At 48.9% G+C, this 68,999-nt stretch overlaps 3 protein-coding genes across 17 annotated transcripts; 2 read left to right on the forward strand and 1 right to left on the reverse strand.

The window, feature by feature from the left end:
• Positions 1-9,247: 9,247 nt before the first annotated feature.
• Positions 9,248-47,953, forward strand: CELF5 (CUGBP Elav-like family member 5). 12 transcript variants are annotated; one of them, XM_086477700.1, is made up of 14 exons: positions 9,395-9,539; positions 17,037-17,119; positions 30,472-30,526; positions 33,359-33,365; positions 35,164-35,180; positions 37,871-37,999; positions 38,598-38,677; positions 39,662-39,808; positions 45,060-45,204; positions 45,882-46,028; positions 46,249-46,326; positions 46,397-46,480; positions 47,569-47,652; positions 47,826-47,953. In XM_086477700.1, the coding sequence occupies exons 1-14, from the start codon at positions 9,395-9,397 to the stop codon at positions 47,951-47,953; spliced, it is 1,329 nt and encodes a 442-aa protein (XP_086333826.1). The 12 variants fall into 12 exon arrangements, with proteins under 12 accessions (XP_086333822.1, XP_086333823.1, XP_086333826.1 ...); XM_086477701.1 differs by having other exon boundaries at positions 46,249-46,311; XM_086477704.1 differs by lacking the exon at positions 47,569-47,652.
• A 4,438-nt stretch (positions 47,954-52,391) lies between these two features.
• HSD11B1L (hydroxysteroid 11-beta dehydrogenase 1 like) lies at positions 52,392-61,084 on the reverse strand. Its single transcript, XM_009956305.2, has 7 exons — positions 60,980-61,084; positions 59,619-59,749; positions 58,093-58,204; positions 55,457-55,548; positions 54,326-54,419; positions 53,295-53,460; positions 52,392-52,995 (listed from the first exon to the last, which is right to left on the reverse strand). Exons 1-7 carry the CDS (start codon positions 61,062-61,064, stop codon positions 52,809-52,811), a joined length of 867 nt encoding a protein of 288 aa, XP_009954607.1. The 5' UTR covers positions 61,065-61,084; the 3' UTR covers positions 52,392-52,808.
• Positions 61,085-63,619: 2,535 nt separating this feature from the next.
• On the forward strand, positions 63,620-67,212 carry MICOS13 (mitochondrial contact site and cristae organizing system subunit 13). 4 transcript variants are annotated; one of them, XM_086477534.1, is made up of 4 exons: positions 63,620-63,671; positions 64,943-65,099; positions 65,886-65,937; positions 66,994-67,212. In XM_086477534.1, exons 1-4 carry the CDS (start codon positions 63,643-63,645, stop codon positions 67,089-67,091), a joined length of 336 nt encoding a protein of 111 aa, XP_086333660.1. In that variant the 5' UTR covers positions 63,620-63,642; the 3' UTR covers positions 67,092-67,212. The 4 variants fall into 4 exon arrangements, with proteins under 4 accessions (XP_086333660.1, XP_086333661.1, XP_086333662.1 ...); XM_086477535.1 differs by having other exon boundaries at positions 67,027-67,212; XM_086477536.1 differs by lacking the exon at positions 66,994-67,212 and adding an exon at positions 66,618-66,839.
• The last annotated feature ends 1,787 nt before the right edge of the window (positions 67,213-68,999 follow it).

Raw genomic sequence — 68,999 nt, forward strand, 5'->3', positions numbered from 1 at the left:
GTCTGCCCTCCGAGGCCGCGCGGGCCTCCAGGCTCCGTGCCCGGTTCGGGGCGGGGGCACAAGGAGAACAGCGCTCCCGCAAACCCCAACCAAGCCGGGGCCGACAGCCCCGCCCGGCCGGAACGGGCCGCGCTCGGTGCTCGGCTCCAGGCCGTGGCGGAGGAGGCGGGGCACGCGGGCAGCGCCGCAGCGATTGGCCGGCTGGCGGGGGCGCTGGCAGTGCGGGACGAACAGGGAGCCGTGGGATTGGGGGGTCGGCGGTGGGAGGCGGGGCTTGGAGAGGGCCGCGGGCCGGCTGCCTGCTGCACGCGCCGCGCTCTGTCAGGTACGAGCAGCACCGGGGAGGGCCGGGCCGGCGAGGGGAGCCCCCGCCCCTGCCCCCGCGCGGGCCCGGCGGCTCTGGCGGCCCCCGCCCGCTCCCGCCCGCTCCCGCCCGCTCCCGCGCTGGCCGGCGGTGACGCGCGGCTCTTTCTGCAGGATGCCCAAAGGCGAAGGAGCTGGCGGGGACGAGCAGCTCGGAGAGTAGCCCGGAGGAGGAGGAGAGGAAGGTACTGCCACCCCGGGGAGAAGGGAGAGCCGCCTGCAGAGCTTCCCGGTCGGGTCTCTGTCCCGAGGGCAGATGACGCCTTTCCGCCCGCACCGCGGGGCAGGATAGGGGCCCGGCGGCGCCCCTTCTCCCCACCACCGGCAGCAGAGGCCCCTGGCAGTCTCAGTGTGCCCCGTGGCATGCCTGCCGTGAAACTGGTGTGCTGTGGAGGCTCGGGTACGGCCCAGGAGAAGGGCTGTGGCTCCACAGACCAGGCTATTCAAACTGGTGATCTCTCTTTCTAGAAAAGAAAGAAAGAAATGTCTTCTAAGTCAGAGAAAAGGCTGAAAACAGACCAAACTTTCAAAGGTGACAGAAAAACCTCTGGGACGAGGCAGTGAAGAGGAGGGCATGTTCCAGGTATGGAGGGCAGGGATCTGCTCTAGGAACACACCTTCCTCCTCTTTATACAGGTTTCCCCTTTACGTATTTGTAGCTCAGCTGGCTGCCTGGGGTGCCGGCTGTCCTGTCACTAGTCCTCTGGCATGTCAAGTGACCCAACAGGCCCTGCAGGCTGAGGAGGCAGGGCTGGGTTTAACGCAGGCTCTGTGTCGTGGCAGATTGGGAAGATGTGTTACGTCAGAGTATCCTGCTTCAAGGGGAAGGTGCTCCTGGACATCAGGGAGTTCTATGCCGACAAGGAGGGTGGCATGAAACTGGGGAGGAAAGGTACAACTGCATTCACAAGGTGGTGGCCAGGGCCCTCTCTGCCTCAGCTGCTCCAGCTTGGCCCATTTTCCTCAGTGGCAGGGAGACCTGTGCATGCCTCACTGAGGGACTGGCGAGCTGAGCAAACCACACAGGACAGTCTAGCGCTTTCTCAGCCTGGGTGGCAACAACTGAAGAAAGGCACAAGGAATGACTGAGTATGAGCCTCCAGTGAGATCTGGAACTTGACAGGACCGCTCCGAGAAGCAGTGCAGGAAGCTGCTGTGCAGGACTCTGTTTCTACCTCTGATCACCAGTCCTTTCTCTGGCTGTTGGCAGGGGCAGAGCTGCAAGGTGGAGGAGGGGAGGCTGAAAACAGTGGCTCTGATGTTTCCTTGTGTCCTACTGTTAGCTCGAAAACTTGTGTTTTGGTACTGGTGATGCCTAGGGCAAAAAGGTGGCATTTTGTGTGTTTGCCCCTAATCTGTAATGGTGGGGCTGTGCTTGGCAGGGAGGGCCTCCCAGAAGTAAATCCATCCTTCCCTATCTAGGCAGGGACAGGAAGGTTAAGACCCTTCTGGGTCCCTACTGAGACACTCCAGTCCTGCTGTGTTAGGTATTCCTTATTCTTCTGGCAAGGTGCCTGATGATGTGATACAGTGGCACAACTTGGGTGGCTCATCACAGCAGAACTACTTGAGTAGGTGATGCAAGCAAAGGCTGCTGGAGAAGCAAAGACACTTTTTTTTCTCCAGAGCTCTTCAACTGATGAGTCAACACTCAACTTAGGCCTTTTGCTTTGGGACTTTGACAGTGACTTGCCAGCTTGTCTCGTAGTTCACAGGCCCTGGACTTTTTTCACCTGTCCTGTGTGGTGTGCCCATTCAGTTAATGTGGGGTTTCTTGAGGAACCTTTTGGTCCTTGCTATAGATTTTTGTGTCAGGGCAGATGAATTTGTTTCAGCTTAATTTGCTTTATAATGCTAAGCATGGTTTTCCTTCCAGAAATTAATTTCCTTCAGAGAAGTTACAGGTTATTCACTTAGAGGGAACTGTGTACCCTGTAATGAAAATGGGAAGCAAAGCCCTCAAGCTTTTCTATGCCATTAGGGGCAGAGAGGGAAAGGAGCATTGTGGACTCCTTCCAGCCTGGAAAATGCACACCCACAATGTAAGACAGAAGATCTGCCAGTTAAAACAGAGATCATAAAGAATTTTTTATCTTTATCTAGAGAATTTAATAAGGCTTGGGCCCTAGTTCTTTAATGTGATTCTTAACAAAGCCAAAAGGAACAAGCTGACATCTGGCTGGAACCCATGTAGCAATTCCACTACCATGTTTGTTTTGTAAGGGAGAGGGACAGGACATGAAGACCTATCTCTGCTGGATCAAAAAAGAAGCCACTTCTTTCTAGTGTTTAAGCCACCCTAGTGATTTCTTGTTAGTGGCTTTTTTTTTTTTTTTTTTTTATTTAGAGCTAGAATTGGCATTATTTCCTTTGGGCAGTTGAAAGGATGGTGTCCTAACTGCTGTGTGAAGTAAGCAAACTCTAGAATTTCTTCCCAGCTCATATGGGTGGGAATTTGTACTAGGTAATAGGCTATAAGGGGCTGTGGGACTCTTGAAAGGCAATTTGAACTTATATTCTCATATGGTGTTTCTGTGATAGCATTGAGTACTTCTTGATATGGATGCTGAAGTGCTGGCACAACTGCCACGCTTAGAAGGCTGCTTCTGTTTCTGGTCTGTGCCTCTGCCTCAGATTCCAACTTTCCCTTCTGTAGGTAGTCTGAAGGAGCTGATCTGGTGTGCTACTTGATGCTTCCCCCTTGCCTCCTCTGAAACCTCTCCTCCTGCTGTTTTTAGGGATTGCCCTGTCTGCAGAACAGTGGAACCAGATGAAGGAGATCATTCCTGAGATCGATGCTGCAGTCAAGAAACTATAAGATGAAGAATCTTGGATACTTTCATTCTGTTTCCTTCCCCTTAAGTGCACTGACAACTATAAAGCTAAGGATTCTCATCTGGAGCCTTCCGCTCACCTTGCTAGGGTTTCTGACATGGTCATGCTGAAAAGACCAGAGACTCTTCTATTTTCAGGAAGTACCTTGTGATGAGAACCTGTAACTAGAGCCAGTTCTGTGAAGTGAGACTTCAGCATCTCTGGTCTCAAGCAGACTTGAGGTCTGTGCTGCTGAGAGACATGACCCCAACCTGGCTTTCCAGGGGTGGATGACTTCAGTCTACCTTGTGGAGTGCTTTAACTGCTCCACATCTGTTGCTGTTTTCCACTTGGTTGACTGTTGAGTATGATGGTTTGTATACCTCATCTTGGCATGCTCTGTGTTTCCTCCGCATGTCATTCTGGCTATATCAGGTACTTTCTGTGTTGGTGAGGGTTGTTTGGTGTTTTTTTAGGGTGCGTTTGTTTTTTGGTTTTGGGTTTTTTTTTGAGTGAGGAAAGAGATTATTATACTTTAGCAACAGGTTTGTCTGTAGAGGGTGAATATGCACAATAAATGTGTTTGCATTATGAAAAGGAGAGGCATAGTGTTTCACAGGCTGGCACCTCAACTCTTTATTTCAGGCACCCTTCTTTCTACGTTGCTGTTGGATTTCCCTTTCAGAAGGAGAGTGCTCTGTAGTGTTTATTCTCATATGTTCCAAATAATCCTGCTATACAGAAGCAGTCAGACAGCAGTCTACTCCAGGTCATGGGAAGGGCAAGCTAGAATGTGAATCATTCAAAGGAACTGGTAATTAGGAGGCCTATTAAATAGAGGGGAAATTAAAGGCCTAAGGAGGCAAAAGAATATTTCTTTGCCTTTGGCAGAGAAAAAAGGCAAGCTATGGAAAGAGTGGAGAGAGGATATTTTATGCTTGAGCTCTAAATGGATCCCACTCTGGGATCAGCTGCAGCAGGCACAGCCTTCCTCAGCAAGACTTTTCCAGACTTTTCAACAGCTTGCGTCTTCCATCTATTTTTGGTTTTTCTTTTGCCCTGGTTTCCATAGTATCTGAATGCTTCATGCTCTTAAATATATCTGACACTCGCAACACCTTGGTGAAGTAGGAGGTACTAAGGCCCCTGCTCTATAGAGGTGCTGGGCCTGTAACAGCTCAGGGTTGTGTGGAAGATGTGGGGTGGAACTGTGAATCGAAATTAGGCTTTCCTAAATGCTGAATTCACCTTTCACTACAGATAGCAGGAGGGAAAAATATCTTTATTCATAAAACTGTACCTTAAAAAAATGTTGGAGGGCTCAGTGCTGTAGCTGCTTGGAGCAGGGGTGGAGATAGGTAGACTTTATGACTGAGGCATTCTCCTCTAATCCTGTGTTCAGCTATTCTCTATTCAAGTGTCACATTTCTTTCTTTCAAGTGAGAGAGAACATGAGGATACTAGACTGTGTTCCGAAGCCAGGTTGCTCATGCTGTAAGCTTATTCCTGTGGAATAATGTCTTAATATGGTGTTCAGAGACTAAATGTAATGGCAAGATAAAAGAACTTACAAAAAAGAAAGAGGTGAAAAAGAAGCAGATGGCGTAGGTATGAACTCAAGATGCTAGGGATGCTCCTTCCTTTTATTTTGTCCCTGTGCTGGGGTACCCAGGCTAAAGCATGTGACAGAAACAACCATCTCTCTGCATCATGCATGCTCCAGGAGTGCTTGGGGGCCAGAGAGAGAAACCAGATCAAATCAACAGAGCTTGGTATCTTTGCTGATTAAAAACAGGTCCAAACTGAACTTGATCAGCTCAATTGAATATTACATGGTTCTAGAGCTGATGAGTGGCCTCCTCTTAATTGGGAAAGGAGGGCAATGGTCCATTGGTTTCTGACTAGCTTGCTTTCAAGCGTTGGAAGAAACACTTTGCAAACAACTCAATTTTTTTGTGTAACAGGGAACATGGCTTTTCCCTTTTTTCCCCTTTTTCCCCTTTTTCCCCTTTTTCCGCTTTTTCCCCCTTTTTCCCCCTTTTTCCCCCTTTTTCCCCCTTTTCCCCCCTTTTCCCCCCTTTTCCCCCCTTTTCCCCCCTTTTCCCCCCTTTTCCCCCCTTTCCCCCCCTTTCCCCCCCTTTTCCCCCTTTTCCCCCTTTTCCCCTTTCCCCCCCTTTCCCCCCCTTTCCCCCCCTTTCCCCCCCTTTCCCCCCCTTTCCCCCCCTTTTCCCCCTTTTTCCCCTTTTCCCCTTTTCCCCTTTTCCCCTTTTCCCCTTTTCCCCTTTTCCCCTTTTTCCCCCTTTTTCCCCCTTTTTTCCCCTTTTTTCCCCTTTTTTCCCTTTTTTCCCCTTTTCCCTTTTTTCCCCTTTTCCCCTTTTTCCCCTTTTTCCCCTTTTTCCCCTTTTTCCCCTTTTTCCCCTTTTTCCCCTTTTTCCCCTTTTTTCCCCTTTTTCCCCTTTTTTTCCCTTTTTCCCCTTTTTCCCCTTTTTTTCCCTTTTTTCCCTTTTTCCCCTTTTTTCCCTTTTTTCCCTTTTTCCCCTTTTTTTCCCTTTTTTTCCCTTTTTTTCCCTTTTTTTCCCTTTTTTTCCCTTTTTCCCCCTTTTTCCCCCTTTTTCCCCCTTTTTCCCCCTTTTTCCCCCTTTTTCCCCCTTTCCCCCCTTTTTCCCCCCTTTCCCCCCTTTTTCCCCCTTTTTCCCCCTTTTTCCCCCCTTTTCCCCCCTTTTCCCCCTTTTTCCCCCTTTTTCCCCCTTTTTTCCCTTTTTTCCCTTTTTTTCCCTTTTTTTCCCTTTTTTCCCCTTTTTTCCCCTTTTTTCCCCTTTTTTCCCCTTTTTTCCCCTTTTTTTCCCTTTTTTCCCCTTTTTTCCCCTTTTTTCCCCTTTTTTCCCCTTTTTTTCCCTTTTTTTCCCTTTTTTCCCCTTTTTCCCCCTTTTTCCCCCTTTTCCCCCCTTTTCCCCCCTTTTTCCCCCCTTTCCCCCCTTTTCCCCCCTTTTCCCCCCTTTTCCCCCCTTTTCCCCCCTTTTCCCCCCTTTTCCCCCCTTTTCCCCCCTTTTCCCCCCTTTTCCCCCCTTTTTCCCCCTTTTTCTCCCCTTTTTTTCCCCTTTTTTTCCCCTTTTTTTCCCCTTTTTTCCCCTTTTTTCCCCTTTTTTCCCCTTTTTTCCCCTTTTTTCCCCTTTTTTCCCCTTTATCCCCCTTTTTCCCCCTTTTTTCCCCTTTTTTTCCCCTTTTTTTCCTTTCTTTTCTTTCTTTTCTTTTTCTTTTTTCTTTCTTATTTTATTTTTTTTTTCTTCTTTCTTCCTTCTTCTTCCTTCCTCCCTTCCTCCCTCCCTCCCTCCCTTCCTTCCTCCCTCCCTCCCTTTCTTTCTTCCTCCCAGGGGGGTTGTGGAGTCTCCTTCCCTGGAAATATTCAAGACCTGCCTGGATGCAGTCCTGTGCAGCCTGCTCTAGGTGAACCTGTTTTAGCAGAGGGTTGGACTAGATGATCTCCAGCGGTCCCTTCCAAGTCCCATCATTCTGTGATTTCTGTGATTCTGTTTGCAGTTGTTAAAAATGAGAACAGCTTGACTTGTCATAGGCCAGTGGATGCATCTGTGGCTTCCAAATAGATGGCAGAACACTGGCAGTCTCTGCAAGACATATAAACAAAGTTTGACAAGTGTGCAGAGTTCTGGGGGTTTTTTTTAGGGTGAATTTAGGAGTGGTATCACCCTCAAATACAAGGCAGCTCTACAGCAAGAGTCTTGAGACACCTTGCAATGGCGTCTGGGTTCAGGCCAGGCTGCAAAAAAGCTGAGGGCCTTTGTGAGTCCATTTCAGTGAAAAGCCTGGATGCAAATTCCAGGCTCTTCCACCTGCTGGCCCTGTTCCGGGAGTTCTGCACACCAGTGGAGACAATAGCCAGGGCTGGAGAAAGAAGGGTACAGAACTGTAGCTTGGAGAAGGGTTGAGATTCTCTGCTGAGCACAAGAGAGAAGCGGAGTGAATCCACAGTGCTTTTCTACTGAGGGCTAGCACGTGCCTCTGGTTCTGCAGGGACATCTGTCGTTCTTGCCATGACTTTAGCCTGGGAGCCAGGTGGGGCTCATACATGAACAATGAACAGTACTCTCAGTTCCTCACTCTGCTCCCTAGGATTGGGACCCCTCTTCTTCCCCTGATAACCCACCCTTCTTTTCCTAACCTTTTCTGGGCAAATATCATCATTGAAACCTGCTGCAAGTATCTCCTGTTGCAGGGGCCTGGAGTCAACCGGTCTACCTTTCTGGGTAAAATCAAATATAACAAATCTGGGTAGTATTTGAGCCAGTGCTCTAGGAGGTGAGCTATGTGAGTTAGTATATGGGGCACTGTGGGAGGGGGCAGGAAGGAGGGTGGGAGGGGGCAGGAAGGAGGATGGATGGGACTTGGGGAGCAGGCAAGAGGGCAGTCTGCTGAATTGGGCTGCTTTGTGGGAGTAGGGAGCTGTTGTTGCACTGGGTATATGTGTTGGAGAGAAGGGTCCCCTCTCTGCTCTGCCTCCGTCTATCTGCAGGATCCAGGGCAAGAGTAGTAGGAGATGGCAGAAAGCTCCTAGCAGAGAGGTTAAGCAAGGGGAAGAGATGCTGGGTCGTCTCTGCGCTGCAGTCCTTTGTAAGGCTTCAGGCCTGGCACGCTCAGCAGAGCTGAACACCTGGCTCTGCAAAGCACTCTCACAAACAATCCAGCAAACACATCACCTCCCTCCTCCCAGCACGTAGGGCGCAGAAGTCCATTCATCTTCAGGGACATGGGGGCAGGATGGCAGACTAAAATGTATGCAGTGACGACAAGAGCTGTGCCTGCTGCAGAGGAAATGCCCTGTGGGATACGCAGGCGGTGTGTGGTTGTGGGCGGCAGAGCTGGGCTGGGCTGCGTCCCTGCAGCTGTGCTGCTGAGGGCAGCTGCTCCTTGTGGAGCACAAGCTTTGGGTGTGCTGTGCCTCAGCATCGCCCTGGCATAACAGAGGTGGAGCAGAGAAAAAAGACAGCCTGGGCCACCTGGGCTGTGCTGCTCAGAGCACTGACATCTCCTGCTGCCGCACGTTGTCTGTCAGAACTGAGAAGCTGGTGGGAAAGCAATCCACATCGTCGCATGAGGAGTTGGATCTGACCCTGGTAGCAATAATGGCTGCTTTACCATGGGTGTGTGACCAGCTTCTGACAATCTGGCACAGTCTGAGCAGGACCTAGCTGGAAACACCTCTGCCAAGCCACCATTAGGAAGGCATCTCAAAAGAAAGGGGGACTCTGCCCACAAGGGCCTGAGGGCAGAGAGACCTGGCCAGGGTTGTAGACCTGGGGCCATGTATTGCAGCTAAGCCCCCTCCAGGAGCGGTGCCTGTAGCTGTGCCCACTGCCTTGTCGCAGTTTCTTTGCTTTAGGGGAGGGCTGTATTAGAAAATTTTCTGCTTAAAATAATTTCTTTTCCTCCAGACCCTGGTTCTGAGGCACTGAGAAAAAGGGGCCAAATTTCTGGTATGGATGTGGAAAGGCACTCTGCCTTGCCTTTTGTTAGCACTACGAGAGCAAGCTCTTATTTTGGAAGAAGCTCTAATGCCTGATTTCCTGGCAGCTGATGACAATTTGTCCTTCTGAGATAAGTACCAGGTCCTGCAAATAATACCTTCCCGCCCCTGCTGAACACACGGGGCCTAGTCGCGGGTGCTTAGAGCTCTCCCCCGTTCTCCAGGGCCTCAGTGTTTCTGGAACCCGAGACCCAGAAATACGCCTCTTCTCTGGCCCGAGAAAGGCGGGCGTTGCGTTTCCCCCTTAGCCTTCAGGCCGCAGCCGAAGCCGCCGGCCCTCCCCGTCCTCAGCAGCAGCTGCTCTCGAAGCCCTCTTCGCCGAGGGCCCCGCCCGGCCCTGCGCCCCTCCCTGGGGGCCCCGCCGGCCCTCCCTGGGGCCCCCGCGCTCCGCCTCGGCCCCGCGCGGCCACCCGCGGGCCCGCAGGGGGCGCTGCGGGGCGGCCCTTTGTGGCGCCGCGGCGGCGGCGCTGGCGGCGGGGCCGTTCCCAGCCGCGCTGACTCCCCCGCCCGCAGCCGCGCCGGGCGCGGGGCATGGCCAGACTCACCGAGGGCCAGGCGAGGAGACAGCCGCCGCCGCCGCCGCCGCTCCCGCCCGCGCCGCAGCCGCCGCGCCCGCCGCGCCGAGCCTCCCCCATGAGCAGCAGCGGCGGCGCGGAGCCCCCCGCGCAGCCCGACAGCATGAAGGATCTGGATGCCATCAAGCTGTTCGTGGGGCAGATCCCCCGCAACCTGGAGGAGAAGGACCTCAAGCCGCTCTTCGAGCAGTTCGGCAAAATCTACGAGCTCACCGTGCTCAAGGACCGCTACACCGGCATGCACAAGGGTGAGCCCGGCCCCGCACGGCACGGTCCGCTCCCCGGGGCGCGCACAAAGGGCGGCCGGTCCCGCCGGCCCCCGCCCGCCGTCGGGTCCCGCCGCGGCGTGTGCTGCCCCTGCCCCCTGATCCGCTGCCCGGGAAAGGGTCTGCAGCCCCGGCGCTCGCGGGCGGGGGCCGGCGTCTCCGTCGGAGCCCGGCCGTGCCCGTGCAGCCCTGCTGCTCCGGCCCCCCGCTGGCAGCCCGGGGCCTGGTGCGGGGGGTGCCGTGACAAAGGCGCCGGTGGGCAGAGTGGGGCAGACCCAGGCTGCTGCAGGTCGCGGCAGCTGGGGCTGAAAGGGGAGCTCTCGGGGAGCGGGCAGGCATCCCGGCTGCGGGCTCAGACCTCCTCCTGGGCGGGTGGTCGGCGCTACGGTTTGAAAATCCGCGTAACAAAGAATATCTGCCGCAAATCTGCTGTTGCGGGTGGCGTTTGGGATAGATGAGGGGCCTTCCTGATGGCAGATTGGGATAGATGAGGGGTCTTTTCTCACTGAAGGACCTTTAGTGGATGCTAGAAAGTTTGAGGAGGCTTGTTTAGCTGCACTTTTTGTTGTATTTGGAAGCTGTATTTTGAAAAGCTGTCGCGTTTAGGATGTCAGCTCCCTTCGGTGGAGTGGTTCTAGCCCAGCCCTAGCAGGTGTTTGGGATCTTGTGATCACCACAGCTCCAGCCATAAATGGGGATTCATGGAGCCCATTTGCTGTGAGATCTGAGTGATGCCAGCACCGCTCCCTGGCACACGTAGGACAAGCCTGCAGGGAGCCTACAGTGAGTACCTTGAAAGCTGCCAGTGCTGGGCCTGGACCTCTGTGCCCTAAAATGGTTCGTGATGGGTCATGTGTTCGTGTGCACTGGAAGGAGTGTGAATTGCATTCAGTCCTGATTCTTCTGGTTTCAGATTTAGGAGGAAAGGTAAGAAAAACTGTGAGTGCCATGGCAACTTGAACAGTTCTAGACTGAACAGAGAGGGAAGAGGACCACAGAAAAATAACTTTGTTTTCAAACAAAAGGCCAAATCTAACCCCAACACAAAATGAAAACACTTCCACATGAAAGCCTGTGGGAGCTGGGCTGGCTTGAATTTAGGTGAAGTATGTCTGGTTGGGACTTCAAAACCAAAATGGCCTATGCTTATGTGTCTATGTTTGCAAGGGACTGAGTCCAAACCTGCTACCATCTGCCAGCGAGTTGCCAGGTTTCGAAACCAGTGAGGAGAATGGGCCCGAGGCAAGCAGCAATTGCACATTTCATTTCAGTTGACATATTAAATATAGACTGTGTGGTCTGAGGTCAGGTTCCAGGCAGGAGACAGATTCTAGGGATCTGCCACTTAGATATGGAAATTAGAGGGGGCAGCACTGGTATTACCCAGATCTGTGTGACATTAACTTGCTGCTAAATGCAGGATTCCTGCAGCAAAATAAATATATCCCTTTGGTTTTGACATTTTTGAGGAAACGCAGGTGTTGGTCAGGGCTTGTTGGTGCTCTGTTCTGTCCAGAAAAGGCCATTGAGGTGGAAGGCCATTGAGGTGTGTAGGTTCTTCTGGTGGCTATTGTACAGTCATTTCCACACATCTTCAGTTTCCTCTGCACCCCACCCCCCCACCCCCCCACCCCCATTTTGTACAAAGTGAAAGGCTGGAATTCTTTTCCTGGTGGCATGAGTTTATGTCTAGACCCTCAATCTCATTTGGGAATAGGCAGTATACATCTCTGAAGAAGTAATTTCATCAACAAGGATTGGGGGGGTTAGCATGCAGCAAAGAAATTAGACCCGCAATCCAGCCGACCCTGACCTCAGCCTTCCCCTCCCATCTTACCAGTTCTGGTTGCACTGGCTTAGGCTCCATGCAAGAAGGCCAACCTGATGAGGGGCTGCTGCTCCTCTTAGCACCAGCGGGCCTGGAGGGTGCCAAACCTGACCCAGGAGCCACAGTGGCCTGAAGCATTGTCACAGGAGCTGGCCAGGGCTTCACAGCCCTTGATCAGGGGAAAGCTTTGGCAGGTCTGGATAACTATGCACTCCTTCCTGTGCCTACAGAAGCCATAATCTTTCTGGGGCAGTTGTAACAGCAGATTCAGTTTTCTCTCCCCATGTTCCCTGATCTGCAGCGAGATCCAACTGACAGGTCACATGCAGCTTCCATCTGCTTTTTCCCTTTCTTTCCTTAGCTGAGGAGAAGCAGTTGTGTGAGAAGCCAGCACTGCTGGTAAAGCCCAGTAGGTCGTCTTGCAATCCCTTGCAGCTTGACATGGAGCTGAGCAGCTGCCTCTGCCCCCAGGGACAAAGGAAGGGTAGAAAAGGCCTGCCAGGAGCAGGAGGGTGTGAATTGGGCTACAGAGTCTGAGAGCCCAAGAGCTAGCTAGGACTGTCCTGTCCAGGTGCTGAGAACTGATGATGGAGGCAGAAGAGGATCTTGCAGGCCTGCTAGAAACATGAGCATCCTTAAGTGGTTTTATTAGTGCCTGACTCTTCACATCTCAGCAGCCTGACTACTGGTAGTTGATACTGGTCCAGCCTCCTAGTATTATTTATGAGGCAGTTTTTATATTTATGTTAATCATGGATACGTTTGCATGTTAATGTCAGTGTTTATCTTAAAGCTAATATTTTCATGGGAAGAGCAGGGAGGCATTTGAACAGGCTTTTGGAATGGGTTAGAGGAGACCAAGCAGGGAGAATCAAGTGGAAATGTTTGACCTTGTGCTCCAGGATTGGGCAGAAAGGCAGTTCCTCCATGAGTGTCAGCTATGATCTCCTGGATGGGTTTCTTAGCAGTGCCCATGGTAGGGAAAGTGGAGAGGTTCTGGAGTGTGAAATACTAAACTGAACTGCAGGGGAATGGCAGGAACAGGAGCAGCTCTCTCGCAGGGCCTGTGGAGAAGTGTACAGTATGTGGAGAGATGGGTGGCCTTTCCAAAGGGCAAGGAGGCAATAACAACCTCGGCCTAACTTACCTCAGTGGCAGCTGAGTTTTGGCTCAGCTTCTGCAGGCTTGTAGATAAGCTCCCTGCTGACTCCATGCTTCTCCTGCTGAAGTATTCGATGTGATTTCTAATGCTAAGCTGAATCTAGAGACCCCTCTCTTCTGCAAACTGACAGCCTTTTCTTGCTCGAGGCTTTAGACTGCTGATGTTTGGAGTAATGTTTAGGATCTGAAGGGACTGTAAATCCCAGAGTCAATGCATGGTTTGTAGGGAGGATCAGGCACAGAATATCTTTTTTTTTTTTTTTTTTTTTTTTTTTTTCTTGCAGTCTCTTACAAGTAGAGCTAGGCTGGGTTCTGCTTACAGGGAGCTGGAAACCGTGCTGGAGCCAGTGGGGGTAGGACAGTGTCATCCGATATAAGGGGACACACAGGTTCTTTTAGGGATCCTTGGCAGAATGATGATGGCACTAAGTCATAGTTACATTTAAAGCTTTATTTTCTTAACAGAATTTTATGATTAGTATAGTACAGAATTTATGATTAGAATGGCACAGGATTTCTACAAGCAGTATCACTATAGCACAATCTATAAGTAGTGTAATACAGCTTAACATATGATTTCTTATCACCTGGACCCCCTGCAAATCGGGTCAGACTTTAAGACATGGTTTGCTGTATCAGTATAACAATCATAGTCTAGACTTGAAAATCATATAAAAGAAGACAAGTCACTCAGTCCTTGGAGGAAGCAGACAGTGGTGGAGGCATCCCTGGTCACCAGGCATCACAGCTGTCACTGGCCAGCAGCAGCTTCAGTCCAAGTTCCCCATTTAGGACTTGTAATGGCTTGATTTTAGAGACAATGCTTTGGGTGCTGTTACACTTCCCTGTTCTGTGACTGGATCATCAACACCACCTGGTTGGCCAGGTGCCTGGGACCTTCAAGGCTGGCACTTTTAACACCCTGAGGGCTTTTTAACACCATGTCCCATGTCTCAGCAGGTGTAACTGACTTGGTGTTAGAAGTGCCCAAAGGGGCATAAACCTGTTGACCTGAGTCTGTTGTTAACTAAAGCAGGAAATGTGGAAGTGAGAAAACTTAGTGAGAGCGATGGGCCCTTTTGCAGCTCTGTGGATGTCTCCTCACTTGGATGGATCCCTGGGTGATTCTGTCAGGCTCAAAGTTTTAGGAGCCTGAAGAACCCATGAAAGACATGGTAAGCAGGGTCGTGTCACAGCATGGAAACCCTTCTTAGCTGGGAAAATGTGGCTTCCCTTGTGCCGCTAGGACTTCTGTAAGCTTCAGGCACCTGGGCAAAGGCAGGAGACAAGGGGAGGCTGTGGAAAATGCCTGGTGCTTCGCTTACTTGCTGTGTCCTGAAGAGCAGCTGAAGAATTAGTTTTCAAGAGATAATGTCTCTTCAGGAAGGAAGATTCTTTTTCCCAAATATTTGTTTACACACTTAGCCTTTAGAGTGTAGTGTTTCTGCAAAAACCCTTTCTGTATTTCTGTCCAGGACTTTTCAAAGAGAATAGAATTGACTCCTGCATGCTACCTCCAGAACATCTGGCCGTGGAGGACAGTAATCATGTTTTCCAAAGGACGTAGCTAACCTCTTTAGCTCCTTCCTTTGCACAGCCAGTAAAGCCTCCCAGATTTGTGCCATTTGGGAAGAGGAGTGGGATGAAGTGAATGAGCTGGATGTCATGAAAGCTTAGAGACGCAGAGAGCTTGGGGATGGAGCAGTGAACAGGGCTGTCCTGTGCACGTAGGTTTGCTTGTCCCAGTCCAGCCCAGACACAGCCTGTTGTTAGAGATGCACGAGTGATGTTTCATGCTTGAGTGAAGGGAGGGCGTACAAGCTGGCTCCTGTTGCGCAAATATCCACGTCCTTGAAAAGCAGAGCAGCAGCAAGGATTGCCCTGGGAGTGAAGCAGGAGGTTTGAGTGAGGTATGTTCAGGCTCCAGAGCCACAGGATGCTTCTGTCTCCAGAGGCTCCTACCTCTTCGTACAGATACCTGAGCACCTAAAAGGTGAACAGTGTTTTGGCTGCCTTTGCTGTAGGGAAGAGAAGGACCGGAGGGCTCTAGGAGGGGATTTGTGGCGCTTTTGTATTGGTGCTGGTGGATGTAGGTGTTGCTGGGCTTCATAAATTCCTGCTCTGGCATGGTGACTGTACATTGCAAAATAACTCTCTGTCCCTGTGTGAGGATTGTTTCTCCTTTATCCCCACTACATGGTGCACCTTTGTCCAATCCTAATTTTATCCTTGTCCTCCCATGGGCTGAGGTTTTTGAGCCTTCCAGTGTGCATTAACTCAGTTTTGATGTTCCTAAGCACTGGAATTGGGACTTGGAGACTGGGTTTGAGAGCTTAACTCAGTAGGTAGCTTTGTGTAGACTTATTCCTCTCCTATCCTTAGTTTTCCTAGTTTTGATGGCTAATTCTCCTGAGGCACGGATGGTGTTTTCATTGCATGTGGACGTGATACTAATGCATTGAAGTTCTCAGTGGAATAATTTGCTCATTCCCAACTCCTGACTTTAGAGTTTTGTGTGCTAAACCTGACCCTGATTATCTTAGAATGAGTCTTGTGTGACTTGCAAAGTAGCAGACTGGAGCAGCGGGTGGAATCAGGCAAGCATCTGTGTGTGGGACGTTGATGACCAGGCCTCCAAATCTGTTAGAAATAGGGTTTTGGCGCTCTGGTTATAGAGGTGCATTTGAGGCTTTTCCTGATGCTTGACATTACCGCAGTCTGCGAGGGGAGAGCAAAAGCAAAGGGATGCTTCCCCCCGACAATAGAGCTAACTGCCTTTGCCGTGAGAAGTGAAGGTTACCTGCATGTTTCCTGGCCTCACTGCGTTTGTTAAATTACCTGGTGATCCTATGTCTGATGTTGGTGCAGCATTCTTGGTTCAGAACCTGGGCAATAAAGAGCTTTAATTACAGGTTAGAGATATCGGATACCTGTGTGCTGTTTGTGGAGGGCTTTTTTTCCCTAGCAAGAGCTGTGAGGGTAGATGTGATTTGCTTAGCTGTAGCAACTTGTTGGAGTTGAGATGGAAGAACAGCATAATTTTGTTGCCATGGGTTGGGATTGTCCTGAGCAGCTGGCTTCTGCGTGGCCTAAAAGTGTTGTGTATCCTCCTCTGGGACGGAGGGGAGAGATCCAGACAGCCCCTGTCCTGCATCCACCTTTGGATCCATGGAGAGCTGAAGTGGCTTTGGAGTACCCCAAGCCAGGCACAAGAAGGTGGGGGCAAAAGGATGGGCCTCTCTATTTGGGCCATAACAATTCATCTTCAGCCTCAGCCTAACAATATAGACATGGATGTTTGGCAACAAGCTGAAGGGACATGTCCTGTGTTTGCTTAGGATGTGAAATGCCACTGTGAATAGGAGGAAGATGAGTGAGGAGGTCAGATGCATTCTAGTGTTTGAGTCTATTCTCCAGTGCTTTGCCTATCCTCATCTGAAACAACTCAAGTGACAGAGCTCCAGGCACTTCCCTGGGGAGATCATTCCACAGTCTAATAAATCTCTTTCTGCTAGGAAATGTTTCTTGATAAGCAGCCAGACTTTTCCTTTGCTTAGTTTCATTTGATTATTCCTAGCATCAGAGCACCCAAAGACAATTCCTCCTCTGCCTGGACGGACTACAATTCCTCCCCTCCTCCCTGGGCTCCAGTGTCGGGCTAAGATGTTGAGTCAAATCTTGACTAAGAATACCAGGATCTGGCCTTTTCTGTGTGCTTTTCATCTTGCTTCTTAAGTTTGCCTTGCAGAATGCATTATGCTTTCTGTATTTCCCTTGTCATGCATATGTATATTTGCATGTATTTGTGCACATTGTATGGGTGTATGTATGGCACAGAAAGCCAGGCCTCTCTCCTTCTGTAGCTTTCCATGATGCCGTGAATCTGGATCATGGAGCTTTCATATAAATCTCAAATCCCAGACACTTTTCCTCTTTCCTTGCCTTTTTTTTTTAATCAGTGATCATACTGCTCCTTGCATCTCCTATGATCCTTGTGTTTTGGGCTGTTTCTCGCACAGGTAATGTTAGCTTGCGTTTTGCTCTCCTGTCGTTTCTCACCTTGTTCCAACACCTGTTCCAAACCTAGTTGATTCGCTGGGACCCTTTTCCATGATGTCAGCAGACCTCGGATGGGGTCTGCAAGTCCTTCCATGTTGTTTCTTTGTCTTTTTTCCTAGGGTCTTCAACACATCCAAATGGCATAACGTTAGCACCTTTAATTAGCAAGCCTCCCTCTCTGTCGTATGTCCTGTACCCCCCCCAGGTGTGTCGTCCCCCCGTCCTCTGCCTGTAAAAAAGTCAGGCTTGCACAAGGGCTGGCCTAGGCACTTCTCTGTGCTGAGCAGACACGTTGAGATGGAGGTCTGCTGGAACAGGGCAGAGTCTGTAGTTCTTGTACTTCTGTCACCTGCTGTTACCAAAGAGGAACATTGTGTCGATGTGTATCTGCAATTGCATGTCTAACTTGACGCTTGCTGTATCCGCTGCAGGTTGTGCATTCCTCACGTACTGTGCCAGAGACTCTGCCATCAAAGCCCAGACAGCACTACATGAGCAGAAGACTTTGCCGGGGGTAAGTCCCAGTGAATTGTGCCATGGGCAAGTGAATGGGGGATTGTCAGGGGAGGGAGTGAGAGTGAGAAGTGGCTTAGATTAATTTTCCTGCTTGTGAAAGAGAAGTGTGGTTTGGGAGTTAGAACAGGGATGTGGGAGTCAAAGCACAGTGCTGCTCTTCACAGAGATGCTGCTCCTTTCTCCACCTTGCCAGGGCTGCCCCATGTAGCTCCAGCAAGCCTATTTCTGTGCTCCTCTTCGGTGTGACGTGACATCTTCAGCTATCCGTCCCTGTCACTAGGGACCTGGGGGCTTTGGGGTGAAGTGGGTGGGCCCAGCCTGCACAGTGGGCAAGCTGGAAATCGCACAGGAGACAAGACAAGGTACTAGATCCTTTTCTTCCAGGTGTGCAGAACTTCCTGGTGCATCCACTCTTAGTCTGCTATTGCCTTGCAGGCTGCCTGGACAATTCGTTGTGTGTCTCTGTGCAGGTTATATAGATGAGACCAAGGCTGCTGAACTAGCTGTGGTCTGTTTCTGGGTCCTGCTTGCTCCACAGCTGGTGTTGAGAGCAAAGTGCAGCACAGATCACAGGCCGCCAGGCACTGTGGAACAGGTCCCTCCTTGCAGGGAAGTCCTCTACCTCCCTGGGACATGCTGGTGAGCTGAAATGACTTCTGAATTGTTGCCATTCCCATTTGGGTACGATTTGAGAGTTTTGACTGGGCAGTTCCTTGCTGCGCTGAGCGGGTTGATCAAGGAGGCTGGAAGGATTCATTTGGAGGTGTGTAGGCGGAGGAGTTGGGTACTTATAGACAGAAGCTCACAGGAGGCCCTGAGTGCTCAAGGCAACAGAACAATTAATGTAAACCAGGGGTCTCTGGAGAGGGATTAGTAATTCTTAACATAACATTTCCTCTTTAACCCATACAGGTCCCTCACCTCTCCCAGCTCCTCTCAGAATCTCCACACGCACACATCCTTTTCCATATTTGTTTACCTGTGCTTTGCTTTCGCATGGGCCTGTGTTGGCATTTGAGGGCTGGAAGATGCACGTAACTTAATTACCACTTAATAGGATCTTTACTGTTTTAGGTTATCTCAGGGCAGCAAGGGGGAAGAGTGCAGATAACCAGGTGCTCAAATACTGTTTGATTTAATTTTGTGTGAGGGGAAAAGGTTGGCCTTTCAGGCTAAAGCAATGTAATCTTCTGTGTGTGTTGGTCCAGGGCAGAATTGTCAGTCTGTAAGAACAAGTCAAAGGATGGAGGAGCAGTTGTGATGAGTCATGGTACAGTGCTGTAACACAGTGGAGAAGATAGACATGTCTCTAACTAGTACCTGTAGAGAGACTCTGAAAAGTTATTCATGTGAGGCTCGGTGGATTCAAGGCAATCTTAATTTTGCTGCAGTTGTACATTGGGAATTTGTTGCATGTTTCGCTATGTTCTCTACTGTTTGTGTTCTCAGTGGTTATAGAGTACTGCATGGAGTAGTATTTAAAGCAGCAGTTTATCTGTGATCTGATCTAAAGGCTTTTTATGTTAAAGGGGTGTAAAAAACTGCTTGGGAACAGTAAGAAGTCTGTGCTAGCTGAGTACTTTCAAACTTGTTTGTCTGGAGACAATTAATGAGCAATGTAGTGTAATTAAGCTTCAGGATTAAGATGAAGATGAGCTGTGCTGCATTTGGAGCTGTCTTGTTTTCAGACTGGCAATACACCATTTCATCACATTTCGATTCTCTTTTGGAAAGTCACTCAATGACCAAGAAGACAGGATTCTCTCTTTGGTTATTTTAGTCATCATTTAGAGTTGGTTACTACCAGAATGGAACAGACCTCCATCCTGATGTGCATAGAGTTGGTCTTGGCATGGACATGGGCTGGGTGACCTGAGGTAGCTTTAGAGTGATTTGCTTGCATCTGTATAGTGTCACCCATCCCTCTGACCCAAATGATTACAGAGAATACTCTGGAAATGAGTCACAGGCAGTAGTGCTAGGTAACTGATTGTTTCCCTGCTTTGGGAAGAAGGCTGTGAAATTTTGTCTCTGTGTATTCACATCTAGATCACCTTCTGATGAACTGCGTGGCGAAGCCTCTCGCCAGAAATACAGTGAGGACCCTAGCATAGGACAGAGAGCAGAATGTACTAGGCTACACCAGTGGGATTTCAGTAAATAGTTCATAGTCTGCTAAAGCAATTTCTTGTTCATTTTACTATTTACTGTCTCTTTATTGCACATAGCAAGAGCAGGAAGAAAGTTTAAGAGTGTATGACATCAATGTAGGGTGACACAAACTGTCGTCTGAATGCCTGACCAAGCATCAGCATGTTTAGAAACAGCAAGGGATCAAACTGGCGTAGAAGGGATCTTGTTGGTAATCCTACACTTGCCATTATATTGCAAAACAACCATAGATGCCACAAGTACCCAAGTACCTTCCTTTGTTGGTCTCAGTGCAGAGACCAGTGGTTGATCTCAACAGTTCTGAGCCTGGATAGAGACAAAGGGCTTTCTTAGTCTAGACTGGGGATTTGGTAAGGACAGACTTATGGAAATGCTTTGATAAGGTTTCTGATGGGTCCTTTGGCTGTGATCAGGCAACTGGAGCAGGACTTTCAGGTTCTCTTCTGAGTCTGTAGCTGGGTAGGCTGTGCCGACAGAGGTATTGCTTAGGCCCTCAAGGTCTGATGCTAGCGATGTCAGCCCATCTTAAGAATGCTGCCACACTGTTCCTGCAGGGCCATACCTGCAGTGTAGCTTTCATGAGGATTTTTATTTTAGGTTTTCCACATAAGTCAATAGGAATCACCATGGTGTTTATTTGCTTTTATGGCATTTTTAGTAAGTTCTTCTTTTGGGAGATCAAAATTCTTGTTTGTTTTTAAATTGAGAGCTGTTGGATGTATGGTAGCTAAATAGAATTTAAACTCGAAAAAGCTTATTTTTTGACAGTAGGGCTTAGCATTTCTTTCCGAAGGTAGACAGATTTCTGGCTTTCACCTCCTTTTGTAAGGGCTCAGGGTGTAAAGCAAGAAGACTGTCAGCTGTATATTGTATATCTAAAACACCTGTGTTGCCTGCAGAGCTGATGAATTGCTGTCAGTGCAGTCTGGAAGTAGCAAATATGTGAATCTTCCTTTGGGGAAGGAAGGATGGAGCTTCCTAGAACAGAGAGGTAGAGTGCTTCCTTGGTGAATTAGCAGAAGTGTCTGATCACCCAGGCTTAAGAGCTTAAAAGGATGCCAGGTATCTATGCCCTTGCTGTCAGCTGGGGTAAGTGGGAAGGATGCCCTGCTTTGTGGCTGTGTGGGCAGGAAGCCTGTTTCCACACACTGTGGTGTGGGCCCTCAGATTGGACAGACCTGTGAACCTCAGCGCCGCCAGAGGGCTGGCATGCGGCAAGACAGGTTTGACCATCGCCCTGGTTGGTACGCGTGACAAGTGGGAAGCATATCGCAGTGGGAAGCATATCGCACCTTGCTCACAGGGAGCGTATAGACAGGGCCAGCGTCATGGGCAGTTCTCTGCCCAGCACCAACTCCTAGCCAGCCTGACGCACTCCCTACTCCCTGCCCTTCTCGGTATTTTCCACGTCCTGCATATGCAAAGATCCTGTTTCGTGTTCCTCAGTTCTGCTCCCTGAGGACAGGCTGGGGAACTGCACAATTAAGTCTGACTTAGTCCCAGTAAAGCAGTTTGATGGCCTCCAAAGACTCAACAGAGATGGAGACAGATTTGCCTAAGGAACAAAATAGAAACCAGCTCCCTTTGTGGCCTGAGTCCACAGGGCTTGGAGAAAGACACACAACCCGTGGAGGCTGAACAGAGGCAAAAATCTTTGGATCTGAAAAGCAGAGAGGGAATCAAGGCCTTAATGCTTCTTCCCAAATCTAGTGTCCTCTTCAGCAGCCAGCCATCCTAGCAGTGCAGTGTTTCACCTTCTCCCCATTCACTGGCACACTCCTCCTTGGCTTCGTGAAACGATATTATATCTCAGTAACCCATGCCTTTGATTCGTGATTGCGCCTTCACTTTGCTGAGTTCTGAAAGGAATTGGAGAGGTTATTAATGACACGCAGTGATCACACACCAAGTTAAAGCCTCTCGCTAAGTGAAATTTGAGGGGAAAGCAGCCAGCTTTTCAATATTTCGCAGAAATGCTTTGTGTCTCTTTTCATTTGCAGCCAGACAGTTGCAAATTACATAAAATTGCTCCTGAAGAAGAAGGGGAAGAAGAATAGAGGGAGGAAGCGGAGGGGGGAGGTTGAAAAAAGTAATTCTTCTGGCAAGGTACAGTTACAGTTTTATTTCTATGCAGAACAAAGAAGGGCTTGCTGAAAGGTAGGCAAGTAAGTGGTAGAAATTGGTATTGATCCAAGCTGGGAATATGGGCAGTTTAAGAGCAGTGGTGAGGGTACCGAAATGTGGCTACATCAGGGGGAGAACTCATGGATGCAGTGATGGCTTGGGATCGCAGGGACATAGGAATGGAAAATTACAGAGAGCAGCAGCATTAGAGCAGAGAGAGATGCTGGGAATGCACCAGGGGTTGAGATGCTGCAGCCCTAACTCAGATGGTTGGGCACAAGGATTAATGCAGAGACCCAGCAGAGCTTGAGCAGAGGGCATCCCTGTGAGCAGGCAGTCTCCTGCTGGGAGCAAGGGCTCACTGTGGGCTGGCTGTCAGGATCCACAGCTTGTGATGATGTAAGAGTACACAGGTGACTGAAGGGGTTTTGGTAGAGAGGTCAAAGCATCTTATTCTCCCCTCTCTTTTGTACAAGTGGTGGTGTGAAGCCAGCCTGGACCGGTATTTCTGAAAGTTTCTTTGTGTGAACACTACAGGATGGTGTTGGGGGCTGAAGCTGGCATCCGGTTGTTAATCTTTAAGGTGGTCTCTGCAGTTTGAACCTTTGGGCAGGGCAGGGTGGAGAAGTTTTTCCCCTGTCCATCCTGCAGGTTCATTAGACGATATCAGCAAATTCATGAGAGCCATGCAACATTATCAGTAGAAGGTAGCAATACAGAGGGCATGTCAAGGCTGTCTCATTGAAATGGCAGCACCAGGACATGAAGGTACTGGGCTGCAGCAGCCCCTGGGCAAGAAGCAGCAGAAGTGCCTGTTCACTGCAGAGAGAATTGCAAATGCTTATGCTGGTGGGGGTTTGGCTTCAGGGGCTGAGAACTAGCAGTGAGGCAAAGCAGCAGCCCTAGGAAGTACATACCTTGAGGAGGCAGGGGGAGAGCATGCTGCCAAGGCAAACATGGCTCCTGCTGCCTACAGAACTGGAAGGGTAATGAAATTAAAGATCAACACCCGTTCCCACATGCTGACCAAACACACACATACAGGCTGTGTCCTGCACACAAGGGACCTCCCTTTTTCCCTAGAAATTGCTGCCCTTTGCACAACGGGGCACTCGCGTCTTCTTGTAGCACAGAGCTTAGACTTGTCTCCCAGAGCTGGCATGTTTCCCGGTGAGCTCACCTGTGCTTGTGAACACACACACATACATGCACCTGCGCACCAACCAACAGAGACTTCCGTCTTTGCAAAGGCACACACGCTTCTGAGCATGACTCTGCATTCCCATCTCCCCAGGGTCATTTGGTATGTGTGCATGCATACAAGTATTTGTAAATATGGGTATAGAATCAGAATAATATATGTTGGACGAGACCTCTGGGGTCTCTGGTCAAATCCCACCCAAAGCAGGGGCTAACTACATCAGATCACTGAGGACCTTCTCCAATTGAGTTTTGAATATCTCCAAGGAGATCTTGCAATTGCTCTGGCCTCTCTTCCAGTCCATAAGCACACCCAAAGTGAAATAGTTTGTCTAATATCAGCCATAACTTTGGTTGTTCAGCCCAGAGAAGATGATGCCTCAGGGCGTTCTTACCATGGCACTTGGGACTCAGGCCCATTTTCAGTGGGTTTTCCCATGGGCGCATCATTATTGCAGGAGGTTTTGCGCCTCTTGGACCGTTAATGGTTGCCATGGGAACTGCTGTGCTCGGCCTATGTGTGGCAGCTGGGGTGGAGGGTCCCTGCTGCCATCTTCTTGGCCCCCGTCTGCAGCCACCAAAGCGTGTTAAATTAGCAGAGACCTCTTTCCTCAGCCACTGTAATTGACCTGCTATGAGGGGAGAAGAGGTGGGGGTATGGCTGCATTGAGGAGCTGCCAGTACCCCCTGCTGTCAGGCCTGGACTGACCGCAGTGTGTTAACCTTCCAGCACATCCGTGAGCGGCCTGTGCAAGCTCTCAGCAGACCTGTCTGTCAGCTCAGGCTTCCTGTGCTCCTTGCTCTGCCCTTTGCCAGGGCAGATCACTTGGAGGCTCCCGCTTGTGCATGGAGAAGCAACTGAGCATGTTTGCTGGAGCTGACATCCAGTGAAGCAGGGTCAGTGGTGCACCAGTGAGCACAGGGAAAGATGGGTGTTAGATGTCTCCTCCAAAGAGCCTGACAGAAAGGTCAAAGCCAGGTGAGTGTGGCACTGCTCCCAGCTTTCCCCTCTGCAGCTTTCTTGCACTTGCTCGGAGTAACTTGGTGACCCATCTCATGGCATCTTATTCCTGCTTTTTGAAGGCCTGCTAAGTGCTTTCCACCTTATTTTGAGCTGGGAGTGGCTTCTGTGATTAGAGCCTCCTTGGGCAAGCCAAGGATGGCAAGACCCTGCCTCTGCTGAAACGAGATTCTGCAGCTAATGCAGGACTATGGGCCTGAGCACCAAGCTGTGACTGGATCCTCAGGCCCATGGCTTTCTGGTGGCCAGAATGATCTCTTGTGGTCTTGATGAACTTGCTTGTAGGAGCTTTTGGTATTTTCAGTTCCTTCAGCCCTGTCTTGCAAGAGGGGGGAGGAGCAGGAGGAAGTTTGGGGCCAAATACTGCTACTCTTTGCAAAGCCCCCTTGAAACCAGAAAGGTACCAGCCTGAATTTGGCCCAGGATTTTTGTTTCTTTTGCCTCTTGGGTAAACTTGTTGTCCTAGCACCTGCAGAAAAAGATTTGAGAAAGTTGGCACTTCCCTCTTCTCACCTAAAAGCTCCTTTGACCTTCAGTGGCACTAATCACACGTGACCAGAAGAGATCAGGGTAACAGGAAAGATTGTCTAATGTCCCCCTCGTTTCAGTGCACCGCAAGGCTCTGCATCATCAAGGAAGGAGCCCCGTGAGGACAGACTGACCATGGAGTCCTGAGAAACCGCACTCAAATGTGTCTGCTGAACAGTCATGTATGTGATAGGGGCTGTAATTGCTATGTTGGGCTGGCCTCTGTGATGTTTGTCTGATGTTGATGCACAGTAATGGTGCTGTCACTTCCATAGAGATACCAGGGAAATCCAAAGGCTTTCCGAGTCATGGCGATAAGTTGCTCGCCTTCCCCCAGAGCAGCAGTAGGTACAGTGAGGACAAGGATGTCTGACTGCGTTAAGAGAGAAGAACACAATGCAGCAGAGAATCCAAGAGGCAAAGCAGCCAGTCCGTGTGTGTTGTGGCCCACACGGTGCTCAGATCTCTGTTTGCTGATTCCTGCACACACTCAGCTTCAGTGAGGAATGGGGGATAACTTCCCTGCTCTGCCTGATTTGCCCTGTGTGTTGGGGGTGGGGAAAATACCTGCCAAAGAAGCATGTGAGACGAGTTGGTGTTTATGAGTCCTCTTCTTGGTGACACAAAGCAGTTGAGTGAAGGCCTCCAACAGTCTTCCTTGCTCATGTAAAAAGAGACAGCCTTAGCCATGAGATAGGAGCTGTGTGGTTTGGGCTCTGGACTTCAAATCCTGCTTCTGCCACAGACTTCCTGCATGACCTTCATCATGTGCCTTGATTCCTCCACCTGGAACACAGTACTCACAATTATCCATGTCTCCTTCGTATTGAGCTTGGATGGGGTGAATTCATGAGCAGCCTTTACAGCTGTGCTGGAATGGTGCTTGGTGCTAGTATTGCTCATGTTTCTGTGGAAGACAACTCCCCTTTCTCACGGAAGGATGGTTCTTCTGGGCAGGACCGAGGTACGCTGAGACGTCAGTGGAAAGATGCGAGCAGGAGACTCGAGCACTGACTGGCACAAATCCATCGATGCTTGCATTCCCAACCAGAAACAAAATCCAAATGAGCAAATCCGCATTTAGATTTACGTGCTTTGCACAGCTAGAAGTGGTTGTGATCATTCAGGGAGGGCATTTTTAACTGGTCAGAAGAGGACCAGCCCACAATTTGCAAAGTCTAAGAGCCCAGGACCTAATTCTGCTAATGGCCTTGGATGCCTTTTCGTTCCTGATGTCCCAGAGGAGCCAGCCTTCGTTGTGTGTTTCATGCTCTCTGCCTCTGACCCTCTTAGCACTATGAGGTTCCCCTGCGTTGCACCTGAGGGGCTATTTTACATCACTTACGCCTAATTAATAGAGAGGCTTCCCTTGCTATTCCAGGGGGCTTTCTCCCTCTATCCAGCTTTTGCAGTTTGAAAGCTGAGGAGTCACTGCTCCTTATTGGAGAACATGGCTACCAGATTGCTGAGATGACAGCTCATACAGGGCATCGGTGTAAATGCAGGGAGCTAGTTCACCTCCAGAAGGGTTTTTTTGGGGGTGTGGTAAAAGAAATGGTGCATTTTGGCCTTGGTGAAACCAATAGCAAAGCTTCCTCTGACTTTAGCGGGGCCAGGAGTTTTCCTTAGATCCTTGATCCCAAGAGTGCTACAAGGGTGGGGGAGCTACAAGGGAGGAAGCTCAAACAGAGTGCAGTTCCCCATTTCACTATGCTGACCAAACGGACGTGGGATGGGATGTAGTCTAGATACTTGCCAGCAAGGCCTCTCACCCCTGCCTCTTCCCTAGAAATCTCTAGGCCCCTCTGGGCTGCAGTGACTCTCTTACCACTGGGTATCTCCTCACTGCTCCCTGGGGGCTATGCAGGAAATGGGGCTGCTGTGCTTTGTAGCATGTAACGCTTCGGTGGTCAATATCACATCATACCCCCATCAGGCCGGCCAGTTGCTTCCCACCTGTGAGCCTAAAGAAAGCAAGCTAACAAAGGCTGTGTGCTTGTGAGAAGGAGAGCGATGCGGATGGAGAAACATCATCTGAGAGCTGTGGGCCGTGGAGGGTAGGCGAGGCTGTGTTTGGAAGGGGAAGGTGTGCATCCAGCAAATGAGAGAGAAGCTGAAGAGGGGCAGTGGGAGCTTTGCCCCCTCTCATGTGCTGCCCATCTGGTATCCATAGCTGCATGTGGCTCCAGAAGGCTTTTTTGAGTCCAGTGGGTCATGGAGCTGACAGCTCTTAGTCTGTCATTAGCAGCAGGTAGGAAGGACCGTGAAGTGCGGAGGTGGGGGACATTTGGCCCGCCAGCTCGTGCTAAATGTTAATGTGATAGTCTTCAGAAATGAAAAATAATAATGGTCAGCCGAATAATTTAATGAGGAAAATAAAGCTCAGCTAGTGAGGCAGCCACAGGCTCATAAATCATTTGCTCAAGTTCTCCATGCCACATGTGTGTTCCCATATGTTTGTGTTCTTTTGTGGTAAAGGCATGCATGCCTGTGCATGTGCATCTACTTAGCACTTGGAATTTAAGGCAGAATCCTGACTCTGTTGGATTCTGGGCCCAGCTGATCATGTGCAAATATGGCTTTCTTAGTCAGGTGTGTTCTCTGATCACTGTGCAACTTGAGATGATGACTGGAAGCCAGAAGAATTTGTGCTTCCAGAGTTTGCTATGCAAGCCAGAAGCATGTTCTCCCCACTGTCCTGTTAGTCTCTTTCTCTCTCAAATGGAAGGGGTAAAGCTTGACCATCCTCTCTGTGCATTGAGTTCCTGTAGGAGACAGAGCTCTTTGTCTGAGACACGTATACAAAGTGTAGGATCCCACAGGGGCACTTCTCAAGGCCTTGTGACCTATGTTGTTGAGCCAAACCAACAGTGGACTCTCTTTACATTTGTAGGCTCACACCTCCGCTTGAGAGGCCTTGGATATTTTGTTTGTCTTTGATGGCGACATGGGATTTAGAAGGATTAAGGTGGTGGTGTCTGTTCGTGGAAGCCTGTGGGTGTTCAGCTCTCTGCAAGGAGGACCATGCCTACCTTTGCATCAGTTGGGAGACCTCCCATTTCAGGAAGCAGTAGGCAGAGAATCCTGCTGCTCTTCTTCAAGACTCAGTGCCTGGACTGATTTCTTGTCTTGTTTTCTCATCTTTACCCGCATCTCCCAGAGCAGATGAATACCAGCCCAGAGACCAGACCTCAGTTTGGTGGGTCTTTCAAAGCCACTGGAGCTGGCAAGGTCTCTGGAAATAGACAGCCCTTGACTGAGGGCTTGGTCTGACATTGGCAGAGGGTGAGTCTTCCTGTGCCCTGCCAAGGTGCTGTGTCAAGTAGGCAAGAGAGAAGCTGTGGCCACGTCTGTGGGGTGCAGAGCAGCCCACATGCTTGATTGTACCCTGGGCAGCCCAGCTTCCTCTTGTCACCACAGCCAGACGCTGGTTCCAGGCTTGCACCGTGTTAACCCGTGTCACTGTGCTGGCATCGGCACTGGTGCCTCTACCGCCCGTGCTGTCTTGCAGGCATTGAACCATGGCCCTGCTGTGAGCATGTCGCCCTTCTGTGGGTGTGTGACCCTGGCGGGTGCACTCCCCCATGGCGGGCAGGTTCAGGAGGGCAGCCATGGCTCGGCCTCCCCGGACAGGTCCTGCAGCGCACCCTCGGCTGCGTAGCAGTCCCTGGGATGGGGGGAAGGAAAGGGGTGGACAGATGGGTAGAGGGGGCCCCCTCCCCAGAGATAGTATCAAAACGTCTCTTTTGTGCAAAGCGGAGGGAATGCCCCCAAGAGCTGGTTTCCATGGCAACCACAAATGTCAGGTTCCATGTGGTGAATAACCGTTACCATGACAACACCTCCTTTACCCTAGGTGCCGGGAGCTAGAGTGACAGCCCTGTTGGGGGAGGGGACAGGGAGATGTCCTCAGGTATTTAACCCCCTCCCTCTCCTCCCCCCATCCTTTCCGGCTCCTTGCCCCAAGCCCTCAGCCCCAGCATCCCTGTGTGGGTCCATGCTCACGTGGCGTGATGCTCTCGGCTTCCACGGCATCCCTGCCTCCCTCCCTTCCCCCATATGGATGTGCTCCTCGGAGGAGCTGAGATCCGAGTCTGTCCCTCCATTTCCCTCCCCATCTGCTTAGCTTAATCCCGGTTTTGTGTCCTGGGTAGAAACAAAGCTATTTCTCAGTGCCGTGGGAGCAGTGGGGAGCGAGGTGGCCAGCTGCCCCTCTTGGCTCCACACCGAGCCCTCTCTTCTGAGCACACATCTGGGCTGTCTGCCCTCTCCCACTCAGCCTGGTGCTGAAAAACCCCCAGCCTCGGCTTGCCCAGGCATATTGCTGTGAGGAGCAATAGGAGCCACTGCCTCTCAGCAAGGAAATCTGAGGCTTTCTGGAGCCATGTCTGACTGCATCCTTCTGAACCACTGCCCTGTGCTGCACTTGGCTCATGGGCTGAAAAAGATGCCTGGTCCTTGGCAGCTCCTGGCAGGAGCAGCAGCCCAGAAGCTGGCGAGTGCTGGTGCTGCTCATGCTGGGGCCACATGGCAACACAGTAGGATGTTAGGAGCTCTGCAGATCCATGCAGCTGATCAAGAGTGGGAAAGGGACCCTCAGCCTTTCTCTCTCCCCCAAATGACCCAACAAGTCTTGGGAGATGGAGTTGGAGTTGGCACTACTGCCTACGGAGGTGCAGCATGGCAGCAGCTTGGCCTTCCTTTGGGGACCTGTCAGCCAGTCTCTGGCTCTGCCCAGCAGCCCCATATTGCTCCTTGAGGCAGGGATGGTACAGCTTGGGGCTGGTTCCAGCTTCTGCTCATTCTGCCTGAGATCCAACAGTCATTGGAAGCCAGCTCACAGCCCCCAGCTGCCACAAGCGCTCTCCTGTGCCCAGCGGTCAGGCTTCAGCAGTGGTGTGCCCTGCCACAGCAGCCTGTCACTCCTAGTTGGCGTCTCTGTCCTGTGAACTGCAAAGTTACCTCATGAGTTTCTTCTAGCTCTTGTGAATGTGGGCTGTACCTCTGGTGTCTGGCCAGTCTGGCTCAGTTGCCACTTGGAGACTGACAGCAGTCCACGTTTTGCATGCTGTCTTCTAAACACGTTTCAGTTGGTGACTTTTGTGGCTTGATTTTATTTTCTGTTTTGTTGTTGTTGCTGTTTTTCCTGAAGGTGTTTTCTAAAACAGGGAACAGACTATGCCTGGACCTGCAATTTGTGTGTGGGTCTTACCTCTGATATTATGATTGGTTTTTATTGTCACTGATTCAAGTCACTGTCAGCCTCTGTGGATGATGCTGAGAGACATGAAGTGAGATACGCTGTGAATGTGTAAATCTGCCTTGTATACCATTCCTCAGAGGAGGTTTTGTCTCAGTTGGATCCTGCTAACCTGGGAAGGAGGCTACAGCTTATCAGTTGCCTTTCTGGGCAGCATAGGACATGCATACCTTCCAGCAGATGAGAGTTTTGCCCTGCTTTGCAAATCAGACAGTTAAAGCTGTGGGTTACTTAATGCAGCTGCTCCTGGGTAGAAGTGTTCTTACTTAACTGGAGAGTCTGGGTATCGCATGAGCTAAGCTGCCCCTCAGGCTTCTTGCTTGTGGTTGGATTATTGCTGATAACACTAATGGGCATAAGAGAGGTAAACAGCTCTTCTCCACGACCGAGTGAGAGGAGTTTTGTCACTTTCAACCTGAACATTTCCTCTGGTGCACAGGAGATGTTGCTGGAGAGCAGCATTATCCTTTGAAGCCACTCTGGTGCTCAGAGCTCTGACTGCATGAGGGCTGGGGAAGGGGAAACATAACATGCCTGCTTGCTATACTGCTCTCAGCCAGGTTCAGGGGCAGTCTTTCCTCCCTCCTGCAAGTAAAGTAAATGGCTCAATTAGGTGAGGTAACCATGCCTGTACTGAGTCAGGGTGAGCATAGGAAGAGCTTCCAGGCATAGTCTCACCATGGGCCACCCTGACTGCTGTCCAGGCTCCAGTCTCATGGTGATGAGCTGCTTCCTTGGAGTCCTTTCTTTGCCACTTGCTGTGGCTGGGGACATGGGAGTTTTATGCATAGTGGGCATTTTCAGGAGAGCTGTTCCCTGCAGACAAGCAGCTGAGCAGGGAAAAGCACCAGGTTTCCTTTTGAGAAGTCTGAAATCCATGGGGTCCCTTCTCCGAGAGTTGCCATCACGATGTCTCGGTTACCTTCTGCCACTCTCCTGCTCTGCACAGGAGGCAGAAAGGGGCACCCTGGTGCCACTGCCATCGTCACCGTGTGCCAGGCAGATGGGCCAAGCTCTAATCCACTGCATTTCTCTTTCATTGCAGATGGCGCGCCCGATTCAAGTGAAACCCGCAGACAGCGAGAGCCGTGGAGGTAGTTGTCATCTCTCCTTGTTTATCCTTTGTCGGCTTTGTGCTTGTCAGGGGGACCAAGCAAAGAGACGGGGTCCTGACCTGGCCTTCCTGTCATTGCAGTCTGTATGAAGGGGTGTTTGTGTGTGGCAGGGAGGGGCAAGAGGAGAGTCTAGGGATAGGGTTTTGTGGAGTGCCTTCAGCTTGGGACAGCAGGCAGCTGAGAGCACCCTAAGGGTAATAATGTGGCTGTCCGCTCCATGCTTCTTCCCAGCCCTTTGAGGGTACTATTAGCCTGACAGTGTGCCCCAGCAGGTTACTGAAGCAGGCATGCGCTTTGGTGTATGGCACCAGGGGGCCTGGAAGGTGTAAGCAGTTGGGAAGACGTTTCTTCAGTCTTATACCTGATCAGCCCAATAAAAACCAGATTCCTGCAGCAGCACTGGCTTTTCAACCTGTTCAGCTTACCGCTCTGCAGGTGATTCTCCTGTCTGCAGCCTGCTCCTCTGCTTCCCCCACTGCGTTGGACCATCTCAGCCTCTCCACTCTCAGTCCTGCAGCAGTCCCTGTCACACTGTCAGCGCCCAAGTGCTGTTGCAGAAAGTAGCACGTGGTGGGGAAGTACTGTCTGAAGGGAAAGGATCCTGAGTTTAGGCCTGAGATGGAGGTGCTGTCAGCCTGCAGGGGACTGGCTTGTTTAGAGCAGCATATACTGAGTTCAGAGCTGGGAGGCTGGGAACAGGAGAATCTCAGTTAATTTAATGGAGAGCTTAGGGCAGCTCACATGCCTCCTCCAGGTGGAGAAGGTTTGCAACTCCAGCCCTTTCCAAATTGATGAACTTGTTCTGCTGCTTTTCCTTGTCTATCAATACATTTCTTTTCCTCTTCTCTCCATTCCTGCATCTACCTCTCCGTGTCTTGTGCTGTTGGTGCTGTCTCTGAAAGCAGCTGTTGGTGCTGCCTCTGAAAGTGGGGAGGGGAGAATTTGTGTGAGACTATTTGTCCTGTAGGGCAGCATATCCTGCATTACTGTGTTGAGATTTGGAAGGCTTTTGTTTTAAATTTTAAGGGGTCACTTCCAAGAAGTTTGTAGTGAATTTTAATTATTGCACTGGCAGGAACATGAGCTATTTTGTAGTATTTTTATAATATGAATGTGTGTATTTATGGTTGTGTGATCCTCCTTTAAAAAAAAAAAAAAAATTAAGTCAGATGATTTTTCCAAAGAGAGTCTGTGACTTTTCGTTATTTACTTGAGGGATGAGACACCTGACTTTTACTGAAGTCTGGGCATTTTTATTCTCTTGGGCTATACTGAGAATCCCAGACATGCCACCTATAGACATGCTCCTTTTGAAAAGAACTGTGGCTCAAGCCTCCAAAGAAACTAGCATGCTTAAAACACATAGGACTGCATTCATATCACCTTACTTCAGGCCCTGGGTTCAGGTTGAGTTTAAGGTCCTTGTCCATGCTACGCGTAATTGTATCTAACATTATTCCTAATGAGTCTTTAAGAAAAAAAAAAAGTGTAGGAGACTAGGAGGGCCTTTGCCAGTCATGCCAGTAACTCATCATCACAAACCCGTTACATATATACACTGGCATATCCTGTGCACTCTCAGGCTCTAAGACATGGCTGCGTAGCAACCCACACAGCCAACAGAGACACAGGCAGATGTACCTACAGAGGGATGCCCCATGAGTGCAGTGCTTTGCAAATACATACATGTACCACTTGACACACACATTCATAGGCAGATGCTCACATTCACCTTCAGGAGTACCACCCACGCACAGCTGACGCCTGTGCATTAAGCCCTCGCACAACAGCAGTAAAAACAGAGCAAACAGACAATTCGGGCTGTGAACAGACAAACCGCTGCAGCTTTGTTTTCTTAACAGTTTGTGTCTCTTTGATGAGCGTATCTCTAGAATCTCTGGTACCTGATACTAGGCTGAGCTTATTTCTGCATTCTTTTTTTTTTGCTGGTGGGATGCTACCTAGGGACTCTCCTCTATACACAGCCACCTAGTATTGCAAAATGTGTTGGTGCTTAACATCTCTGATGCCTCAGGTCCTCTGTCAAATTGAACTGAAATAGGCCAACAGGTTCAAAACCAGGATGTTGATTTGGAGGCAAGCTTTTGGTCAAGTCATTGGACTCTGGAATCTCTAAACTTATGAAAAGTGCCACAATATCTAATGACTGCAAATGTCAGGGCATCAGCTCTGCTTGCCATGGAGAAGGTCATAGAGAAAAGCAGCCTTTGGAGTCTGAACACCTCCCTCCCTCCAGCCCATGTGCCTAGCTTCAATCCTAGCTCCCACAGGATCCATGACAAACCGGAATTTTTCCTGAGGCAGAAGCAGCAATAAGACAGCACCTGATATTTGTCTGAATCAGGTTGCTCTTTCCAAAGGTTTCTGTTGTGATGCTCCAGTTGTCAGACATGTGGATGAGCAAGTTTGCAGATGTGGGAAGAGGCTCTGCTCTGCAGTATCTTTGAAGGGAACCTTTTTTATCTGCTCCAGGGACTGACATCTCTCAAATTAAGCACCCTGAATTAAGTACATGAAGTTAGAGCATCAGAATTTCTTTCCTGGTCTAAGAGATGCTGATTTTTGTGACAAATGGGCAGTTTTGGCCCAGCCCTGCAGGGGCTGTGTGGGGATATCTGGATGCTAAGTGTAACTGCACCCTGCAGAAGGAATTCACTAGTAAAAAGATGCTGCTTGCATTAGTTCAGAGCGGGACCTGTGTTTCTGGTGCAGGCTTTGTCAGCTCTTTCCTCCTTTCCCTCACGCCTCTGTGAGCCTGGGAGTGCCAGGAGGAGATGGAGTGAGTGGGCAGAGGAGCTTGTCTGTGCTTCTTGCGAGACCTAGAGCACTCTGCTGCACTGATGTGATATGACAGCTAGCCCAAGCCCATTAGCACTGCCTTAGAGACAAGGAAGCTCTCTGCATACCCAAGGAGATTTGCTGCATCCCATCCACAGCCAACAGCTTGAGCGGGCTTCCTCCCTCTCCCTCATCCTTGCTGCTGACAGCTGCTGGCCAGATGACCTAAATCCACTGGATTTAAAGAGGAGCAGTGTCCAGTGCTTGTGTGCTCTCCTCTCTCTCTCATGGCCGAAGCATTCAGCCTTAACCCCTCACTTGTTCCTGTGGTGTCTTCATCAGCAACCTGCTCTGCACTGGCCCTCCTCCTGCTGCCTGGATGATTGACTGTGCCCACAGCATGTTTCCATGGGAACTCAACAGTCATAGATCAGAGACAATTTTCCTGGTTGCTGGACGGCATGGGAAATTGCCAATCAGTGGGTGAAAAACAAGAGCTGGAGAGAAAGTGAAGGAAAACTGGCAGGAGGAGGTTGTGCTGTTGCAAGTTGGGGAGGGATCTTCCAATGCTGCAGGAGTCCCTGCTGGGGAGCTGAAGGAGCCAGTGACTCACAGTAGTGGCTTGAGGATGCCAGCTGGTTTGGGATTGACTGCTTTAAGAGTGGTGACAGCAGACATCGGGTGAAAGGGCTTGCAGGGTTTTGGCCCAGTTGTGGCTAGATGAGGCAGCTTGGTTATTGGTAGGGGAACGCCCCTGTGTGGAAGGTAGCCAAAGCAAGAGGGCACTGGATCATGGGTTGGGCTTCAGCACATGGAGAGGGAGAGAGGTCAGCAGCAGAGGAGCCCGTGCATGGGTCCCGAGTTGCTGCAAAGAGGCATCCTAGGGGAACAAGCCTGTATCCTTTTCCTACATGCAGTCTTGGGAACGGGGCCATATGAAATGAAAGTAACTGAAAAAATCTTTCTCCTGTGTTGTCACTGACTTCACTCCCTCCCAATGTTGCCATTCAGGATATTCAGAAGAGATTCAAAAGCAATAGGTGTGTTTCTTTATATTTGCCTTTACAGCTTGAGTCCCTAAGGTATCACAGCTTTAACCTGTTCTGCATAGCCAGGAAGAGTGGCATTTTTCTTTTCCAAATTTTTTTTAAAAAAAGCTAACATTCCCAGATAAGCACAGGACTTCCAAAATGTTCCGTTAGTGAGCCCCATCAGATAACAGAAGACCTACAGTAAGACTGCAAGAATGGAGGCTAGCATCCAGTTTCAATAGACCTTTCCCAAAGTGCAGGATAAAGAAAAATGCTTTTGATCTGACAGAAGTGGTATGAGGATGAAACCATAAGAATTATCCAGGAAATTTCAAGGCCCTCTGAAGGAGAAAACAACTAGTAACTCATAGTTTAATGTTGATTTGACTGCAAATTGACAAGTTTCCTTTTTGTTCAGTGCCTCTATTGCAAAGTTGTGGCCTCTTGCATCCATTAGACTATTGCTTGGCAGAGACTTAAGCTTTGGATGGCTGTGTTAACCATCAGGTCTTTGCACTGAATTAGTGGTCAGCCAAAACTGGAACCACTTACCCAGCTCTCTACTGGTTACCCACTATTCTTCTGCAAAAACCTCACTTTACACAAAATCAGATCCAGAAGCAAAAGGCCCATGTTACAAACGTAACATTATGTCCCTGTAGCTGTATGTTTCCCTCACCTAGAGTTCCAGCTTTTTAAATATCTAGTATAACTGACTTTCCCAGTTGTCTTGACACCCCCTCTTCCACCCTGACCCAAACAGCTATACAGCCTGCTGGGGTCCCTAAAGAGCAGGGCAAGACCATCAGGTGCATTTCTTGCTGTTAAGTCTTAGTCCACAATTATTTGCTTGTTAGTTCAAAGAACAGAGGATTATTTTACAGCATCTGAAGTCAATACAAGTATTTCCCAGTGTGTTTCTCCCCTTTGTTGATGTGTTTTTTGAGGAAACTTTTCCTGCTGTGTTTGCAGTCCAAAGGCCACAGCATGGTGCACTTACCAGAAATAAAGCCTGGCTGCAGCTGCAACATAGATTCAGGGTAGAGGAACGGGGAACACTGCAGAGCTCAGTAGCCAAACTGGGGTGACATGTGGTACCAGGTGATGTTAATGGGAGCACAGAGCTACTGCTCCTTTAGTTTCCATTCTTCTCTCCACCTCCTAGTAAATATGTTCCTGACCAGTCCCATTTTTTTTTCTACTCCCCTTCCAGTCAGATTTTTCACCTTCTCTGTGTGCTATTTTTTTGCTGGTTTGCCCACCAGCATTTCTGAGCTGGCCCTTGGGTGGCAACAGATGTTGTCTTACTGCTAAGGCGGCAGCTGTACAGCACCTGGTTTATTAGCTCCTGTGCCTTGGCTGGGGATTAGTAGGCATTGCCAGAGCACTAAATTTTGGGTGGACTCAATCAGCTGAAATAGTGTCTCCAAAATGCAAGCATTGTCATGCAGGTGCAGGGAGAAATGTAGAAAGAATCTCAAGGAAAATGGAAGGGGGTGAAATTCCAAGAGGTTTAGTTATCCAGGTGATCATGAAAATGGGGAAGACAGAAAATTTAGCCTTTGAAAAATACAAAGGCCGTATATTTCAGCCACTTCCAGTGATATAAATCAGGAGTATCTGTTTGGGACTGGGTAAGAGCCTTAGATGCAGCTCTTTTAACCCTTTATCTGTGGGGGATCAAAGTGGCATCTGTGTTGCATGTACATCTGGTGTCTAGTGGAGAGCTGTGCCTGCATGAGCTTATGCTTGGGCTCTGTGGAGTGGTGCAGCCCTGTGAAGTGGCTCCCTGTGGTGCCCTGCATGGTGGGAAGAGGGCATCTGTCCGCACGTCCCTCTTGCTCACCGATGAATTTTGTTTCTGAAGGCATCTGCTGGGGCTGGGTCGATGTGCAAGCATGTTCCTTTGCGTGTATGAGCCTATGTGCTTGTCCATTAACATTGTGTGTGTGCATCTGCTTTTCTGCAAGGGACCAATGGCACATGTAGATACTTCCTGCATGTGTTCCCAAGTGTGTCTGTATGTTGCAGAGCAGTGGGGGGAGGCACCTTGCTTACCTGCCTGGGTGGGAACCATCCTCTGAGCCAAGGGGAGCAAGGAAGGGGCGGGGGGGGCTTTGCCGGCAGTGTGAATGTGTAACGTGGCATCCATTCCTGCCATACATACATGCCACCACCCCTGCAGCCTGCTCTGCTGCTGTAGCTCCAAGACCTGTTGTTTTTCAGGTCACTGCACTCTCAAACAGATAGCAGCTTCCTTGCTATCTTCCCTGACGTGCGTCACATTACATTGGTTCTGTTTGAAGCCAGCCCCTGTGATCCTGTCGCTAACAATAAGGAATCCTCTCTCACTGCTACTCCCAAGCCATATCCTGACACATTCGCTCCTATGGGTCATGTCTCCCCATGCATCTTTGGAGCAGTGGCGGAGGGTTAACTCTGTAGTTGGCACAACTATCGCCTTGCAAAAATGGACATTGGGCTGGCATTTAGGCTGGGATTTTAATGTTGTGCTATCCTAATAGCTGTTCACAGCAATCTGTGGAGGATGTTCCCCCAACCACTGCTGTGTTTGTGCTTGACTGTATGGCATCAGGCTGTGTGATGGGCCCCTGTGTGTACTGATGGGTAAAGAGGGGGGAGAAAGCACTGTGCACCTTTCTTCCCACCTCCACACTTGGCCATCCCACCAAAACCATAATCCCCACTTCTCCCTTCTGAAGGAGGAACCCAGAAGGACCCTGAGCTCAAAAGTCCTGGGTGTGTTGGCCAGCCTTGCAGCCCCCTGCCAGTGTGACATGGGTACAAAGTGCCCTTGGAGCCGGGGGACTGGGGTCCATGGAGCTGTTTGTTGGCCCACGCCCAACTGTCTGGCATTTGGCGCTGATCCTATGGTGAGGCAAATTGGGACCCAGGATGCCAGGGTTTATTTCAGGCCTTTGAGGATGGCTCAGTATACATACTGATTAGACTGGGATAGGGAAGGGCAAATTGAAGCTAAGATGCTTGGTTACGTAGCAGCTGTGGAAACAGTGATCTTGGAGAGAAGGAAAACCATTCTATGATTCTGTGAAAAGGAAACAGAAGCCAAGGGTCCTGGAATTTATTCATCCTGCCTGGGTTGATCTGCTGTATTTCTTAAGGTACTGCTTGGGCTTCATACATTGTTCAATAAGGGTATAATTGCCCAGACAGTTTTTCTTGCTGCCATTTGTGTTGGATCATACAAAGGAAAGGGCTAATGAATATAAGGAAATTATTAATCTTTTGTTTTCCTTTGGGGAGGATAGGACATGGAAAGCCACAGAAACCTTTGCATGTGTGAGGAGCTTGGGGGGGACCCTGCATACTCACCCCTGGAAGCATTTCAGCCAACAGCAAATCATTTCCATGACAGGCATGTTTTCAGCACTAGGCTGTTTTATGCTTAAGTGTCCCTAGCCTCCTGCTTTGGACTGTAAGCCTCATAGAAGGTTGATGTTTCTGTGTTTGCCCCTAGGGGACAGGAAGCTCTTTGTGGGCATGTTAAATAAGCAGCAGTCTGAGGATGACGTGCTCCGGCTCTTTGAACCATTTGGGGTCATTGATGAATGTACTGTGCTCCGTGGACCTGATGGTAACAGCAAAGGTGTGAACCCCTCTGTGCGTCATGCCCTTTCTCCCTGCTCTTCAGGTAGCGCTCACCTGTCTCACCACCTGTGCCTCCTTTCCACCGGGGCACTTACTCCCCCACCCCATTTTTATGAGAACCCATATCACAGCCAGGTATAGGGGGCCGTGCAGGAAGAGTTGCCTGCTGCAAGGAAAGATTGGGGAAGATGGACAGAGACCATGGTGAAAGGAGGGGAAGCAGAGCACAATGAGTAGCTGAGTTACCAGGAACACTAGTGAGCCTGTTGGCTCAGTTTGGGTCTGCGATTTGAAGTGTTTGTACCCACAATTAGGAGTACATAGAGAATTTGGGGAAGAGGTAATCAAGGGCAAGGGTGGAGATGGTGACATCATCTATAGAGTAAATCATTGAAGAAACAATTTGAGACCCTTCCTTCTTTTCCAGGATAGAGGACTTGGGATGAGTCATCCTTTTTTTGTTCCCTGCTTTCTTGGGGTGGCTTTCCTTTGCCCTGCCTGAGCTCCAAATGCTGTCTCTTGCGTGATGATGCAAGGGGCACTTTCACAGCAGTCCTGTCACTGCAATCTCCTGTGCTCTTTCTGTCCCTTTCCAGGCTGTGCTTTTGTAAAGTTCTCATCTCACACAGAGGCTCAGGCAGCAATCCACGCACTCCATGGCAGCCAGACAATGCCCGTGAGTATAAGGCCAGGGTACCTACCCTCTTCCTAATCCTCTTCCCATCACTCTGTTGCAGGGACCACCCCTCACTGTCCAAAACCGTGACAGGTTCAACTGCAGTTTCCAGCTCGTGTGGTTGTGGGAGGTGTGGGGGGGAGGGTATGCACATCTGTGCTCTTGTCTTTGGGAACCATCCCGTCTCCTGGGCTGGTATGTGTATCTATGTCTGTCCAGACTGGTAGTGACAGCACTTACAACTATAAAGGCTAACTAAAAGAGAGACAAGAACCAGGCCATGAATTTGTCTTGGAGATAGCTGCCTGGAGTAGTTCAAAACTGAGCAGGGTGCAAGCTAACAATTCAGCAATGTGAGCAGTCAGGACTCCAGTGTCTGAGCACGCTCCCCGCCTTCTCTGATTTAGGCAGTAGAGGAGGCATCTGGGACAGACTGGGCGTAGATGGGAAAACTTTGTGCATTGTGTGGGGTTGTGTGGCCGCAGCTGTGCCTTCTTGTGCAAGGGGAGCTGCAGTTGTGATCTTGTTTCTCACAATCTCTTAACCTGGATTGGTTTGGACAGTGCCTTGTTGCAGCAGGGGTATTTCCAGCTGCCAGGAACTGCTCTGCCTATGCAGCCAAGCTCACGGTGCTGGAAAGACGGTGCTTGTGGCTGAGAGTGTCCTGGGTGTTCCTGGTTGCACCATCACCTGGTGAACGCAGCCAGGGATGTGTGCACCAGCTTGTGCAGCTGTGCAAGGTCCAGGGTGTGAGGGTAAGGGCGGGAGAGGGAAGGGATGGATGGATGGATGGGGAAGGGCACAGCCCAGGTTCCAGGCAGCTCCTGAGCACTTTCACACCAATATTTGCTCTTCTGCTCCTCTTCCCACTCCTCTCTGCTTCCTTTCTGCCCCATCCCACCTTGCCTGACTGCTGACTCTCTGGCTCTCCCACGGCCTCTTCTCCCCCTGCCTCCTCTCTCTGTCTCCTCTCTCTGTGCCTAGGGCGCCTCCTCCAGTCTAGTGGTGAAGTTTGCTGACACAGATAAGGAGAGGACCCTCCGTCGTATGCAGCAAATGGTGGGGCAGCTGGGGATATTCACTCCATCTCTCACCTTGCCGTTCAGCCCATACAGCGCCTATGCGCAGGCTGTGAGTATCACGCGTGTGTGTGGGGAAAGGCTGCCCTCTTGGCTATGGGGCAACACCATACCTGGGCTGGGAGACCACGAATGGGTCTCTAACAATTGCATGAAAGCTTCCTGGCACCTGGGAGTTTTTCCTGGCTTCAATTTCTCCAGTCAGCAGCCTAGTCTTTGTGCATTTCTCTCCTGGAAGGGGTGATAGGAGAGAGCTGGGACCTTCTCAAAGTGAGGCTGTATTTCTCTGACTCGTAGACTGGCGGAGGTGTCTGGGAACAGGTCAAGCATGACCCAGTGTCTTTCTGTCTTGTTTTGAGGACAGCTGAGAGCCATGATTCCTGGGTGCTGTCTGCCAGACATGGCAATTGGCCAACATGTAAACTCTTCCCCTGGGTCTGTGGCACAAATGTGTGTCTCTCTTTGGAGCACCATGAAAGCCCTGGACCCAACTTCATGTGTTTATTTCTCTGCTGAAATTCTCAGGAGGGCCCTAATCCCCCCAGTGCTGTCCTTGGCTCCCAGAGTTTTCTCTCTCGGCTAGTGTGACTGGGGGGTTTGCAGAATGCTGGAGAGGGAGCAGTGGGTAGCACAGGGTCAGAAGTGTTTCAAGGCCAGAGGAGGCCAGACAGGCTGTGCTTTGGGTCTTAGTGAGAGAACCTGATTGCCTTGGAGCAATGGTGGTGGTTGCCACTGATGTTTGAGGTAGGTCCGAAACTCAACACGTCCCTGATCAGCTGTGGTGGAGCATCTTTTGGATCATCTTGGTCACTGTCACTTTCAGGTCTCTGCTACCAAGTATAAAGCCCATGGAAGGAGCCTCAGAAATTGCTCAAGGCATGAGAGATGCCTGTGTCAAAGAAAGAACTCAAAAGTAGATACTGTTACTGAAAGTAATATTCGGGGGGGAGCACAAATAAACCTGTTCTTCTCATATATGTGGACACCTCCTTCACCTCTGCCTTCAGTAGCTCCGTGGTTTGTCTCCCATCTACATGACAGAGAAGGAATTGTTTCTCAATTGTTGGCCGTTTCCTCTGAAAGAATCCCTAGAAACTGCCAAATGCCATTTAAGTGTGTGGCAAGAGCATAGGGTAGCAAAAGAAAAGAGGCAATACATACGAGGCTCAGCACCATTGGGGAATTTTGGGAACCAAAAGTAGAATTTGTCCAACACAGATTATTTAATTCTTCTTGTGTAATGAGACTGAGAATAGCTATACCATTCCAAGCACCAAAGCTTCCAGCAGAAGAATGGTTTGGAGGGGAGAAACCTTTCTGGCAAGACACCAGTACCTCTTGCCAGGACCAGTCTTTTCTATCCAGCCCTGTAATGCACAAGACAGCTGTACTTGAGGTCTAAGTTTGCAGCTTAGCTCAGCTGTGGGTCAGCTATAGGATGATCATTCTGGTGTATCTTGTGCTGTCATGGAGATGGTGCTAACTTGGGCACAGTATGATGGTGAAGGAGGCAGGAATGGACCACACAGGTTATGATGGCAGAAAGTACTTCCTTAGCTTATGGTCCAGGATGTGTAAGAAAGGAGAGCAATGAGACCTTCTAGACTCGATCTTTAAGTGCCCTCCAGTCTTCAGAAACTCCTGCTGATGACAAGAAACCAGTCAGGCCTAGGCTATTCTCCTTGCTTATCTGCATCTTTATCTTCAGTTGTGTCTGTAGATTTGTTGCTTTGTCTCTGATTCTTCCCTGGCCTTCCTGCTCTGTGACTTTATTTTGGCTTTGCCCTTGACTCAAGACTCAGCCTGTCTCCCACTCTTTTGGGGTTTTTTTCTCCTTTTCATTTTGCTTTCCACAGCTTTTGGTTCTCTCCCCTTCTTCTTTCTGAGGCGCTGACCTCACACCTGATTGTTTCTTTTCTTGGATCATCCCAGTCTTTGGTCTCCCCTCTCCTGGGGGGAGAGATCCTAGCCAGTTCTCGTATGCATACAGTGTCCCCATCAGAGGGAGAGGGTATCAACCCTTTGAAAAATGCCATCGAATATCTCTGGAAGTGGAGACAGAAAGGAGGGACTTCCTTGCTCAATCTCCTTACAGCACCTCGAGATGTCCTGCCACGGCCAGCTCTTGGGAGCTGTGACCTATGGTAAGCCAGGGGCTCAAGAGAACTCAAACATAGTTCATACTTGCATGGTGCAGGGCTTGAAGTAGTAGGTGCTGCACCCAAGGTTACTCACAGGCCCAGGAGATGCAGCTAACAATTACATGTGTGGTTGAGTCGACTGAGAGGAGCGAGTGCTGCTGGGGTGAACTCGTGCATCACAGGCATTGGTTCTTACATTCACAATTCAATACACCAACAACTTTCTCTCCCTGTCCCCATGGTATCTGCTGCCTCGCCCAGCCAAAGTAGTCCCCAGCCTAGGAAGAATAAGTCTGGAGCCTGGGTGGCTGAGGTTTTGTTTTGTTTGTGGTTGGTTTTTTTGTTTGTTTTTTGTTTGTTTTTTTTTTTTTTCCCAGTTGGATGTTTTAAATTTATATTAATGGCATTTTCCTTTAAAAACTATCTCAAACATGAAATAATCACAAACTATGTTAGGTCTGAAGTTATTCTGATCTATTAAGATATACAAAAGACATTAAAAATAGTCAAACAGTGCATGTTAGCTGATAACACTTTGTAAGAAAAATTCTCGTGCTTATCTGGGAAGTGTGACTGGCTAAGCATCTGGAAGCAGTTATTCAGTGCTTAAATCGGGTTTTGATCCCAGGTGCTTCTTCTGCAAGTGAAGAGTGAGTATTTCCTTCATTGCAGTTTATTCAACAAGTTGAATTCAGTGATTAGTTCAGATGGAATCAGGGAGCCGACTGGGAGCTGAAAAAATAATCTATTGATACTAAAGAGGCCTTAAGTCTTAAAAAAGCAGCCAGTGAAATTTACTAACTGCTTATGATGCTTGAATATTTCTTGTATTTCATAAATCAGTTAGTTCTAAACACAAAATATAGTTTGTTCACACCCACTGCCCCTTTTCTTTCTGGTCTTATGGTTTGTTATGGTAATTTTATTTAAGTAATGGAAACAATTTCAGAATGCTAGCTTGGAGCATGTGCAGTCAGATGCAGGTCTTGTCCCAGCCAGCGCCTGGCACAGAACAGGCATTAATGAGAAAAAAGAAAATCAATATTCATCTAGTAAATAAGAAATGCATTGGTTCCTGCATCCTTAAGTGAGGACAGTGTGAAGATGGGACTAGGAATGTCTGCAGACTGCTTGCCATAGGGACACTTTCCTTAGGAGAGTTTTATGCTCTCAGGAAGGTCACATAATCCTGGCTGAAGATGAGAGGTTCCCAGAAATGCAACTGAGTGCTGTTTCAGGGGAATCACTCAAAAGACAATGTGGTGGTGAACAGATGAGATAATTTCAGGGCGCTTGCTTTCTGGAGTCAAGCAGTGGTGAACCTCTTTGCTGTCAGTCCTGCCTGCCTGCAGAGACCCTGCTCTGTGGTGTGCCGGGGAGTGTCCCATTTCTGCCCCAAAAAGGGCTCTCCCCTACCCCAGTGCTGTCCTGCAGAGTCAGTTCCACCCCAGCTGCTTTGCTTGTGCCATCTTACAGAGACAGCAATGCCATGAAATTAGGCAATTCCTTTCTTTTTATGCAACAGCAATAATCGGCTTCTGTGCGGAGGAAACTAAGAGAAGGTTTAGCTAGCCATGAACTTTTCAGACTTAACAGATTCTCCAGCTGAGACCTGGGCCAAACTGGCTTACTGATTCAGCCGTTTGTGGATGAGGCAGGTTACTTGAGTGGCATCTGTATTTATGTTGCAAAGCAGACAGTGGGATACCGTTGTAGTTAATGTAAGGAGGATTTGTGTTTTTCTTGGGTTTTTGCCATGTGCCACCCCCCAGCTCCTCCTGTGAAATTGTACAGTTTCCAGAGAGCCGTGCTTGTGCCTCCCTCTGCTCTTCCTGCTTGATGGCGAAGACAAGGCTTACAATGGCGCTAGATAATTTTGCATCCAGAACTGTCTTTGTTGCCACTACGTTCTGAGTGCAGTCTGATTTAATCTTATGCTCCAGAGCACCAACTGATGGCCAGATAGAACCAGAAGGTTTTTTTTCTTCTTCCTCCTAACCCCCCTCCCAACCTCATGTCCCACCCTCCCCACCCCTTCTTTTTGCATTGTGCATCTCTGCCTAGTCAGGTGTGTTACGGGACCACAAGGAGCTGCCATCCCAGAGCCTCAGGGTGGAGGCCACTGCCAGAGGAAAGACCGAGCGCAGTGGATCATGGGGCAGATCTCAGACAGCAAAGCATGCCACGAGAGCTGGGCCTGGACGGACACCTGGTTGTACGGCAGGGTGCACGTACCAGCGTGAGCTCCGCATGTCTCTCAGCAGCATGGTCTCCCATTGAGGGTGGGCAAAAGGAGAGGGATTTGGACCCTGTTCCTCAAGGCAAAGCTGTGTTATTTAACACCTGGCACTGTCCCAGAAGTGGCAGTACTCGAAGAAGGGGCTGTGGCTGGGAGGAAATGTCGCCACTGTGCCTGACAGGGCGGTAGGGCCTGTGGTGAGAGGGGGGCTGCTGGGTGCCAGGAGCACACCCCTTTCCCTGCTCCCTTCCCCACCACAGGAGCTTTCAGGGCAGGAAAGGCCCATCCCCATGTCCCAGCAGGTAGCTGAGTGAGTGGAGACCCCTCAAGGCTTTTGGAATGTGGAAAGGGCAAGGGAGGCTGGAGTGCTGCCCAGCCACGGCCCTGGCTTTGGCCCTGGCTTTGCAGAGGATGCCGGCCTAGGCATCCCCTGGCTGCAGGGCAGGAAGCTGTGCCCAGCTCCCAGGGGCTTCCACGCGTGCCCTGGCCCAGGCTGCCGATGCGCCTCGGCAGGGGCAGCCCCTACGTACGTGGCCGCAGGGAGCTCCAGGCCCACCTCGGGGGCCCCCGGGCGCCAGGACCGCCAGCACGGCGGGGCGCGGGGCTTCAGAGGACGGCGAGGCCGCCGCCGAGTCGCGCCGAGCTCCGGGACAGGCAGCGGGAGGCCGGCGACCCCCGGCGGCGGCTGGGGGAGGGGGCGAGGCCGCCGCCCCGGCCCGTCCACGGCCAGAGGCGGCGGCGGGGAAAGGCGGGGGCCGAGCCGGCCTGCGCAGCCCCCCGAGCCCTGCCCGCGGCTGGGGCGGGAGCCGCCGGCAGCGCGGGGCCTGGGCGAGCGGAGCGCGCCGCTGAGCCGTGCGTGGCCCCGAGCGGAGCGAGAGCTCGGGCAGCGCGGAGGGCCCTGACTGCACGGTCCTGCCTTGCAGCTGATGCAGCAGCAGACGACGGTTCTCTCCACCTCCCACGGCAGCTACCTGAGCCCAGGCGTCGCCTTTTCCCCTTGCCACATCCAACAGATCGGTGCCGTCAGTCTCAACGGGCTGCCAGCCACTCCTGTTGCACCAACATCAGGTGAGGGCCTGGTGTGGGCCAGGATGTAGCAAGTCCTTCGCTGCCAATGAACCTCCTGCCCCAGCACTCAGCAGGTGCTTGTACAGGTAAAACAGTTCCCTCATCCCTCTGGGCTCAGCATCTGGATTAGGCCGCTCTTTTCCAACAATGCAGCCTCTGAGGAGTTCTGCGCAAATTTCTGCAACCTCCTTGACGCCCCCTCAGGTGTTCAGCACACATTCTCTTGCCCTACTGCTGTTCCTCTCTGCTGCAGTTTTTCCCTTTGATATAGCAAAGAAGGACCAGGTTCCCAGCATTGCATCTAATTCTGAGTACAGCAGTGCTACTACTCATTATCATCATCCCACAGTAATAATATCAGCAATAATGCATATTGGTTTTGAACACCTGTCAAGAACAGGGCTGTATCATGCTAGGTGCTGTACAAAGCTGGATTAAAAATGCTCCATCTCAAAGCTCTTAACAGCAGCCGGGACTAGAAATGCTGCATGCGCTCTTCGCTCTAGTGCTGCCTCCAATTTTGTGAAGGCTCCACAGCACTAGTCTGGCACCTCCACGTGCCAACTAGAAGAAGTAACAGCTTCATACACAGCAATTTGCCAGGCAGATGCAAGGAGGGAGCACGGGCTTTGCGGGACCTCAACTCTCATGGGATGTCCTCTCTTCTTGCTCTACAGGGCTACATTCACCTCCTCTCCTGGGAACAGCAGCCATGCCAGGACTGGTGGCGCCCATTTCAAATGGATTCACTGGAGTGGTACCATTCCCAAATGGGCATCCAGCCTTGGAAACAGTTTACACCAATGGCCTTGTGCCATACTCGGGTACGGAGAGCAGGAAAAAACCCAACATCCAGAGACCTCAGCAATTGCAGTTAGCTCCTCCTTTCTGGATTGCCCACGCAGAACACTTTTTCTAGCTGCTTACTGGCCAGGCACCGAGACTCACTTGGTGGGGGTGGGGTGGAGGGTAGGGGGGAGAGAGACAGTGAGAACGCATGAGCGATTCCCTTTGCTGTGCTTCTGATTATGTTATTTTCTGCAGCCCAGAGCCCTTCAGTAGCAGAGACTTTGCACCCAGCCTTCACAGGAGTTCAGCAGTATGCAGGTACCAGCTTCCCTTGTCTCCCTCAGGCCCTTGTGTGGCTGACCAGATCCTCAGGTAAAGTTTGTTCTGTCTTCTTGGAATACAGCTGTGTATCCAACCACCACCATCACCCCCATTGCTCAGAGCATCCCTCAGCCACCACCCATCCTGCAGCAGCAGCAACGAGAAGGTGAGGATCAGGGTGGGAATGTGTGTGTCTTGCCGGGTGGGGGAATTTGCGTAGCTCATCTTCTGCACCACAGAACCAATACAGAGGAGACGGCACTAATCTTTGTCCACTCTAAATATTGGAGGTGGGTTACAGAACCAGACATGTCTTTGCAGTGAGTGGACTGGAAGGGTTCAGAGGATGCTTGTGAGGCAGACTTTCTGAGCTCATCCCTGGCCAGATGCTGACAAGTACAAAGAGGACAGCAAGCATGAGCACATCAAGCTTTGACACCAAAGGGTATAGTCAGCACCTACCCTACACAGGCAGGGGAAAAGAGCACTTTCTCCCCATCTTTACTGATGCCAGAACCACACTGGTACTAATCAAACCAGCCTCTCCAATGTACTGTGCTCCCTCTTCAGCCTTCCTAGCCTCATGAGGTTGGTTTTCAGCTTATTTCAAAACTGGCCTGGACAGAATTTGGAGGTAAAGGCATGTCTCTGTTTGGTGAATGCTCCTGTTTCATACAGCAGGTCTCAGTGAGGGAGCAGCTCCTTGTGCTCATAAGGCTCACAGGGAGCAATTGAAGAAGAGTTCAGGACCAAGTGAGCCCATAAATCAGATGTGGCAATCCAGGAGGTTTCCAGCTGCGGCTGTGGCTTATGGGCTGAAGGCACCCAGTGCATAGCTGTGGGCAGGGAATGCTAGAGCAGCAGCTTTCATATAGCAGTGTCTGCTGCTCTCCTAGGACTTTTGGAGAGCAATGAACAAGGAGCTGTCACCTCAGCTAACTTCTTCCAGCAAAACAGCACTCAGACACTCACAGAGCTGTTGTGTCCAGCACCCTATGTGGGAACCAGACAAGCTGTGAAAGTGAATCTGCTCTCCAGAAACTCTAGCTCTGTATATTGCCTCCCAGCTGCTCTTACAGAGCCCTCAGAACCCTTCATGGACTAGTGACTGAGACAAGCAAGAGAAGGTCGAGAGAGAAGGAGGCAGTGCTGGGGTTCTCCTCTAGTGCTGTGCTCAGAGTTGAGCCCATTTCTCTTCCCCTTCCCTTTGGGGGCTCTCTCTTTTGTCCCTCCCCATTGCCCCCATGCCTGCAGGTCCTGAAGGCTGCAATCTCTTCATCTACCATCTCCCTCAGGAGTTTGGAGACAATGAGTTGATGCAGATGTTCCTGCCCTTTGGCAATATCATTTCCTCCAAGGTATTCATGGATCGTGCCACCAACCAGAGCAAGTGTTTTGGTAAGTGCTGACCCCAGCGGGCAAGGGAAGCATGATGGATAACGAGGACACTCATGCATTGGACACAGCACCAACAGTGCCATTATTATCCATGCCTGTGTCCTGTCCTTCAGGTTTCGTAAGCTTTGACAACCCATCCAGTGCACAGACTGCTATCCAGGCCATGAATGGCTTCCAGATTGGCATGAAACGTTTGAAGGTCCAGTTAAAACGACCCAAGGATGCTAACCATCCCTACTGACAGCAGTGAACAAGCAGGAATCACTTCTGCAGCACAGGTAAATCTGGCACCGTCACAGCACCGTTCCTGCATGGTGCTGGCCAGTGTTAGGGGGCAGCAAGGTCTGGCTGCTCCCTACAGGGTGGTAAGCCAGGAGCTGAACGCAGTAACACAGCTAGCAGGTCAGGGGCCTTGCCTGCCAGGGCCCAGCCCCAGCACCTGAGCAAGGAGACCAAGGCAGGCCTGGAGATGATGGCCAGGGTCAACCAAGAGTCTAGATCATCAGGCAAGTTTGTGGCAATGAGGCACGCCCAAGGCCAAGTGCAGAGTCAGGCTGCAGGTCAAGATCAGGATCAGTTCTGGTAAAGGTAAACAGGGTCAGACATAGTCCAGTGATTGCCAGGCAGGTCTACAATGAGAATAATGAACAGATCCAACATCAAGATGGGAAAACGATCCCAGGGTTGGAGTCCAGATAATAAGATCCATGGACAGGTGGAGACTGCCGCTTCCACGATGTAGATCAGACAAGGACTGAAGGCACAGGCCTGATCTGTAATGTGACTCCTGGGCCCATGGGCAGAGACTGGACAGAAGCCGCAGGTGTGACTAGTTGAGGCCATTAAGGCCTGTTAGTGCACTCAGGGCCCTGACAGGCAGATGGGTTCAAATTACCTGCCTGTGGTCTAAGCAAGGTTTGTCTACTTTCTGACTGCTCCCAAAAAGCATTCATCTTCCTAAAAAGGTTTTAAAACCCAATAGTTTTTGTTTTCAGTTGTTAACACGTGCCCTGAAGTTAGTCTGCAGAGAATGTTTTCCAGTGTAAGTAGGGACAATCCCATGATTCACAAGGACCACAGAAAAGCAGAGAAAAGGTGACCCTGAAGGGCTGCCTGACATGAGAGCTGGCTGTCAAAAAAAGCTAGCTCCTACCAGCCAACAGACTGGGAACAAGGGAGGGCTGGTCTTGGACCCTTCTAATTGGGGGGTCATCTTCCTCCACATTTAAGCAACAGCAATTCAAGGCCTGAGGTTTGCATAGATGTCCTCCTAATCTCCCAATTCCCTCCCTCCTCCCTTTCTATTCAGGTGAAGGGAAAGTCCAGAGGAAGAATTTCTGCTTCAGGTTGATTTACTGAGAGGCCAGTAAATTTATCAGCTCCTTTGACATCACCCTTTTCCTTCCTCTGCTCCCCACCCACCCACCCTATCCTACTTCTGCCCTCCTCCCCAAAACATGCAATTAAAGAGAAGGCTCAATATCTGCCCAGCAGGAAGATTCTTGCCACGATGGACTCGCATATTTGCTGCTAATGTGGTGCATAGCAAAGGGACCAGAAAACCAGCAGCCCTTGGGGACCCAAAGCTCTTCCTCTTGGGGTATGACTGGCGTACATGGACCAAGAAGACCCACTGGTGTGTCGCTAGGTTACTGCAGTGATGTATGGAAACTTAGCTCCGTCCCTCCCTCCTGCCCCTTGTCCTGGCTCTTTCATAGATAAATATAAATATAGATATATACAGTCTCTATTTTTTTTTAAAGAAGTGGCTCACAGGACCAAACTTTTCCATTCAGAGACTGACTCCTTGCAAGAGGGATTGGAAGGTAAGGGTTTACCTTTGCAACAGTGTCTTCTCAGCAAGCACTGCAAGATAGGCCTGAACACATTGAGAGGATGCTTGGATGGACAGAGAGCAAGAGAGAAAATGCATCTCTCTGCTCAATATTAGCAAGAAGCAAGGAGAAAGAGAACTACATACCTCCAGGATTAGGGCACAGCCAGCTGCTGAGCTTGAGTCACTCATCCACTGACCTTAGCACCAGCCTGGTTAAGGATCTCAAGAGCTCTCGGTCTTGCCTTTCTAAGGGCTTCTGCAGACAAAGCTCCTGGATTTTGGTGCCAAAGCCTATGCTGAGCACTTCTCGATTAGGCTGAAAGCACAGGAAACCAGTCCCTTTACCTACAGGAACTGTACTGCCTCCCTACATGTGGCACAGATCCGTGTTTCATAGCTCTCCATGGTAACGGAGCATTTTCTTGATCAAGGCAAGAGAAGATGAGAGAGTGTGAGCAGATGCAAGCTCCAGAACAGAGTGACAGAAGCCTCCCAGGGGCTACACACTGCCTCCCCGTGTCGGAAGTAACCGAATGCTGGTTAGCGGGCAGTTCCGATTCCCAGACAAAAAGGGACATGTTCTCCTTCTGAATTTATCAAGACTCACCTCGTACACCTTCTGCAAAACTCTTCCCAAGCAGACACAAGGATAGTATGATGAAAAAGGGTTGCCAATTCTGTTTTTTTTTCTCCTCCCCCACCTCAAAGGGACAGATTATACATTACGCAGGATATCACAGGATATCTTGATACAGCTATATACACATACACTTAAGCACAGGATGTTGTTCAGAGCTTGATTTAACAAAGATCCCTGGGGGGGGGTGGGGGGGGTGGGGGTGTGTGTCATACTGACAAGGCATATCCCTTTAACAACTCAAAACAGCCTCTTTTAAGTTTCTACCAAAATAAAGAAAGAAAAACAAAACAACCAACCCACAAACCTTCTGAATGAGTTTCAATATTCCAGAATTTGATAAGGTACCAAGAACGTTCCCCTCTGTGTGTGTGAGCGTGTTTAAACATGAACAGAAGGTTGGTGGAGAAAGGTTGATGCAGTTGATACTGAAGTGAGATACGGGGTCTTCAGAGAACCTCAGCCAATTCTCAGCCTCCTCCAGTTTCCCTTTGTTCAGATGTCTGTGGCACAGTTCTTTTAAGTACCTTCACATCTCTTCAACCACCCCTCTGTATCTGATGCTGAGAGTTCATGAGATGGATGAAGCTGTGCGAGTCTGTGTGTTTCTATAGTCCATGTTTACTTACTGTAAATACCATTTTTATACTTAACATCTATTATGTACGTGATTTGTATAATGTACTTTATTTCTGCTACAAGTAATTTCATGAAGTTTAAACTTAATCTAATTTTGAACAAAACAAACAAAAAAAAGACCAACAAATGCAAAATGGGAAAAAAAAAAAAAAAGGACTTTGGAAAGTCTAGGTCAAGCTGGTTTAAAACAAGCATTTACCGTTTCTTCCATCACAGTTACTGATGTGACTGTACAATGTTACAGGTGCGATACAAGCTTCGTCAATGTCTAATTCCTCACTCTGGTCAAAAAAAATCTTAAATTTATTTAATAAAAGTTTTACTTGCTAAGTAACTGGTGTTTTACTTCATGTATTAGTTGCACCTGCTTTTAGATAATGCTTAACTCTTGAAGACAATCACCAAAGGCCCGGGGTGAGGAAAGTGTTTCCATTCAGCAAATCACCTGTGCAGTCAGTTAAAAAGCATTTCACAGGAGAATGGCTGATGGAGCCCGAGTCCTACAGAATACAACCCTGCCTCACTCTGAACACCACACAGTGTCTCTGTCTCTAAGGAGTTCAAACGCCAGAATTTGTGAGTTGTGGTGAGTTCTTATTTGTACACAGCTCTGTAGAAGCTTTGTCATGTCAAAATCCAGTTAATAGCAAGGAGAAAGGAAGGAAAACACTCAGCTGGTGCCCGTTCCTATGATGTGAATAAAATGCACTTGGACTAAGAGGGCCACACACCCTTCCCAGTAACAATAAGAACTCGAGCTGCAGTGACATCTCTTGTGGGCACACAAGTTACTGTATTTATCTCAGAACAAGAGTGCACTTAGTCTAGCAACCTAGCTGTCCACAGAGCAAAGGAGGGGGGCATGCAGTGACCCTTTCCCAGGAACCTGCCTCTCACCGGCTAGAATGTATCCCTCAACCTGCTTTTTCTCCTCTCCCTGGAGATGAACAGCTACGATTGAAGAAAGACTGTGATTGGCAAGGCTCTGCACACTCCATTTTAGTTCTACAGCCCCTAGACAAGCCTGTTTTTTAAGCAATAGCTGACTGTTCCAATAAATTCCAAACCTGTTAACCAGTTTCTACAAAATGTTCAGCTTTCAAAGCTGCTTAAAATTCCTTTGGGAGTCATGCATTGAGGACAGGAACAGCATACGGAATAACCATCCTCTCAGACACCAAGGAGCCCGCATAGTACCTTTTATCCATCTCCAGCCCAGGAGGATTCAAGCAGAGAAGAGACTGCTTTTTCTTAGCTGCTAGAACTTAGAAGTCATGACACATATCCATAGGAATAACACGTTAGGGAAGAATTCCCTCTACATTCTTTCTCCTGTTCCATGCAGGAATCATCAACCCATCTTGGTATTTACAGCAAGGAAGAGCTGATTTAGCAGTTAACAGGCCCTGGTGCAGCCAACAAGTGTCTACCAACAAACAGGCCTGTACTCACAGAAGCCAGGTCATCAGCCTTCTTTCACAGCAAAAACATCAACATGTAACACCAACACATCAAAATAAAAATAGTTTAATTAAAATAGAGATTAAAATGCTATTTATAGGAAGCAAGAAGGCTCACACGGTCTACTAAACAATGAAGCAGTGGAGCAGGATGTCCCGGGAATGTATATAGATATTCCAAGACATCCTGTACAGACAGAGGTTAAAGCTGGAGCTGAGAGAAGCCTGGAGGCAGTAAAAGCACACAGGCGAGGCAAAGGAGGGGAGGTGGGTGGAGTGCTAAGACAGACTAAACAGTGGGAAAGATCTCTTGACTGATCGATAGAAATACCAGAACTGTGGCTGAAGCAGGATGAGAGGAGGACCAATAAGAGTCTTTTGAAAAGAGCTAAGGTTACTTTGCCACCACTGCTGCCCTGCTCCTGCTTGAAACCAATGGTTGAATGGGATGCTTAGTGGGGTGTGGGGGGCATGTGATTAGAAGGAATGTAGGCTGGGAGCGGAGACTGAGACTGGGCGTCCCTTAAGGACTGCTGTAGTTATAGTAACTCCGTAAAACCTGGTCCCGGTCATTGGGGAACAAAGCCCAGAGGCAGCACATGTGCTGCAGCCACCATGGGTAGAAAACCTCCTGCACCCGTGTGGCTCCTCCCTGGATGATGGTGAGTGCAGCTTCAGAAGCAGGAGAAGCAGTTATGTGCACTTTGCCCCTGGAAGGAAACAGTCAGATGATCACTCAAAGCCAGTCAATCCTTGGTGTGGCTTTTAACTGTGCAGACTGACTACCACAGGGTTCTGCATGCTCATGTTCCACGTGAGTTAGACCTGCACAACTCCCATGATGTACCCAGCAGCTCTTCCCATTAGTTTTCTTGCACATCCAAACACATCTTTTAAACACAGTTATGGTGCTTTTTTTTTTTTTTTTTTTTTGCATGCTTTCAAGAAGAGATGTGTTCCTGCAGACACACTCCCTCCCAGACTCCTACATCCTCCTCCAAATACACACCTGGTATTCTCTAATGCCGTATCAGTATCGATCAAGCCCAGGATGCACAGTGTGATCGAGACGTTTCTCTTCCGCATGATGAGCTCATGGCGCAGTGAGCTGAAGAATCCATCCAATGCAAACTTGGTGGCAGAATAAGAAGTGGTGAAGGGAGTGGGTATTTTCCCTGGAAAGGAAAAGGAGAGAATGGAAAAACACCAGGAAAGTGGCTGTAAGGAGGATGGTGCCACAGAGAGGGAATCTGGGCAAAGACAGAGGCTTTGCCATTCTGCATCAACCCATGTTCTGTTCAAGTGAGTTTCTATTTCTAGTCACACACAAGCACTTAGAAAATTATACCACTCTGTGCTAGCATATCCCAGCATAAGAACCACCATATATGTTGATAAGAGGAGGAAATTTCTCTTAATTTACACAGTAACCAGGTCACACGCTGCGCTAAAAAGCCCAGCGTGATGGTCTACCTGAAGCCTTCTCCTCCCTCATCACATGCAAACCCTTGGACTGGACCAAATGCTGGTCCATCTGGCCATGACATTTCTCTGACACTAAGGCACATTACATCACAAAGCAGGGATGAGCTGTAGTCTGTACTTGTGTATGGTGATGCAGCTCCCTTGCGCGCACACTGAAGACTTTCTCCTGCCTTTCCATCCCATACAGTAGGTGCAGCTACTCAGCAGCCTGATATTCAGGCTGGCCAAAGCCAGAAGACCTTAGTGTGGCAGGATGGTCTTAAATGCTGCATCAGAAGTGCATGATAGATGAGCCTGGTTGTGAGGGACCAGAACCAAACAAGCAGATCTGGTCACATAGTGAGTGAAGAGCAAAGTTCCAAGGGAATGCAAAATGGTGCAACACAGAGAAGGTCTTCCAGAAAATAAGGCGGCCAGACACCCACCATCGTGCTTGCTACTATAAAATGCACAGCTTGAAAATGTGTTGAGGGGTTAAAGGACACAGAGAAACACGATGTGCTGAGAACCACTGTTTGCACAAGGCCAGCATTTATGCCAGTTAAAGACACTAACCTGTGAGGGAAGAAACAACCACCAGAGAGCCTTTACTATTCTCCAGGGTGGGAAGAGCTGCTGTTGCAAGTGCCACATAACTGAAGAAATTCACCTGGAATGATAAAAGTAGTCATGGAAGAAGCAAGAGGGTTTGAAGGGAAGGTCAGCATGAGCCAGAAAGCCAATACAGCGGTCAGAAATGGAAAGGAGCATGGCTTGGATTTGTTTTTTCAACCATCAGGTGAAAAGAATCATCTCTGTGAAGACAGGGACAAACATTTCATCCACAAGTCTTTCAGATTCCAGAAAAAGCAATGGAGAAGAGTCAGCGCAAAGGTTATTCCTGGGCTTTAACATACAGATTTCTTGACAAGAAACAATTATCTGTCCCTGATTTCTCTATATGCCATTCTTTACTCTGCAATCTCTATCCAGCAACACGGACACCAGTAGTGTCTCAATTTGGTCCCCTTTTAAGTTTTTCTTGACTGAGCTCAGACTACAACAAAGCATAACATCTAGCATCTCTTCCGAGCTTGACTGCTCTCCAACTTGTAAGAAATTTCTTACCTGTGACCCCCTCCCAAGTTCCCTACTCTCTGCTCCTTCCAACATGAAATAGACCCACCTGACCTGAGAAGACCAAATCAAGGAAACAGCTCTTCATCTCCATGGTCCCAAAACCTGGTACCAAGGTGATTCTGTAGGAAATCTCTGAATCTGTGAGCAGAGACTCAAATGGCAAACACTTTCAAACAACCTTATTGTGTTCTGCAATGATGTGCACTTGCTACAGGTTAATAGGAAGTGCTTCTCACCTTCCTAAACTAGACATACATTGCACAACTGCCTGTAACTACCCATCAATCCCTAACAGTCCTAGGTGAATGGGAAATAAGAAGTACAGAAAGAAGGACAGAAGTGAAGTTCTTTCCAGACATTCCTCTGCACACATATACAACAACTGAGCAAATCACCTGTCTAGTAACAAAGCCTCCAAACCATTTGACTTGAAACATAAGTGAAAGAAAAGGTTTGTTCTCAACCATTGCCATAGACTTGAATTTGCCTTTAAGCTTCCTAAAGCTGTCCCAGGAGAAGCCAGATTCACCCAATTCCAGGTGAGCTCTTTCTGCTGAGAAACCTCACCTGCATGAGCCAGCGGGTGTATTCCATATCTCCAGCCCACATCTGGAAACGGGTCATGCCAATGTGGTTCAACACCAAATAATCCAGTCCCCCTGTGGACAGAAGTCAAAAAAAAGCAGTCAAAGGGGCCATCCCCTAACCAGTAACCAAGGAACTCTCAGAAATGCCAGCAGGAGGGATGAACCAACCAGCTGCACCCTCAGAAGGCTAGAAAGTGCTTTAACATGAAGATAAATTAAATATGTCCACCTGGGAAAAGGTTATCAGGTCTAGTCAACATGAATTCACCAAGGGAAAATCATGCTTGACCAACTTGATAGCCTTCTATGACAGCATGACTGACTGGGTAGATGAGGGGAGAGCAGTGGATGTTGTCTACCTCGACTTCAGCAAGGCTTCTGACACTGTCTCCCATCACATCCTCATAGGGAAGCTTAGAAAGTGTGGGTTAGATGAGTGGACAGTGAGGTGGATTGACAACTGGCTGAACGACGGAGCTCAGAGGGTTGTGATAAGTGGCGCAGAGTCCAACTGGAGGCCTGTGACTAGCGGTGTTCCCCAGGGGTCAGTAATGGGTCCGGCCTTGTTTAACATATTCATCAATGACCTGGATGAAGGGAGAGAGTGCACCCTCAGCAAGTCTGCTAATGACACAAAACTGGGAGGAGGGGCTAACACGCCAGAAGGCTGTGCTGCCATTCAGTGAGATATGGACGGGCTAGAGAGCTGGGTGGACAGGAACCTAACGAAGTTCAACAAAGGCAAGTGTAGGGTCCTGCACCTAGGGAGGAATAACCCCATGCACCAGTACAGGTAAGGGGTTGACCTGCTGGAAAGCAGCTCTGTGGAGAAGGACCTGGGAGTTCTGGTAGACACCTAGTCAACCATAAGCCAGCAATGTGCCCTTGTGGCCAAGGTGGCCAATGGTATCCTGGGGTGCATTAAGAAGTGTGGCCAGCACGTCAAGGGAGGTTCTCCTCCCCTTCTGCTCTGCCCTGGTGAGGCCACCTCTGAAGTGCTGTGTCCAGTTCTCGGCCCCCCAGTTCAAGAGGGACAGGGAACTATGGGAGAGAGTCCAGCAGAGGGCTGCTAAAATGAGGGGGCTGGAGCATCTCTCCTACGAGGAAAGGCTGAGACACCTGGGTCTGTTCAGCTGAGAGAAGACTGAGAGGGGATCTTAACGATACTTATAAATACCTAAAGGGCGGTGTCAAGAGGATGGGGCCAGACTCTTTTCAGTGGTGCCCAACGACAGGACAAGAGGCAACAGGCACAAACTGGAGCACAGGAAGTTCCACCTGAACATGAGGAAAAACTTCTTTACTCTGTGGGTGGCAGAGCACTGGAACAGGCTGCCCAGGGAGCTTGTGGAGTCTCCTTCTCTGGAGATATTCAAAACCTGCCTGGACATGATCCCAGGCAACCTGCTCTAGGTGAACCTGCTTTAGCAGGGGGTTGGACTGGATGATCTCCAGAGGTCCCTTCCAGCCCCGACCATTCTGTGATTCTGGGGGGACAGCTTTGCCAGCTCCTTAAGGGTAGCATCGGAAGGAAAGCTGTTCTTTGACAGCAGGTCTCCGAAACGATGTTTCATGGTAATGCAGACTTGGAACTTATTTCTGGTGGTACACTCTATTTTTAAAGTTATAAATATACAAATTTGTAACAGAAAAAATATGATTGGTATGGGAATGTATCAGCAGAAACAGCAGGTTTAAAATAAAGGTATGAATTGATGGCTGCTGGACTAGCAGGTCATCCAGATCACAGCACACTTGCGCACAGTTTCTTAAGACACCGACATAAGGAAAAACAAGAGCACAACGAAGTAATTAAGACACTCAAATAATGGACAAAAAGGATAGTGAGTGTAATAGAAAATGCTGCCTAATGACAGCCTGACCCAAATGAGACAAGATGGAGAGACAAAAGATTATAACCACTCAACTCCTACAGGGCACAAAAGAAGATCAAAAAGCCGCACATGGTCACCAACCAAGAACCCAGAAGACACAATGATGACTCAACAGTGGGCATCCCTTGTCCTTTGTATCACCACAAGTAAGCTTGGCCAAGGTGCTTGGTCATACACATCTTGTTGCTTGCAAGTGCTGAAGATCTGAGTGAGTGCGAATGCATGAGAGTGGGAGTACTGTGAGTCAGTTCTGGTTAAAATAAGACCACCTTCCCCTTCTATACAGTCTTCGACTGAGCTTTGCTACAGGGGCAGGTCACTGCTTTCAGACTCCCCAGTTTCTGGCTCTCAACACAAGGCACTGTGATCAGGGCTGGGTGTGTGCAGCTGGTACCTGCTCACACATGGCAAACGCATGTACATGTGGTGCTCTGTGACAGATGAGGTACTGCAGCTGTTGCTATGGGGTTTGGTTTTAGTGAAGTATTGCGAGCAAGTACTTTCTGCATACTTTTCTCCTTTAGAAAACAACATGCCCCCCCCGCCATGAAGAGCAGCTAAAAAGATGGCCACATCCAGACATGTATTTACAAACCCCACACTCTCCCGTCCTAAACATCCCCCCCCAGTGATGAACATGGGGAAATAGAAGCAGTAAGCTCCTACTGGAACGAGAACCGTCCATATACCTGAAAGCCAAAGAGGTGCCTAAGATGCTTACCCAGGTTTTGGACAGCAAACTGTACCACCTTTTCAGGCTCTGAAGGGACAGACATATCTGCAGGGATATAAAATACTTTCTTTGCTCCCAGCGTCAGGCATTTCTCCACCACCTTGAAAAAGAACACATCCCCAAAGATTAAACAATAAGGAGTAGGGGGAAAAGAATAGAAAAAAGGGCACTGTAAGGCACTGTTTTTCCCCATACTACTGTCAGCAACAGTCAATTCTGGACAGAGACACACTTTAATTTTAAATCTACCACTATTCAGCCCATGGAGAGCTCATTTTGTATCCAGACTTCATTTAATTGGACAGTTAAATAGAAGTAACTCTTCGCAGGATGTAGATTCAATCTACCTTGGAAAAGGATCAAGATTCACCTGAAGAAGACACGTCTTCTTCAGGAGAACTTATCTGGAATAAGGGTTATGTTTTACATCAAGTTCTTTTTGTTCCAAAATACCTGGTAAGGCTCCAGCAGTATTTATTTTTCATAGCTCCTTTGCTATGTTTAGTATGTGAAGGTGCCCAATAATGATGCGCAGTTTAGCTATTTGCTGAAATAATGCCTTCCGTGCATTAGGAACTATTCTTACGCTCACTGTCCCCAACTCTCTCCTTTTGCACCATTTCATAGTGAAGAACTTTACTTGCAAGTCACCTATCCCCACAGTTTAAGAGATACCTTCTCTAAATATTGCTCCATTTTATAAACTACAGATAAAGAAGTCTCATCTATTCAAGCTGGTCAAAAATTATTTAACCTACAAAAAAGCTGCCTTTAACAAAATAGCTACAAATAGAACTGTTTGCACTCTGAAAAGCTGCACAATATCACACAGGAATTGTAGTTTATAGAATCATAGAATACCTCAAATTGGAAGGGACTCATAAGGATCATCAAGTCCAACTCCCGGCTCCTCACAGGACTACCCAAAACTAAACCATATGACTAAAAGCATCATCCACACACTCCTTGAACTCTGACAGGCTTGGTGCCGTGACCAATTCTCCCTGGGGAGCCTGTTCCAGTGACTGACCACCCTCTCTGAAGAATGTTTTCCTAATGTCCAATCTGAACTTCTCCTGACACAGCTTCATACTACTTCCTCGTGTAAATGTTCAGGCAGTAAGAACTTCAGGCAGTGTATATTCATCTTCCCGTATAGGCCAAGCTTCCTTCTGGGTTACACCTCCCCAGTATGTAGCGCTCCTGCCTTCTGGTAAGAAAAACCAGGCATACTGCAGCAGGCACTAGTGTACGGCAACACAAAGTAGCCCATCGAGGAGATCAGTTAGAGAAAAACGGTACATGATACTGCCAGCAAATCAGGCTCAACACACATCACTGGCATGTTCCATCTATGTAAGCGGAAAGAATTCTTAAAGTAACTAAGCTGGTTTTGCTCAACGACAGTTCTGAACAAAAATTTATCACACTTGACAACTAATTTGTTGTTGTTGTTGCTTTTTTGGTAAAATTCCAAATCTCTTACGTCTTCCCTCACACAAGGTAGTTCTTACCTTCTGCAGCACAGCTTCCCTCCTAGCAGTCAAAACAATTTCAGCACCAAATTTGGCATAATGATATGCCATCTGCTCTCCAATCCCAGCACTGGCTCCAGTCAGGAGAACGCGGGCACCAGACAAGGTCTCTTGTTTATAGGAAAGAGAATAAAAGATACAGAAGTAAGCAAAGGAAGTAGCAGAGGAACTGCCCTTAACTACTGGCAGAGCTCTAAAGTAGAAAGGTTTGTGTAAGTGCTCAAAAGTCTTGATGCTTCTCCAAAACTAGAAGAGACAGGACTGACCTGAAGAAGCCATGAGATTAACAATACCTTCCAATTCTTGCTAGACTGAAATAGTAAAAAAAATCACCCAATCTTTGAAGAATGAGATGGTTTTCCCTTCTGACAGGTGCCTACAACAAAAAGGTTAGTCATCAGCCACCTCATGTCAAGTAGACAGCCATATTGATCTGTTTTGGCCACAGGAAAGCTTGGCTAGCTCAACAAGCTCCAGCACATGGCAGTCAGCTCGGCCTAGCTCTGCTAACATGTGACAGCCAGTTCTCTCCTCCAGCCTGACAACCCCCAGGTTCATACTTCAGTCATGGAGCAGGAGGCTCAGTCTGACTCACTTCACTCAGGCATCAGCTGGCATGCTAGAAACCAAACAGCCAAGCCTTGCTTCACCATTCCCACCCTTCCTCCCCAGCTCAGCATTCTTCCATGGAGCTGGATAATGGATAAAAGTGTGCAGTTGGATGGCTCAGTTGCCATGGAACAACACCCAGGCCCAATTGCCCAAGAGATGCATTGTTTTCTTCCTACGTGTTTGTGGTGGACATTATGCCTAGGCTATCACTGCCAGGGATAATGCTATGATTATGCAAGCTAGCTGTGTCACACGCCCTTTACCTGGGTTCCTAGACCAGTATCTTTCAAGGGTGAAGTTGGTTTTCGCATTATAAAAAGCTGTACAACATAAATCAGGCTCTGAGCCTCCTGCGTTTCATTTACTCTTTGCTATCAGTTTGGAGACATGTCAGCCCTCTTGTGCTAGGCACTGCACATCTATAGAGATGGTTCTTGACCCCAAGGAGTTTGCAATCAAAACAAAAAAAGAGAAAGGCAGTGGCAAAGTACATGTAATTTTTTGCCCACATAGACAGCAGGATCACTTGTAAATGCTGTTAGACCATGTTGTCTTTCTCTTTGCTTCAAGCTTCTCTTTATTTCTGGGAAATGAAAGCATTGCTTTGGGGCCACCAACTCTGGTAAGAGTATGGGCAGGAATGAGATCACCAGTCTGAGTTTGGAAATCCATCCTCTTCTCTTACCAGACTTATATTCCAGTTTGGCATGACCCCCTGCTGAGCCTACCTGGGTTAAAAGGTTCTTTCCAGAAGAAAGCTAAGAGCCCAGCTATGATCCCTGTAGCACAAAGCACTTTTCCGATCGGCTTCATATCCCTCCAAGTTGTGAAGAATGAAGTCTTGAAGCTGAGCACTCCAGCCAAAATACTGTAATTTCCTTCCTCTGATGCTGGAAGCCAACCTGCAAGAGGCATATCCTGCACGTAAGAGGGGCACTGTGTAGAACTGAGACTCCACCTGAGAATTCTCTCCACTAGGAGCCCAAGTCATCTTCGTCAAGAATGAAAGACAAAGACGAGACGACATGGACAATCAACACTTTGATAAGAAGCTGCAAATGGAGGGGAACACCTCAGTCCTGTGAATGGTTTGCATCTGCCCAAGAAAGGTTAGGGCTTGGCTGTGCCAAGCAGTGCAACTCCCTGTTCAGAGGAAGTAACCTTGGCAGGATGAAAAATGTAAAGCTGCAAGCCTGAAGACAATGAAACCCACCCTCCTATGAGAGGAAGGGATCCAAAGAGCGCACAAAACAAGTCTGGAGAAAGCTCAAGAAATCATCTCCTCTGTCTTCCTGTCCTGCTCAACTACTGTTTTCTCAGCCTTTCATTTGCTCCAGGACAGCCAGTCTGGCATTCAGATTGTCTTAACTGGACTGGGGGAATTATTTTTAAAATGTCTGTGCCTAATGGAACGCTCCACAGAAACTTGTGGAGTCAGGACCAATTCCTCATTTAAACCATGACTTGAAAGTCTAATTTTACAATAAAAGTCTTCTGCATTTTGTATTGCTGCACTCTGTTTCAAACTCACAGCTACAGTTGATGTAAAAATACATCAAATCTGAAAAGCAAAATTAATTAAACTATTATCTCTTTTCCAAAATAATATATTAACTGCAGCCGTCAACAAAAATTTAAAACGGATATGAAATCGCGCTGACAAATTATGTTTAGATGTGCTTTTCCCTGCTTTGGGAATTATAGGTGCGTGCCATATGTAATACGGTGTACAAGGCAGGGAAAAAGGTGAGGGATTTATTTCTGTACTACTTCTTTATAACCTGCCCTGCAAAAGGAAAGTTCAAAACTTAAGTCAGTATCAAAACTTACTAATAGCATTCACTTACCAAGTGAATCGGCATCATTAGCCAATACAATTCCTCTGTATTTTCTGATTTTTTCTGTCTTCACAAATACTTCAGCAGCCAGAAGCAATTAGATACAGAGAATATAGGAGGAATTAAAACCAAAATTTTGCAGTAGTTCTAGAAGCCATCTTCTGCAATATTCACTTCATCAACTTCCACTGTTCTGCAAACATGTTTAAAACTAGCTTTTCTGGGGTGATGACATATCAGGATACTGCTAATACTTAGTGAGATAATGAAATTAACAGTCTTACCCAGGGTACAGAGATGATCATGGGCAGAAGTCTTTCCAGGACTGTGGCCTAGAGAAGATAAAAGGGAAAAATGGGAACAAGTGTGAACTTCAGTAGCTGAAAGGTTCTCAGATAATATACTAGGTATTCTTGAAGTTGAGAAATCAGCAGGCAGATTTGGAACTCAAGGGTTTTAAATTAAAAGCATAACGTGATTTGACAACACATCCTGTATTTTCTATTTCTATTCACTGTATGTTTCTAGTCCCCTATTACGAACAAGGGATCTAGGTCAGCTGAGTATCAGCAGTCCAGACCATCCAGTATTCGCTTAAAAGTGGATCAAACAACAAATATGTTCTGTTTTGAACCTGTCTGGATTTTCTTAGGATTAAGAAAAAAGTGAGAAACAGACGCCCACGTCAAGAACCGTGATGGTTTCCGGACACGACAGGCATCCACAGCAAGACTAACCTACTAAAAGGTTAGGAGCTCTATTAATTAAAAAACAAACTAAAACAAAAGAAAAAGATCTTCCACTGGCAACTGGCAATCCCCGCAGCCCTCTGAGCTCAGAGGCCACCCCTAAACAACACGAGTTCTCCCGAGCCTACAGAAGAAAACAGCATGTCTGATCTTAGAGAACACTTAACTGGTGAAATTCGTGAAAAGAATTATGGCGCTCACAGCTAGTAACAGCAGCCACCAGGCCGTACCTCAGCATCACCGACGGTTCCCGCCGCACGGCACGGCAACGAGGCGGCGGGCAGCGCCGATCGGACGGAGCCTCGCCGCCAGTAGCGGGGCCGAAGCCCCGGTCGAGCTTCCGCCGCCGTGGCAAGCGCAGCAGGACGCCGTCTCCCGTCGCGTTGCGACGCAGCCCGGCACAGCGCGGGCGGCGGCCCCGCCACGGCGGGCAGCCGGAGGCGCGCGCAGGGCTCGGGAGCGGCTCCCGCCGCCGCGGGCTCAGCCTACCACAGGGCGCGCGGGCACCGCGCGCGGGCTGCGGGCAGCGGGCAGCCCCGCCCCGCGCTAGCCCGGGCCCCCACGACCCCGCGCGCGAGGTTCGACCTCCCTGCGCGCGTGGCTCGCCCCAACGCGCCGCCCCCCTGAGCCGCCGCCTGACCTCCCTGGCGCCGGCCCGTCTGCCATGGCAACCGTCGAGGCGGCCGCGCCTTCCCGTGTCGGTCGGTCCGAGACGAGCGGGAGGCCGGGACACCCGGCCACGTGACCGGCTCCCGAAGGTCCCCGCGGCGCGCGGCCGGGCGCGCCGCCGCCGCTGCCGCAGTCATGGCCGCCAGGTTCTTCCCCGCTGTCAAGTGAGTCCCTGCGCTCGCGTTCCCCTGCCTGGAGCGCTCGGCCCGCGCGCTCGCCCTTCCCCCGCGTGCACTGCCCGGCCCGCGCCCCCTCTGCCGCCGCGCGCAGAGGCGCTCCCGACGCTCCGGCGCTGTTTCCGGTGCCCCGGCCGGCCCTGCCGGCGCCCGGCCCGGCGTCCCTGCGCCCTTGGCCTCGCCTGCCCCGTGCCAGGCCTGGCCTCCCGCCGGCAGCTTCTCTGTGTGTCTCCAGGCGCCTGGCAGGAGTCCGGCGGTTTGCTCGTGGCGAGCAGGAATACGTAAAATGAACCGGGGGAGCGCCGCCCAAGGGCACTGGTTTGCTGAGAGAACCCTTTCCGATCTGGACATAGAGCCCGCTGGAGGGGAGAAGGTGTGGGGCGAGTTGTAAATCCTTAACAGAGAAATCCCTTTGCCCCAAGATACTTGTGAATACATGGATTTAAATGTCGATTCTCTCTTGCCTCTCTCGATGGCTGTATCTCTCATGTTGTACTACTGCGGTACTGCTACCTAGCAAGTTTTTTTTCTGGTTAGTTGGTTGGGTTTTTTCCCCATGTGTGCAATAGCGTTTTGGGTTTTTTAAAGGGGAAACAAGTCTCTGTGCTGTGAATTTGAAAAAGCCAGTGTCCCGAGATCTCTTAACTGGAATGAAAAAGTAAGGTCAAATACTCTCTTCCTGTCTTCCGTTTTGCAGGTTGCCACTGAAGCTGTAAAACTAGTGTTAGCGCACCACACAGCCTACTGGGAAGCTTTAAAAGCCTGGCAATGCAGGAACAGGCATGGCCAGGTGTTAACTGGACTGTAATGAGCTTAATAGGGTATTGGTGTCTGTCAGATTAATCAGATTACTTATTAACAAGACAGCAAGAACCCTATAATTAACATGGATGTCTTGCTGCAAAAATCCTTTAGTTCCTTTTATCAAAGGTGTACACCAGTGAGTCTCAGATTTTAAAAAGCAGCACATACTCCGAGGTGTTGGACACTTTCTCATTTTTTCTTGAGTAGTATCACTGACAAAATGTGAATGGGTATGGTTTCAAGGGGCTGACCAGGAATAGTTGGCCTGGGAAGAAAAGGAAGGTAGCTAGGTATTTTTCTGCTGCTTTTTGTCTGTAATAAGACATTACAGGAGAGCCTTTGTGACCCTTGGGTTTCTTTATCAATACCCTCCCTTTGACAGTCACAACCTACTGAGAGAGATGCATTGATAGTCATAGTGTGAACTGAACTGTTGCTGGTTTTGATTCTTTCAGGTTTGTCATCAAAGGAAGCCTGGCTGGAGCTGCTGTCTATGTGGCTTATGATCAGGGGCTGCTGGGCAGTGGCACACAAGGTGCTGAAGCCCTCAAAAAAGCTCAAGCAGCACTGCCTCCAGCTATCCAAGAGTGGACAAGTTACATAGGCTGGGAGGTAAGGACTGTGCAGGTGAACACAGTCAGCAAAACAAACACATTCTCTGAATGAGGAGGAGAAAACACTGAGGTGATATTTGGTTCCAGTGATGCTGGCAGGAGTTTTGCTGTTGAAACTGGATTTCACAACGAGAGTATTTTGAAGTCGATTGAAATGGAAGGAGGATAAAACTTTAAATTTAGGGGAGAGACATTGCTCACATTGTTTCAAAGGAGAAGGGGTAACAAGCCCATGCAGGGTCAAGGAGGAGATTGCAAGCATGCTGTGGAAGAGATTTCACTATGTAGCGGTATTCCTGAGCTTCTTTTGAAGGATCCTGCATGCTTTTGAAAAAATTAATGAAAAGATTCTCCCCCCCCCGATTTCTCAAGCTGCTAACAGTTCGTCAAGTTGAATTTAATTTGACTGAAGAGGCCCTTCTCTGAGTAATTCTTAGTTCTTAAAATCCTCAGAATGGGAGAAGCCTTTGCTGAAAGTTTGAAAAGCATTTTTTATATTAGAGACTATTCTGAACTAATAGATAACTGTAAGGAGGCAGCCATGGAGATGATTTTTCAGGAGCACCCAAGTGATAAGTACTGTCTTCTGCTCCTGCTTTATACTGGGGGAAAGAGCAAAGTCCAGACTGTAAGCATCATGTCTGATCCCTTTTGAGACTTAGAGAAAGTAAGCACCTAAGTATCTTTGAGATCTGAGGTGAAAAGGCTTCTCCGAGATGATGTGAATCCTGTTCTAAGTGATACCCCTCAAGTGCTGATGTTTTGTCTCTCTTTCTCTTTCTAGCTCCCACCCACTCCAAAATTTGACTTTTCCCCTTCTGATTCCTGGAATAAAGGTAAAAAAACTTCTCAACAAACTGTGAAAGAAGCAAGGGGCCAAGAGTGATGTAGCTTATAGTAGTCTTGTTTCAGTACTGTCCTTCTAAATTGAGTGACGGAGAAGGAGGTGATAGATGTTACAGCCTGGTGGAAGGAGTATTGGGACTGGGACTAAGGAAGCATATTCTGCTCCAGGTTTTACCAATAGCACACTGAGTGACTTTGGACTTCATTTCTTGTTCCAACTGTGAAATGAGGAGGAGTATGTGTGCCTGTAAACCTGTCTGCCTTTTCTAACCAGAGGAGGTGGTGTTTCTTTTACCTACAAAGCTTGCTGCCCACCTGTTCCCAAAGACAGGTACACCTACACTGTCCTAGAGTTTAAGATTGAATGTTTTGGTGAAGTGTTTGGGGAGGCCTGTGGCCCCCACAATGATAGATAGTGTTTATGCACTAGTAGTGATCAGGGAAACTAGAGCATAAAAATAAATCATGACTTATTCTTAAGAAAGGTGAACCTTTGGTTAAAGATTGAAGAGGTTATAAACTCTTCAGATGCTAGTATGTCTGAACGCAGCCTCTGACTTTTCAGAAGGGATGAGTATTCCTATTGTTTTTAGAATTTTAGAGATCTTGTTTGAAGGCCAAAGCATGTTACAAATACTTAGTAAGTTAATTTATATTTTTTATGGTGCAGCAAAAAGTCTTCATGTAATTGTGGAGAAACACAGCCCACAAATGTTGTGACATGTCCAACATCACCCCTGGAGTCTGTGGCAAGGCCAGAAATGAAGTGGAACTTAGATCTGTTCTTTGTTTCAGTCTTGTAATTGTCTTGTAATCCCTTACACTGATCCTGAAGTTGGAATTTCTCCGTGTCACAAATCCTACTGAGACAATAAAGCTGTACTGGAACCAAGGATCATTCAGGTCTCAGTCTGTTTGAAAGCTTCTGAGATAGAGCTGGATTTTTCTGTCAGTGTTTAAAGAGGTCTACAATGCTAGAATAACATTAGGAAATTTGGCTTGAATGATGCTGCTTTTGGGATAATTATTCTCTGCTTTCCTTGCAGGAGTGCAGACGGTAATGTCTGCCTTGTCTGTAGCTCCTACCAGGGCCTGTGAATACACTGTGGAAGGCTGGAAGTATGTGAAGGATCTTGTCAAATGAACACATTCTCCAGGGTTCATGGTTCTCTCCATCCTCTGTTGTCTTTGGGATGATGCATAGTCCATCCTTCTGGAGGGCAGCTCAGCCATGCAAGGGCTACAATAAAAGACTTTGGAACTTCCACTTGTATTTGGGTTGGTTTTAGCATACAGACTGCAATAATTGCTTTCTGTTCTATCAGTGATCAGAGGCTTCAACAGAGATCATGGATCAGTTGTAATGAAGTGATGGCCGTATGCTGAGGTGTAGCCCCTGTTCTAAAGCTTCCAAGCTTGCTAACTAAACAGATTATTCTGAAGCTGAATTAATCTTGAAGGTGAATACCATCTAATTCAAAACAAGCCAACGAGAGTTAAAAAAAATATTTAAAAAATCCAAGGTAACAGTAAAAGATGTCATTTGAAGACAAGGCACTTGTCTTCAAGCTAGCTGAGGAAGGTGTGCCTCTGTCAAGAGCACATTGATGTGCAGGTGCTTCCAGGTGGTCTGTGACTTGTCATACAACTGGGAGTAGGCAGTACTAGGTGCAATATTTGTTGATGACAGTGTGCAATAGAAGGGAGTTTCTAAGTCTGGGATGCAAAACTCTAGCAAATCAAAGGAAAGTTTTAATACCCGACCCCAGTCTATTCGGCCCTTGAGCAGTGTCAGCGTTCCTAGTACCTGAGCTCAAACAACAAAATCACAGTACTGTTTTAACTGTAACTTTTCCAGCATCTGATCCAAATATGCCCTTGGATGCATAGTCAATGACAAGTAGCACTGTTAAATTTACACCTGTATCTGAATTCTCAGCTCCACAGCATAGGTTATTTGGAGGTAAGGGTTTATATTTTAGATTTTAGCAGCTGTTGGCTAGAACTAAGTGGATTCAGTTTGTCTCTTTAAGTGAAAAAGTATTCTGTCTGCTGGCTTCTTTAAATGCCTGTAAAATAAGGCTGGAAGTACCTTTAAGATGCTGGCACCTCATGTGTGTAAAGCTGTTTGGCAACAGAGCAAGAGAGAAAATGGAAATGGGAATGATCTCCAATCACAGCAGAGTTCCCGTGGAAGGGAGGCTAAAGCTGAGGGCTTTGCTACTTTGTCTAAACCTAGTGCCCCCGTGAAGAATTAGGCAGAGGCACCTCAGGAACGGAGCCCATTGCCTGCAACTGTCTTTGTGTATTATAAGTTCTTTGCAAAGGAGCAATGCTGCTCTGCTGAGCTATGAACAAATACATGAATGTGAGCTAAATTCTCAGATGGCCACTGAATAACTCTGCAATCTGCATGGATGTGTTTTCATTCCCTTATGTTTTGAATGCCTGGAGACATCAAGCTGTGTTTTCCTACCAGACTTTCTCCTAGTTTTTGCATGAATAAAACCAGAAACATGATTTTTTTTTTTTTAAACCAGAAACCTTGTTTGCTGATAAGAACGAATACAAAAGGGGAGATGGGAAGGGACATTCCCAGCAAGCAAGGATATTCTCTTGCTATCTATCTCTCCTTCCACAGGAGACAGATAGCTCCTCTGAGAAGGAGGAAGAGGAGCAAAAATTACTGTGCACTTCTCTGTTCCCTGCCAAAATATCCAGAAGATGCTGAAAGTGACAACTACCTGTCAAATCAACACAAGAAATAGGGTAAATTTCATTTGGCATGGACCATCATGACCACGTATCAGGGGCATATGGAGAAGAACCAGAGGTAGCCGTGAGGAAATTGTTTGCTGGTGGTATACGTCTGTAGAAGAGGCAGTCAACACTTTTTTGGTAGAACAGAAGCGTGTTAAGTTAAGGCCTGGGCAGAATTCCCGGCAACTCATTCCTGCCATTGAGTTTTCTGGTGATTTTTTTTTTTTTCTTCATGTGAGCAAGATGAACGTCCATATCATGATCAGTTAGGTACTAACATTTTGTTCTCATG

This window comes from Leptosomus discolor, chromosome 24 (assembly GCF_034619465.1).
Source record: "Leptosomus discolor isolate bLepDis1 chromosome 24, bLepDis1.hap2, whole genome shotgun sequence".
Classification (NCBI taxonomy): domain Eukaryota; kingdom Metazoa; phylum Chordata; class Aves; order Leptosomiformes; family Leptosomidae; genus Leptosomus; species Leptosomus discolor.

Coding starts and splice junctions, on each gene's coding strand:
- CELF5 (XM_086477696.1), top strand. CDS start 9,248: ATGGCCAGACTCACCGAGGGCCAGGCGAGGAGACAGCCGCCGCCGCCG. Junction 17,120..30,471: donor AGCAGAAGACTTTGCCGGGG/GTAAGTCCCAGT, acceptor CTTTCATTGCAG/ATGGCGCGCCCGATTCAAGT. Junction 46,481..47,568: donor GCAGCAGCAGCAACGAGAAG/GTGAGGATCAGG, acceptor CCATGCCTGCAG/GTCCTGAAGGCTGCAATCTC.
- HSD11B1L (XM_009956305.2), bottom strand. CDS start 61,064: ATGAAGCCGATCGGAAAAGTGCTTTGTGCTACAGGGATCATAGCTGGG. Junction 59,750..60,979: donor GAAAGAACCTTTTAACCCAG/GTAGGCTCAGCA, acceptor CCTATAAACAAG/AGACCTTGTCTGGTGCCCGC. Junction 53,461..54,325: donor GGTTGTTTCTTCCCTCACAG/GTTAGTGTCTTT, acceptor TTTCCTTTCCAG/GGAAAATACCCACTCCCTTC.
- MICOS13 (XM_086477533.1), top strand. CDS start 63,643: ATGGCCGCCAGGTTCTTCCCCGCTGTCAA. Junction 63,672..64,942: donor AGGTTCTTCCCCGCTGTCAA/GTGAGTCCCTGC, acceptor TGATTCTTTCAG/GTTTGTCATCAAAGGAAGCC. Junction 65,938..66,177: donor TTCTGATTCCTGGAATAAAG/GTAAAAAAACTT, acceptor CTGTGAAATGAG/GAGGAGTATGTGTGCCTGTA.